The sequence below is a fragment of the Lacerta agilis genome, chromosome 3, assembly GCF_009819535.1.
Source record: "Lacerta agilis isolate rLacAgi1 chromosome 3, rLacAgi1.pri, whole genome shotgun sequence".
In the NCBI taxonomy this organism is placed as follows: domain Eukaryota; kingdom Metazoa; phylum Chordata; class Lepidosauria; order Squamata; family Lacertidae; genus Lacerta; species Lacerta agilis.
The window spans coordinates 90423725-90487166 of record NC_046314.1 but is presented as its reverse complement, the minus strand read 5'-3'; the positions used below and the strand labels follow the sequence as shown (position 1 = coordinate 90487166).

The 63442-nt window shown below is 43.8% G+C and overlaps 4 protein-coding genes across 5 annotated transcripts; 3 read left to right on the top strand and 1 right to left on the bottom strand.

The window, feature by feature from the left end:
* The first annotated feature begins 3885 nt into the window (after positions 1-3885).
* On the top strand, positions 3886-15458 carry C3H1orf115 (chromosome 3 C1orf115 homolog). Of its 2 annotated transcripts, none has more exons than XM_033144740.1 (2): positions 3886-4464; positions 7391-7654. In XM_033144740.1, the coding sequence occupies exons 1-2, from the start codon at positions 4180-4182 to the stop codon at positions 7433-7435; spliced, it is 330 nt and encodes a 109-aa protein (XP_033000631.1). In that variant the 5' UTR covers positions 3886-4179; the 3' UTR covers positions 7436-7654. The 2 variants fall into 2 exon arrangements, with proteins under 2 accessions (XP_033000631.1, XP_033000630.1); XM_033144739.1 differs by lacking the exon at positions 7391-7654 and adding an exon at positions 15210-15458 and having other exon boundaries at positions 3916-4464.
* Positions 15459-26177: 10719 nt separating this feature from the next.
* PFN3 (profilin 3) lies at positions 26178-28711 on the bottom strand. The gene is made up of 2 exons (XM_033144738.1): positions 28467-28711; positions 26178-26760 (listed from the first exon to the last, which is right to left on the bottom strand). The coding sequence occupies exon 2, from the start codon at positions 26682-26684 to the stop codon at positions 26271-26273; it is 414 nt and encodes a 137-aa protein (XP_033000629.1). The 5' UTR covers positions 26685-26760; positions 28467-28711; the 3' UTR covers positions 26178-26270.
* A 2358-nt stretch (positions 28712-31069) lies between these two features.
* Positions 31070-41306, top strand: LOC117044204 (mitochondrial amidoxime reducing component 2-like). Its single transcript, XM_033144736.1, has 7 exons — positions 31070-31382; positions 33173-33346; positions 34482-34644; positions 37415-37555; positions 37991-38052; positions 38133-38204; positions 41042-41306. Exons 1-7 carry the CDS (start codon positions 31120-31122, stop codon positions 41163-41165), a joined length of 999 nt encoding a protein of 332 aa, XP_033000627.1. The 5' UTR covers positions 31070-31119; the 3' UTR covers positions 41166-41306.
* Positions 41307-43681: 2375 nt separating this feature from the next.
* Positions 43682-56029, top strand: LOC117044203 (mitochondrial amidoxime reducing component 2-like). The gene is made up of 7 exons (XM_033144735.1): positions 43682-43956; positions 46276-46449; positions 47520-47682; positions 48512-48652; positions 52213-52274; positions 52350-52421; positions 55817-56029. The coding sequence occupies exons 1-7, from the start codon at positions 43697-43699 to the stop codon at positions 55944-55946; spliced, it is 1002 nt and encodes a 333-aa protein (XP_033000626.1). The 5' UTR covers positions 43682-43696; the 3' UTR covers positions 55947-56029.
* Positions 56030-63442: the final 7413 nt, after the last annotated feature.

Sequence of the window (63442 nt, the reverse complement as noted above, 5' to 3'; positions counted from 1 at the left end):
AAGAATTTTCATTATGTGCATCTTCTGCCTTCCTCCAAAGGGTTTAGGGTAGCCTACATGATTCTGTTTTATCAGCACAATGACTGTGAAATAGGCCGGGCTAAGATAAGGGTCTAAAGCAGGGAATGTGAAGCATTTTAAGCTTGAGGACCACATTCCCTCCTGGGCAACCATTTGGGGGCCACATGGCAGTGGTGGGTGAGACTAGAGGCAACAGTGGGCAGAGTAACAAATGTTACTGTAGGCTAGGTTCTACACACACTCATGCACCCATCTCTATCAATCTAGGCAAACAAGAAGCATCGTCCTAGAGTTCAAGGGCACATTCCAGACTGGCAAAAAACACTTGAGGTGCCAAGTAGGGCAGTTGAGGAGTGTGGCTGTGGAGTGTCACATAGGCCTGAAGTTCCCTGTCCCTGAACTAAGAGCACCCTGTGGCTTAGAAGGACTTCACCATAAATGGTTGAGAATTTCCCCCTAAAAGTTTTTTATTCAGTGCAATTTACATTGTCAGTTTTCCTCTGAAATAACAAGAATTGTAAGCATACTCTGCTTTTACATAAAAGCTTACACACTAAACTTGGTTCATAAGCAAGCTGCGGTCTTTCCTAGATGGTGATCGCTTGACCACAATTGCCCATGCATAGGTGAGCTCAAGGTTGGATTACTGCAGCGTGAGGGCTACCTTTGGGCTTGGTCCAGAGGCTGCACCCGGTGTGGATAACAATCTGCTACTCGGCCAAGTCCAAGGTGTTTGTACTAAAGTATATTAGCTACTTGAGAAACCGCCTTAGCCCTTATATACCCTGTAGATCATTGCAATTTGTGGGAGATTTTCTTCTGCAAATTCCGATGATCTCAGAAGCCTGCTCCACAGTAACTCGGAAAAAGACTTTCATTGTCGCTGCCCCATTCTGTGGAATAGCATTTCTGTCAAGATATGACAGGTACCCACTATCTGTGCTTTCCAGGGACTAAATGAAGATATTTTTCTTCTGATGGGCTTTCCTATCTGGATAACTGGGTCTTTGCTACAATATTCTGTAGTGGTTTGTTTTAAATGTATCAGCATTTTTTGTGTGTTTGAACTTTTCTTTGCTGTTTTTATTGCTGTGAGATGATTTTGTAGAAGGTGATTAGTAAATTGTGATTAATAAGAATATAAAGATGGTAGGCAAGTAAATATTTATTTGCAACCATCAGGACACATGGTGGTTTGCAGAGTAGAATTCCAGCCTGGAATTTGACCCAGGAAAAACGGAGAGGAGGGGTAAATGTGATGGTTTCATTTTAACATGTGCTTAGGCTGAGTTGGGGGATGACCATAGCTCTATGGTAGCGCATCTGCTCTGCATGCAGAATGCCTCAATTTCAATCCCTGGCATCTCTAAGTAGGGCTGAGAAAAACCACTGCCTGAAACCTGTATAGGCACTGCCAGTCAAAGAATCATAGAATTGTAGAGTTGGATGGGCCCCCTAAGCGTTACCTAGTCCAACCCCCTGGAATGCAGGAATCTCAGCTAAAGCATCCATGACAGTTGACCATCCAACCTCTGCTTCAAAACCTCCAGGGAAGGAGAGACCTCAAGCTCCAGTCAATGTAGACAATACTGAGCATGATGGACCAATATTCTGATTCAGTACAAGGCAGGTTCCAATGTTCTGATGAGCTGCAGATAGGAATGTGGGGTTTCAACCAAAGGTGTCATGAGAAAGTGGGTTTTGACTATGGATGTGAAGTAAGAGGTGGCATTGTGCAGGTTGGGTGGGTAGTTGAGAGTGGATTTTTGGGGACATTAAGACAACTGAGGATGATGGAGCTTGGAGGAAAGAAGGTAATACGCAGGGATATATCTGGATGTGGGTGGAAAGTGAAGTGACTAAAGCAAAGGCAGTCTTTGAAAGTAATAGCAAATTACTCTGCTAGAGCTGAGAGTGAGCAGGAACCTATTGTAGGGAATTAAGAAAGGGAGCAGGTAAGCCACGTCCCACATAGTTGATCAGAAGTCACGTACACCATTTAAATGGCAATGTCCATCAACTTGCAGAGAGGCATCAAATATTTTACTGAGGGGGTCAAAAGGACCTTGGCTCCTAGGAGTTGGCTCCTATAAGGAAGAGCGTCATGTGGCCAGACTGAGGCTATTATTTTGGCAAAGTGCAGGATATACATGAGCTGACCAAGCTGAGGCAAACAGAGGAGAAGATTGGTCATCACCCAGCTAGACCTGCAATCAAAATAACTTAAGAGGCATGCTGCATCAGGCCAAAGATCCATCTAGCCAAGCATCTTCACATTGGCCAACCCAATGCCTTACGGGAGCCTATAGTCTAAAGCAGGCATGGCCAAACTTGGCCCTTCAGCTGTTTTGGGACTACAACTCCCGTCATTGCTAGCTAACGGGACCAGTGGTCAGGGATAATGGGAATTGTAGTCCCAAAACAGCTGGAGGGCCACGTTTGGCCATGCCTGGTCTAAAGGTTCTATTTGATTCTGCCTCTACTCCATTCTTCCAAGAGGTGGTACAGCTGTGAAGAGATTATTGTGTGCTAGATGATCAATCTATTAATTTGATGCACAGGTTTGGTGATTCTCCTTTTGGGACTCTGCTGGCCAGCTGTGCCCTTTAATTATATTTACAATGATAGATTCCCTCCCCACCCCCACCCCAAAAAACCATGTTGCTAAGCCAAAGTTTGACCCTTAATTTTTATTCAGCCTCAGAATTAATGTGCTTTTTTCTCGCATAGAGTCTTAGAAACCAGTAATGCAGAATAAAATGAGATTTGGGGGGTGGGGGAGAAAGATTAGCTTCTTTATGACAGCTCCTGCTGGAGGAAAATGTATATAATTCCCAATATCTTAGTAATTAAAAGAACACTTCTAGTACAGCACTTGGACAGTGAGGCATGGTAAAATTCTTAATTACTTGGGGAATTACTTTAGTAGCGACATCAAATGAAAACAAGTTAAGCTTATTAATGAATTCCTACCAAAGAGCTACTGAACTAAAGATGAAATAGCATAAAATAGGGGGAGGAAGTGATCATTTCATGTAACTGGTTTATGGATGTGTAGTGAAGTGTTTAGTGAAGATTAAGTACTGGAAGGTTTATATCATTAAACTAAAAAAAAATGATCTTGGTTTCTCTTGCAGAGGCAATATGCCTGCAGACCTGGACTCACTTTGGATTCAAAGTTTCTGGACCTAAATATGCTCAAAACCTACTTCTGGCTGTCCTGGTGAATGAGATAAGGTCAGGGGTAACAATGGAGACATGGGGGCCAGGCCACCACATGCATTATGTGAACTTGATTTCAAAGAATGCTTGCATAGGGCTTATGAATCAAGAGCATAAAAAGAGTCTGCTGGATCAGGCCAATAGCCCATCTAGTCCAGCATCTCATAGTGGCCAAGAACATGATTATGGGAAGCCTGAAAGCAGTTGTCCCGGATTTAAGGCAGGGGACGAGGACACTCCAGCCCTACCTAGAGGTCACTGATTGAACCTAGGACCAGATCCTGTCCCACTGAGCTGTGGCGAAATGCCTCACACTGCAAGTAGGCCTCACACTTTATTGGGTCTGGAAGCGGAAGAGGAGAATCAGAAGATGACAGGGAAAACTTTTCCAAATCAACTGTGAAGTCCCATCTGCTTTATTGCTTGAAACTTCAGAAGAAGCCAATAGATCAAATATCCCGGGGAGGAAATCGCCCTTCTCCTCCTATTGAGGCAGCACTTTTTTTTAGAGAGAGAGTTCAGTCGCACACAATGCCATTGTTTTTCCTGCCTGAGCCTACCAATCACGGCTATTGTGCATTGGTATGTGAAGTGCTTGGTGCAACAGGAAGCCCTGGAAATGGGTGTGTGTGTGTGTGTTGTCAACAGCGCCGTTTGGCACAGGATGTTGGACTTCTTGGATCAGCTGCCAAGCCTCAGGAAGCAGACTCTCCCCGCCCGCTGCCCTTTTGTGGGACACAGGGAGGGCAGGCTGCGGCCTTGGCGCTGGCGCCGCCTATGTGAAAGTGTCCCTTGAGCGCCACCTGTTACTTCCCTCCTGCCGGCTCGGCGCGCGGATCTCCTCCTGCGCGCTCGGCTGAGGGAAGGGAGCAAAGGTGCCTTAGGCTTTTCCCCAGCGCCGCCTGCGGATTCCCCGCGGAGCGACCTCCGGGCGCGATGACCGTCGGGGGGACCCGGAGAGCAAACTACCCCCGGCGGGGGCCTGCGGAGGACGAAATCTCTATCCTGGAAAAGGACGAGGAAGAAGAAGAGGAGGAGGAGAGGAGGCAAACAGCCCCAAGCGGCCAAGCTGAGGAGGAGTCCGGCTGCGCCTCCAAGAAAGTCGCCTTCGCCGTCCTCCCGGACAAGTACGAGCCTCTCGGCGGGGCGGGAGACGAGCAGCAGCCCAAAGCCGAGCGCAAGAGCAAGAAGCGCAGGAGGAAGCTCAAGAAATACGGCAAGGTAGGCGGCGAGGGCGGCGGGACAAGGGGCGCCTCAGCCGCTTCGTGCGCCCCGAGGCCCTGCGCGCTCTGCGGATCATCGCGCGCAGTTCCGTTATTCGGGGGTCAGCGCCCAGCCTCAGCGCCCCGGCTATCGGATAGGATAAGGGCAGACTTCGGTCATATAGAATAAAACAAATATTTAAAAAGAGCTGGGGGACTTCTGGACGTATCGGATTGTTGAACTGGAAATGGCTTCGCCACACTTCACTAGCACTCGCGACCTTGTTGACAGAGTGGTAAAAAAAACTGGATCTCACCCAACCGCGACATAAGCACCTTTTCAATACGAAATCGAATTAGGTTGCGGGAATGTGGGATATTTGGTCTAAGGGGTGTGCAAGCAGAGCCGGCCCATCCAGGAAGCTGGCTAAGTGAGGCAACCGCCTCAGGCACAGGAGCCAACTCCTAGGGGTGGAGGTCCCTTACCCCCCCCCCCAAAAAAAATTGAGGGGGCCAGGGGCCCCCTGAGTTGATGCTTATTGCCATCCACATGGCGTGCATGTGCCATGTCATGCAATCTATTATATGGGGCAGGACTTACCTGGGCTCCCCCAATATTTTATTCAAGTTCGTACCCCTGGCCTCAGGTGGCAGGACCCATGGGCGGAGCAGATCCCGATGTAGATCTCTATTCCTCCTTTGTTACTGATGCAGATCTTCGCTCACTCCTTCTTCCCGGGTGGGCTTGGGTGTGAAAGCACTTGTTTTCCTCAGGTGCCAAAATGTCTTGGGCTAGCCTTGTGCACAAGGATATATGCTTAGCCTTTCTATTCAAATGACTCCTACAGAACATGTGGAGGGTCTAGGATGGTGCTCAGTTCAGTTCTCTCAGCATTTCGTAAGGTCTTCTGTACAGTGATCCAACACCGCCCTTTCTCGCTTTCAGAGGTCATAGCAACAGTCCCAGTTGTTGACATCCTTGTGTACATGTTCATTGTAAGTCTGAAGCCACCTGCTTTTGAAGGACTGTAGGATGTTGAAGTTGGACGGGATCTTGGAGGTCATCTAGTTTGCTCAGTGCAGGGATTTGGGGAAGAATCCTTTGAGAAACCACATAGTCCGAGTGGGGCTTTCGCAAGACAAAAATGGATCTGGGTTGGTTTTGCTGTCTATTGCTCTAATTAGGAAAGATAATTTTGTAGCAACTGTGGAACACTGGTTTTATGTGGTTTTATAAAAGGACCCAGGTGGCGCTGTGGGTTAAACCACAGAGTCTAGGGCTTGCTGATCAGAAGGTTGGCGGTTCGAATCCCTGCCCACCTAGCAGTTCGAAAGCACGTCAAAGTGCAAGTAGATAAATAGGTACTGCTCCGGCAGGAAGGTAAACGGCGTTTCCATGTGCTGTTCTGGTTTGCCAGAAGCGGCTTTGTCATGCTGGCCACATGACGTGAGATGAGCGCCGCAACCCCAGAGTCGGATACGACTGGACCTTATGGTCAGGGGTCCCTTTACCTTTACCTTTAAAAAAGGACCATGGAGATAAATAGACTTTTTGTGTTAAAATGCACACACAGAGAGGCCTGATGTTTGTTTGTGGCTAAAAGATATCCCAAACCCAGATTAAGTCATGCAAACTAACAACCACTCTCTACATTCACTATCAATACAGTGAAGTGAAATTTCTTCCCTTGTCATATTAAGGTTTCAGCACAACAGCCTGTGCAAATAAAAAAAATATTTTGACCTGAAATCAAAAAGACAATAATGAGGGTGGTCAGGGGAAGGAGTTTCATAAACTATGTACTTCAGTGGAAAAGACCGTCTTTTCTGTTATACTTCCTTGGAAGGAGGAGGATCTCTGATGCTCATCTAAGAGCAAGGTCATGAGTGAGAGGGGGTTCTTAAGGTACTTCGTTGCTCTCCAGTTGTTATTGGATTCCAATTCTCATCAGCCCCAGTGTGGCCAGAGGCCAGGGATGAAAGCAGTTGTAACCCAACCGTATCTGCAGAGCCACAGGTTCCCTGCCCATCTCTTAGGGCTTTGTAAGTTAAAACCAGCACTCCACATTGGAGTTGGATGAGGACTAAGTTAAGAATCCCATAATGGTTAAAACAAAATTTAAAAATTCCTTCCAGTAGCATGCACACTTCTTCAGATACACTGAAACAGAAGTCACCAGACCCTTATATATAGTGAGAGGGTGGGGACAGTCGTCAACAGGTTTACCACACCTATCAGCCAGTCACCCATTCCCACCACCCTTCTGAGTAATACTCCTCCCCACCCTCTCACCATATATGGTATAAGGGTATGGTGACTTCTATTTCAGTGTACAGTGGTACCTCGGGTTAAGAACTTAATTCGTTCCAGAGGTCCGTTCTTAACCTGAAACTGTTCTTAACCTGAGGTACCACTTTAGCTAATGGGGCCTCCCGCTGCCACCGAACGATTTCTGTTCTCATCCTGAAGCAAAGTTCTTAACCCAAGGTACTATTTCTGGGTTAGCAGAGTCTGTAACCTGAAACGTCTGTAACCTGAAGTGTCTATAACCCGAGGTACCACTGTATCTGAAGAAGTGTGCATGCAAATGAAAGCTCATACCAATAACAAACTTAGTTGGTCTCTAAGGTGCTACTGGAAGGAATTTTTTAAATTTTGTTTCGACTACAGCAGACCAACACGGCTACCTACCTGTAACTAGAATAATGGTTGAAAGTATTGAAAGAGGCAAATCTTCATCCATATATAGATTTCATTGAGTTGTATGCAAAATACAAATATCCATTCAATATTAAACCAAACAATAAAAACTGAGGCAAAAAATAAAAACAAAAACATATGAAGAAATAAACCAGAAACTTAGTCAACTGGCTAAAACATTATGGTAGATTTTCAATGGCTTGGCTGATAAAATAACTGCTCTGTTTTGCACACTTCCTATCAGGATGAAAAAGAAAACCTGCAAAGTACATGCTGTGGAAATTACTGAATCAAGTGCAACTATATAAAATTGCCTTTGGCAAATCACTGTGATGAGACTTGGTTACAAATCTGAATTGGGTGGTCGTAGGTACAAAAGAGATAATCAAAAACGCAATGGTGTAGCAATTGTGTATCAATGAAAGATAGCCATAATTTTCTCTTGGTTGATGCTCCAGTGAAAATCTGGCAGGATGTATGACACAGTGGCATCTTGCATATGAGCTGTTTTCAATATTCTCTAAAAATGTAGATTAATAATAAAAAAATCATTTAGCTTATTTCATTTCAAGTTTTGATTATTAAAAGCTTAGCTTCTTACTTTTCAGATGCCTGATTAGGAAAGCTGAATTCTTGTCTTTCTTCATAATTAATAACAGTTAATTTTGTTATAATTTATGCAGCAGCTGGTCTTAGATAGTTGACAGCAACACTCTTTAAAAGAGAGCCAGTATGGTGTAGTGGTTAAGAGCGGTAGACTCGACTTGTAATCTGGGGAACCTGGTTCATGTCTCCGCTCCTCCACATGCAGCTGCTGGGTGACCTTGGGCTAGTCACACTTCTCTGAAGTCTCTCAGCCCCACTCACCTCACAGAGTGTTTGTTGTGGGGGAGGAAGGGAAAGGAGAATGTTAGCCGCTTTGAGACTCCTTCGGGTAGTGAAAAGCAGGATATCAAATCCAAACTCCTCCTCTTCTTCTTCTCATTAAAGAAGAAAAGGGTCTAATAAATGCTGAAACCAAAATTCTTATTATAATCAAATTATTAGTAGCAATTTGATTCCTTACCTGCCTTTCACCAGTTTGTGTCACAACAATATAAAAACACAATTTTAAAATCTGTTAAAACAAATTACAATAAAAAGAATAGGGTGGATCCTATATATGCATGTGTGTATCAGGAGACAAAGTGGCAGGAGACAATAATGTTGATTTTCCTTGTAACTGTGCTATCCTGAATGCAATCAGTTGTTTAAATTTGTACACTAAAAGTTTATTGTTTTTAATTCCATTTTGTTTTAGTTACTTAGAAAATTTTGTATCACTTCCTTCACTAAAAAGCAAACTCAAGGAGGGTCACATTCAGATAAAAACAATACAAAACTAGTCAATAAAACTATCTCAAGCCTGAATAGTATTATTTATTTATTTATTTTTATATAAATTTATAAAATATGTATTCCTCTTGTCAAAACCTCTCATTGGTTTACTTCCCTTTGGAGGAAGGGCATGGTTAGATAATTACATTATAATTACATTATAATTATCAATAAAAGCAGAAGTTAAAGACAAGCTGGCTTCAAAAATTGAAGTATACATAAAATCAGTGGTTTGAAATATACCTTTTAAAAAAAGTCTATTAAAATGCATGACAACCTTACATATGTGGGTGGGCTTGCCTAAGCAACAAATAGTTCAGCAGGCACTAAAAACAATACAATGAAGGCACCTGCCTAATATCAATGGGCAAGGAGTTCAAAAAGTGCTGCTGAAAATTCAGTTCCCTACCAGTGCAGGACCAATATTTTGTGGTGCTTGTAAAAGCGCTAGTTCATCAAATCCAAGTGGCTGAATGGGCATATATGGGATAAGAGGATCCCTCAAGCACTGGCGGAGGAAGAGGAGTGCAAGGGGACAGCACCACCCCTGGCAACATGATCCCGGTGGGGTGCCATCGCGGTTGTTCCCCCACCTGTGCTGGGCGCCACGCTCTCGCATGTGGCATGCTCCGCCCCTAGGACGCACGCCAGTCCCGGCCCCGCCTGCTCTCCGCCCCCCGGTTCCGGAGCATGAAGCTCCGCCACTGCCGTCAAATAAGCTTACCTGTATCTGTACCAGGTAGCTCAATATCTCAACATCCTTCTGATGCGTTTGTTCAGCTGGTGCCAATAGTTGAACCATGTTGGTGCCAATCATGCCTCGAGGGAAGAACATGTCATATTCAAGGTGCCATCACTGAAAAGGCCCTGTCTCAAGCTAAAGCACCTAAGGTTTTGCTTCATGATGGAATGACAAGAAGGACCTTCCTGACAAACCTTAAATGCCCAGGCAGGACAACGCCAAGGGAAGTGCTTCTTTAGATAACTGGGTCCTAACTCATTCAGGGAAGCATTAAAACCTTGATTTGGGCTTTGTAGCATGTAGGTTGCTACTGCAAACTCTTCAGAAGCGGTATTGCATGATTCCAAACAACTGAAGCATTTTGCACCAGCTGCTGCCTCCAAACCATCTTCAAAGCCACATTGAGTGCATTGCTGTAATCTAGCCTGGAGGTTACCAGAGCATGGATTACTTTGTTTAGGATAGTGCTGATGATCCTAACTGCCCTAGACCACACCAGTCCTGGTTTCTTTGTTATGACCACACCTTCAGCTTTGCCACCTTCAAGTGAGTCTCCTGCTGCATATTCTCTTATGCTGCCCAGTATGGGTGAAACTTTCTCCTTGCTCCCTGACTATGTACGTGGTGCCATCTCTCTCTCTCTCTCTCTCTCTCTCTCTCTCTCTCTCTCTCTCTCAATCTCGCCTGTCTGTCTTCCCCACCCCTTCAACACCCTCCTCAAAATCCAAGTCTTTCTACAAGGCTAAAAAAACCTCTTAATCCATCTTCCTGTAGCAAAGTATTAAGTGTGTAAACCTGCTTTTGCTCACACATTTGCTTCTCTCTCCAACCCCCATTTTATCTTCCCTGCTGCCTGTTTAGATTGCAAACTACTTGGGAAAGGGGATCTGATTTTTTCTCCCTTATGAAACTTCATGTAGACAGATGGGTGAGCCATAATACATTCCTCTGTTTACAGTGTCCAGGCTGTGAATGTAGGCAAAACAGCACACAGAAAACAAGAGGGGGTACCAGTGACTGGCTACTAACTCTGATGGCTGTGCTGTTACCTCCACTGGTGGAGGCAGCATACTTCTGAATGCTGGCAGCAGGGAAACAGCAGAAGATGGATAGTGTTGTTGTGCCCAGGTGCTGCTTTCGGGCTTCCCATGGGCATCTGGTTGTTGGGTGTGGGCCACTGGCCTCTTACCCTCTTAGCAGGTTTGAGGGAGTTAATAACCAGGTTTGAGAATTAAATGTCTACCGGTATATATCCTTAGGTAAAAGGTGAAGGACACTCCTCCCTGCAAAGAACCTAGTGAGGACTGAGAGTGCTGCTCAGTGGCTACAAAATGCTGGTTGGGTGACTGTTGACTGTTGGGAGGGGACAAGGGGAAATTGAGTGGTTGGAATCCTGAAAAAAAGAGTGCAGCATTTTGTTGCAGGCTCTACTTATAAGTACGTAATAACAACTTTACGTTCATGCAATCTTCTTTGGATAATTCTTGTAGCAGAAGGCTGCTCTTGCAGCACAAACAGAATTGTCTTTGAAAAAAACAAACAACAAGTTAAATCCAGTGAAGGAGCCTGCTGGATTTCACCTCCCCCCCCCTTTTTCCTTTCCCTTTTAAGAAGAAACCAGTCCTATCTTGGCTGAAGCCAGCATTCTTGTAGATCAAAAGAGAGACCTGCCATTTCAGTCTGTAAAATACTCTAAGCTAATCCACGTGACAGATGCTTTGCATCTCTTTGTGCTGCATTTCTTCTCTTGGCATCCTTACTTTGACAATGTTCCAATTAGCAAGAAGTGTGAGGTTTGTTTCCCACCCTCTGCAACAGAGGCAAAGAGATAAAATAATAGACCTCCCTTCCGTTCTGCGTCCGACTGCATCAGCATTAACACTTTGCTGCTGGTTTACTGCAAGAGTTTTACCACTGAAAATACTACTTCTGCTATTTATTAATTTATTATACGTATACCTGTCCTTTTAAGAACACAGGAAGCTGCCTTATACTGAATCAAATCATTGGTCCATCTTGCTCAGTGCACATTGACTCTCCAGGGTTTCAGCACTACTTGGAGATGCTGGGGATTGAACCTGGGAACTTCTACATACAAAGCAGATGCTCCGCCATTGGAATTACCAGCCTTTCCTCATACCAACCCTTTTCTGCAAGGAGGTCAAGGTGGCCAGTGTGGTGTAGTGGTTAGAATGTTGGACTAGGACCTGGGAAACCAGGGTTCAAATCCCCACTGAGCCAGGAAGCTCACTGGGTAACCTTTGGCCAGTCACTGTCTCCCAGCCTAATTTACCTCACAGGGTGGTTGCAAGGATAAAATGGAGAGGTGGGGAGAGCCATGTATGCCACCTTGAACTCACTGGAATATAAATGACTCTCTCCCCTTTTATCCTTACAACAACCCTGTGAAGTAGGTTACTCTGGCCCAAGTGACTGGTCCAAGGTCATTCAGTCAGGGACAATGGCCATAGGTTCCCTATCCCTGGACAAAATAGTAAGCATCAGGTTGTCTGTGGAAATTTCATATCTTGTATGGATCAACTGAAAGGATGATTAGCTCACGTGTTGGTGCTGATAGTCTTGTATATAAGATCCAACATGCAGCAGTCATGTCACCTTTAAAGCACATTTGAAACACAATCTTTTCCTCAAATAATTATGGGCATTGTGTAGTTTACCCCCTCAAAGAGTTACAATTCCAGTAACCCTTAACAAAGTGCAGTGCCCATAATTCTTTGAGGGGGCAAATGTGCTTCAAATGTGATCTAAAGGTATAGTGTGTGTACACAGGGAGTTTGATGGCCATGATTGTTGTCTGTGTCATTTGCTACAGGTTTCGGTGGGACTTTCACAACCTGCCTCTTAAATATTGCTTCATCATGTATAGGAAATTAACACAAAGGTCATGCTGTTTGTTTGTGTTGGAAAGTACCTTGAACCCTGCTCAAATCAGGGCTCCATTGTTTTGGCTAAGGTCCAAGCATTTTATGACACAATCTCTGCCAGGCCCAATGAAACAAAAGAGGTCCTTCTCTTTCTCGAACAGGAATTTATTGCACCAATGACTTCACACAGTTCTAAGCATTTGATAGGGAGTTGGCTGCACCAGTGCATTTTAAAGAGGTGTGATTGTGCAATCATTTGTAAGCCTTATTACAGAGATGAGGAACCCTGAACCTTCCAGATAATATTGGATTACAACTCCCATCAGCCCAACCAACATGGCCTGTGGTCAGGGATGATGGGATTTGTAGTCCAACTACTAGAGGGCCACAAGTTCAGTCACTGCCCTGCCTTAAGCTTGCTGCTGCAGCAAGTTTTAGAATTAGTTTGGACCAAAGGGCCAAAATTTAGCCACTTCATAGAATTGAAGAGTTGGAAAGGACCCTGAGGGTCAACTAGTTCAACCGCCTGCAATACAGGAATCTCAGCTAAAACATCCATGACAGATGGCCATCCAACCTCTTCTTAAAAACCTCCAATGAAGGAAAACACACCACCTTCTAAGGGAGTCCATTCCACTGCCAAACAGCTCTTACCATCAGAAAGTTCTTCCCAATGTTTAGTTGGAATCTCATTGTTTATAACTTAAGCCATTGGTTTGGGTCCCACCCTCCAGAGAAAAGAAAGCAAGCTTGCTCCATCTTCCATGTGACAGCCTTTTAGATGTTTGAAGATAGCTATTATATCTCCTCTCAGTCTCCTCCTATCCAGGCTAAATATATCCAACTCCCTCAACAATTCCTCATAAGGTGACCTTGATAATCTTGGTAGCCCTCCTGCACACGTTCCAGCTTGTCAATATCCTTCTTAAATTGTGGTGCCCAGAACTGGACACAGTTCCCCAGGAGTAGTATGCTCAAGGCGAAATGGAGCGGAACTATTACGTCCCTTGATGAGGACCCTATAGTTCTGTTTATGCAGCCTAGAATAGCATTAGCTTTTGATAATTAATGTGGTATCCTAGTGTTTTGAATGTATAGTGTGGATATGACCAATTCTGTATTCAGACTCACCCAACAATCCACAAGTAAGCTTTTCCTGAGTATGAACTGATGAATGAGCCCATGGTGATAGATAGCTGGTGTTTTGTAATTTAGTACTTGAGGCAATCTCAGTCTAAAGGAAATAGCTTGAATTCCAGGGAGTTTCATACACTCCTCCAGTACCAAGTATTTGCAACAACAGCATAGCAGCCTTCAGCTTCCAGTGGGGTTTTGTTTCATTTGTCCCAGCATGAATCTGGGGGAGCTGCCTTTTGTTCTTTTTAATGTCTTTTCAACCCTCTGTTCCTTATTATTATGTTATAAAATAAAGGCAACAACCTTACCTATCTAAATATAGGCTTTTTCAAAAAAGTGATAGATTTACATAAAAAGAGTCTAAAGAGTGCAGTGCAACAATGATACCTAATAAAAAGTAGAACACCATTACAATAAATTACTAAAAAAAAAATCAACAAAATTTAAGTGAACACAAAGGTCACCAGTATTCAAAAATAATAAATATTGTAAAGCTGATGACGTTGTTGTTGTTGTTTAGTCGTTTAGTCGTGTCCGACTCTTCGTGACCCCATGGACCAGAGCACACCAGGCACTTCTGATCTTCCACTGCCTCCTGCAGTTTGGTCAAACTCATGTTAGTAGCTTCGATAACACTGTCCAACCATCTCGTCCTCTGTTGTCCCCTTCCTGTGCCCTCCATCTTTCCCAACATCAGGGTCTTTTCCAGGGAGTCTTCTCTTCTCATGAGGTGGCCAAAGTACTGGAGCCTCAGCTTCAGGATCTGTCCTTCCAGTGAGCACTCAGGGCTGATTTCCTTAAGAATGGATAGGTTTGATCTTCTTGCAGTCCATGGGACTCTCAAGAGTCTCCTCCAGCTCCATAATCCAAAAGCATACATTCTTCTCCTCCAGCTCTCACTTTCATACATCACTACTGGGAAAACCATAGCTTTAACCATACGGACCTTTGTCGGCAAGGTGATTCTCTGCTTTTTAAGGTGCTGTCTAAGTTTGTCATCACTTTTCTCCCAAGAAGCAGCTGTCTTTTAATTTCGTGACTGCTGTCACCATCTGCAGTGATCATGGAGTCCGGGAAAGTAAAATCTTTCACTGCCTCCATTTCTTCCCCTTCTATTTGCCAGGTGATTGGACCAGTGGCCATGATCTTAGTTTTTTTGATGTTGAGCTTCAGACTATATTTTGCGCTCTCCTCTTTCACCCTCATTAAGAGGTTCTTTAATTCCTCCTCACTTTCTGCCATCAAAGTTGTGTCATCTGTATATTTGAGGTTGTTGATATTTCTTCTAGCAATCTTAATTCTGGCCTTTCACATGATGAATTCTGCATATGTTAAATAAGCAGGGAGACAATATACAGCCTTGTCATACTCCTTTCCCAATTCTGAACCACTCAGTTGTTCCATATCCAGTTCTAACTGTAGCTTCTTGTCCCATGTAGAGATTTCTCAGGAGACAGATGAGGTGATCAGGCACTCCCATTTCTTTAAGAACTTGCCATAGTTTGCTGTGGTCAACATAGTCAAAGGCTTTTGTGTAGTCAAGAGAGTACACCACTCTTTCTAGTACACTGGACTGGCTTTCCTATACCTTGCGACCAAAAAGCATTGTGAGAACAGAGCCTCACTCAAGTAATATTTTTGCAGCTGAAAAGAAATGTAATACTCTGTGTGGTGTAATGGTTAGTGTTGGACCAGGACCTGGAAGACAGGGGTTCAAAATTCAACTCAGATATGAAGTTCACTGGGTGACCTTGGGCCAGTCACATTCTCTCTGACTAACCTACCTTACAGGGTTGTTGTGAGATTAAAATTGAGAGGTTGGGAGACTCATGTATGCCACCTTGAGGAAACATGGGGTATATGTTGTCACTTTCTTGAGTATGTCCTGCCCTTCAATAGTGTTCTCTGTTCTTTTGTTCTAGAATGTGGGCAAAGCACTGCAAAAAGGATGCCGTTATCTGGTACTCGGTCTGCAGGGATTAGCTAATGCCTACTCGTCTCCTCTTGGAGTGGCTGTTTCAATAGCTACAGCGTTTCGTTAAGACTTGCAGCCTGCCACATTTGGGTTGAAGACGGAAGGAACGGTCGTTGAAGCACCTGGCCAAATTTCCCTTTCGCTGAAACTTCGTCTTCAGAAATGTCTCCCAACTCAGCACAAAGAAAGAAAAAAACAAACCAGATTGAACATTCGGGATGGCTCATTCGCTGCTCTGGACTTGAGTAGTTCTCTGACAAGTGCTTTGATCAAAAGAATGAGTAAGGCCAAAAGAACAAAACGTTGATTAGCTGGGCTAGATTTAGAAATATAGTAATTGTGTGTCTACCAGCAGGATTTGCCCAAGACATTTGGCCGCATGAGGCAAGGATGGCATCCCGCCTCCCATTCCATGTGCAAATTCCAACTGGATTGTCAGTTGAATGAACATTGGTGGCAGGACAGTGTCCCCTGCCACACATGAGGCCTGAGAGGTATAGGGCAGACTATGCGGCATGCACAACTCTGTCCTTCAACACCTCACCTCCATTCCTCACCCCTTGAGGCAGCCGCCTTTGCCTAACAGTGGTGACTGGTCTCCACTGGGACTGCTGGAGTGTAAGGCAGGAGGCCAACAGTAGGTGGAGCCAGAGCCAATGACAGGCACAACCACGGTCAATGATAGACAAAGTCAGTTAATTCTAATTTTGTCCCTATCCTCCTCCTTGCTGAGTTCTGCACAGGAAACACTCAAGCTAAGGAGGAGGAAGCTGAAAGCCAGTTACATCCTTTGGACCAATTATAATTGAAAAAAGGCAGGGAGATGGAGGTTGACTGAGGGTAAACTGAAGTTGGTGCGGTAGTGCCTCATTCAGCCCAATGGACCAGACTGTACTGCCGTCTATTAGTCGGGCTGTTCTTGACAAAAGCAAAATCTGCAGACAAAGAAAAGGACAGCATGTAGGAGGAAATGGAGGAAGAGTTACAGGTAAAGGAGACACATAAAAGGAAAACAGACAGAGGGAGTTTTCATAATTCTGGCCAGGCCTTAGTAATGCTGCATGGTGGGCTGGTGTTCTACAGAGGCAGGAAAAGCTGCATCTGTGGAATGTCTCTATCAGGGATTGGGAACTTCTGGATATTGTTGGACTACAATTCCCATCATCCCTGACCACTGGCCATGCTGGCTGGGGAGGATGGGAATTGGAGTCCAACAGCATCTGCAGAGCCACAGGTTACCCACCCCTGGTCTACATGTTAGAGCACACAGGAGCAACAGCAGAAGCAGGCAAAGACCAGAAAGGATGGAAGAAAAGGGGGAATTGGGAAGAGAAATTATTTAACAAAATAAGAACTTGAGGACATTATTGCATTGGACCCATCACGTAGCCAAGCATCCTGCAATCAGTTACAGATACCTTGGGAGTCCTGGTTCTCAGCCGGATAATTGTGAGAGCCCTGTGGGCAGGGTTGCCGGGCCCTGGTAGTGCTTTTATTTCTCTTAAGGGAAGGGAACATTTATACAAGCCATGCCCGCTTTCACCAGCCTTGCCTCATGCCCACCTTCAGTGGCTGAAATGTGTTTTTGAGGACAGATAATTAGTTTCATTTGCCTGGATAGAGGATAGAGGCAGGGGCGTGTGTATAAACTAGCCTATGGTACAAAGGTAACATTTACATTCATTGCTCTGCCTGCTTTTGCCTCTGGCCCTGCCTACCGCTGTCATGCAGCCCCCAGAAGGCTGCCCAGAAGAGACTGCGGCCCTCAGGTGTACTTTTATAAACCTCTATTAAAGGTGTGGGAAACCTTTGGCCCTTCAGATGTGGCAGAATTATGACTCCCATCAGCCTCAGCAAGCATGTCTCAATAGCTAAGAGTTTATGGGAGTTGTAGTTCAGCAGCATCAGGTTAGAATGTGAGACCATAAGGTGATCCTGCTGGATCAGGCCATCCAGTTGTCACAGTGGCCAGCCAAGCTGCTTATGGGAAGCTCTCAAGCAAGACCTGAGCCCAAGAGTACTCTCATCTCCTGTGGTCTCCAGCAACTGGTATTTGGAAGTGTTACTGCCTCCAACTATGGAGGCGGAGCACAGCTGTCATGGCTAGTATCCATCTATAGCCCTTTCAGAGAATTAAGAATCTAATCCTCTTTCAAACCCATCTAAATTGGTGGCCATCACTGCGAGGGAGTGCCATAGTTTATGTGTTTATTTTTAAAAAAACATGTCCTGAATTTTCCAACTTTCAGCTTCATTGTATGTCCATGAGTTCTAGCATTACAAAAGAGGTTCCCCACACCTGCTCTATTATGCCATTTCCCCACCACTACTCCTCAGTAGACTTTCATTCTTCTTCTGTACCTCCTGCTTGACCTGTGACTGTAGGTCAGGGGTGAGGAATCTCCAGCCCACAGGCCTACTTAGGCCTAGTTAGGTGCACCTCCTCTCATGGCCCCCAAGGCCATTTGGGCCAAGCCACACCCACCCGCCATACCCTTGACTTCATATATTTCATCAGTTGTGGGGCAGATGAAGACCTGGCTCAGCTGAAAGGGGGTTTAGAGGTACCACGGATGGGTGGTGCTTGCAAAGTCCTACTTGGGTCTTGTGAAGCCCCTCGCAAAATGCTCCTGAAGACCCCTGCAGGCAAAAATAGGCCACCTGGTGCCATGATGTCAGGTGATTGATAAGTGAGCATCCCCCACCTGTCTGTCAAACGTGGCCTGTGAGGGGTGGGAGAGATAACATTCTGTCCCATCAACCAGATCCAGCTGCCGACCCCTGCTGTAGGGGAAGGGAGGTAACTCAGTGGTAGGGCATCTGCATTGCATGCAGAAGCTCCTAGGTTCACTCTTCAGCATCTCCAGAAGAGGCTGGGAAAGTCTCCATGTCTGAAACTTTGGAGAGCCACCACTAGTCAGTGTAAATAAATAATACCAAGCTGGATGAGCAGTTGGTCCATCTCACTATAAGGTGGCTCCTTATGAGCTGATTGTCCTGGGACTATGTGGCTTCTGACAGCATTGCAAATGACAATTCTTGTTCTACTGGTAGTGCAAAGGGCCACCTTACAGCCTCACTAGTCTAGGGCAGTTCATGTGGCACTCAAGGGCATTTTTGGCAGAGAAATCAGGGCAGGAATAGAAAGTAGCTCCGGCAGTCTTGCTTTGCGGCTAGAATGCTACACCTAGGATTACAAAGCAGGTGGGGGTTGTGTAAGACATCTGTATGGCATGCAGAAATTTGCCCCATTTGTCGGGTTCTAGATGTTGCCTTGGCTCAGCTCTCTGGTTTATCTTGCTGCAGTCAAAGCAGCTGTAGACAATCAAGCAGCCTGTGTGTATAGGACAGAAGTATCTGTCATGGTGTTTAATAAAACTCATCTTCCTGGAATGCCCTAGGCACCAAGAGTAAGAGATCAGATGAATATCTCACTGGAAAAAGCATTAAGCTGGCTTGCTAGGTTTAACCTTATGGATGGAAATCTCTGAAAGCTGCCATTTAAAGAATTATCTTGTCCAGTGTTGACAGAAGAATCAAGCCTTTGCATTCCCGAAATGATATATTTCTACCTAGATAATAGTTAATTTTGATACGTTTTATATATACCTTCTGAGCTTTACAGAATTCATTCAAGAATACTTGCTTTTTTAAAGAAATATGCTTTAAAGCTGGTTGTTATTTTGTTTTACTTAATATTAATGAAACTGCTAAAAAGTAAGCTGATGTACTAAGATAAATTAAATAGATGTAACCAGAGTGCAATTTGTGTGTAAACTGCTTTTGATTTTCAAAACATTCTCTACTATTAATCTTGTCTTGTGGACAAGGCTGGACTTAACCTTCCAGGGGTCCTTTACCTTTATTTGTTGATTAATTTAGAGCATTTTCACTCAGTTCTCCAGCTGAAAAAGGGGACGGGGAGGAAGAGGAAAGCAAGCAAACTCAGATATTGATTCTAGAAGTTACAAGATTCATACAATGATCAGCTTGAATGGAAACAGTTCTGAGGAAGCAAGGAGTTTCTTAGTAGAGCTGATGGAGGTAGTTTGCTTCCCTTTCTGCTGTAGCCTGATGGTGCTGCTGCTGCTGGATGACAGTCAAGAACGTAAATAGAGTCTGCTGGATCAGGCCAATGGCCCATCTAGTTCAGCATCCTGTTCCCAGTGGCCAGCCAGATGCCTATAGGAAACCCTCAAGCAGGGCCTAGGGACAAGAGCATCCCCACCCACCCTCACCCCCTGGATTCTAGGAACTGGTATCAAGAAGTATTACTGTGCTGGCCCCAGGGGTTTGTCTGTGAAGCGAGGTCCAAGTCCAGTCCTGGGTCTAGGGGTCCAAAGGAGGTCAGTCCAGCGGGGAGCGAGGCAGGAAGCAGGTCAAGGTCCAAGGCAGGTGCAGGCACGAGGTTGCAGGTTGAGCATACGCTTGCAACTAAGTTGCTCACACAACTTGGGCTGGGTCTGGCTGGCTTTTATCTGGCCAAATGCTTAGGGCGGCCCCAATCCTCCGGAGACTCGCCTCTCCTCCTGGCCTGGAGGCGAGCACTCCTCCTGAAAGCACTTCGCTCTCTTCGCCTCTCTGTCCTGAGCCTCTGGACCTAGGGGCTGTCTCAGCTTCCTCTGAAGAGGCTAGGAGTGGAGCACCTGCAGGCAATGTGTCCTCCTTCCCATCAGGAGCCAGAGCAGACTCTGCTGATGCCTGCACCTGGGGATCCAGCACAGGTGGGGATCCTTCAGGCTCAAGCCCTGGCCCCGGCTCAGCTGGTTCTGGAGGCGGGGAATCCTGTGCAGGCTGGGATCCCTCAGGTTCAGCATCAGAGTCTGACTCCCAGGCCATCACAATTACTGCCTCCAGCTGTGACTTCATTAGTACAGTTCTAGACTAATTAGTATAGTTCATGATTTATATAAAGCACCTAAAATCCTGGTTACTGGACAAAAGTGAGGAAGAAGGAGATCCTTTACACAGATAAGGTTGTATAGTTGTCTGATTTTTGCTCCAGAAAAATCTAGTCTTCCATCATTTTTAAATAAAGCAGGGATAGGGAACCTGTGGCCCTCCAGGTGTTACTGGACTACAACTCAAGCACCTTCTGTGAACTCCATGGCAATTGGAGTCCAGCAACTTATGGAGGGTCAGAATTAAAGAATGTATCCCCCTCCCCCTGCCATGATGCTAAGGATATATTAGAAAACATGCTGTGAGTGTCTGTGTATCAATAGATGGTATACCCATGATCTAAAACATCTGTGCCATTTAATATCATGGCTTACTCCCAAAGAGAACAAGCAGCTTCTGTTTGGTAAGGGTATCAAGAATCTTGTGTTGTAGATCCCTAGACCCCTTCACAGAACTGCATTTTCCAAAGTTAGCTATTAAGCCTACGGGTGTAGATATGCCAAGGATGTGGCACTGCTTATTTTATAGTTCATGTGTTCCCTATCCCCTGCTGATCTCTGCAAGGTGGGCAGTATCCCAGGGCATTTTTATCAAAATTCTTGGCACCTCCATCTAAGTTCCCCCATCACTGTTTGTATGTGGGGCTCCAGCATTACATTATAGCAAGTGGGCAGCTGTCACACTGAAATATGTTGATAGGAATAAATAGCAGGCTGTCAAAAATCTTAAAAGGAATCGGTACAAGTAACACGTTAAGGGGAAAAAAACTGTTGACACTATAACTCATTTTTTATTATTTAAAGTTTGTAGATATAATGGGAATAGTTTGGTTTCCTGGAGTTCTTCCCTGGTGAGAAAAAAACTATAATTGCAGTGAATATTTTCCTTGATGTGCCTGCTTTAAAATGTGCCTGCAAAAAAGGCATGATATAATGTGTGGTCATATCAGCCAGTACTAATCCTTTGCTTGTCAAAGTCCAAAGTCTGCTTTAAGAATGAGAAAGGCTTTAAGGATCACCACCCAGCTGCGCTAAATTAAGAGCTTCAACACCAGTGTTTACACCAAAGAGAACACAGCAATTTTTTTGTTATTATTTATAACTTATACTTTAATATACAAATTCCTCCATAATCTTTACCTGTTAGATCACATTTTGCAGAACACCAGTGTCTTGACTGTAAGTTTCTCTGCATCATCGTCATCATCAAATTTCATGCTATATAAAATCTATAGGCTCGGTTCCAACGGCGCAAGATGCAGCAACTTTGCTAAAGTTAAGAAGGTCTTGATTTGGTCAGTGTCTGGATGGGAGAGAGAGACTGCCTGGGAATCCCATGCAAGTCATCCTTAATTCGGTGAAAGGAAGGTGGGACAGATGGTGGGTTAAGGCATTCAAGTACACTATTGTAAAGGGTAAAGAAATTGCCTTACACAAAATGAAGACTCTTGCCCCATAAGAAACTGCTAGAGGTTTATTATGCCATGCAGCAAGCCCACTATTTGGAAAGGCTTCCCTTAGTCATGCTGTGTTAGTCTAGTTTTTGCATGGCAGAATTGAGGAACCTAAAATGCACATTTAAAAATGGGAACTTAGAAAGCAATCTCTGAGCTATTTGGACTCATAATTCCACCTAACTGGAAACATATGTTACACATAACAACCGTGTCCAGCTTGCATGCTTGGTCACAGAGGCACAGGCATTCCTATGAAAACTAGGATTCCTCCATCGTAAGACTGTTCTTTAGTGCCCTCTACTGTGAAGAATTCAAATTCTCCTGAGAATAAGGAAAAGTTGTTTTTCAACAAGGCATTAAAAAGGAAGCGCATTAGACACACACTTTGGAGCTACCATTAGACAGAGTGAGGCAGCTGCATCAGGAGCTGGTTGTGATATTGTGAAAGGGTAGCAAACTGTTAGTGACTTTATTATTATTGTACCTTTTACCGCCAGGGAATGGAGGGGGGAGTGCTCATAGGCTGTTCTCCCTTTTGTGGCAAGTGGTACTATGCAACTTTACTTGGTATGTTTGCCATTTGCTATTCTGTCTCAGGCAGCAGAATGTCTTGGGCCAGCCCATATTTAATGGTCCTCTCCATTAAGTTTAATTTTGCCTTGGTGCATCTAACCCATTTTAGATCTCATGGCAACCAGGCGATGAACCTTTTTCGCAGTGGCATCCAACCTCTGAAATCTCTCTCTCTCTCTCTCTCTCTCTCTCTCTCTCTCTCTCTCTCTGTGTGTGTGTGTGTGTGTGTGTCTGTGCATTTTAATGTATTTGTTTTGTACCTTAGTGTGTCTTGTTGGTTTGATATGTTTTGTACACCACCCTGAGGTAGTTTTGATAATGAAGGAAAGCATATAAGTGCTGCTGCTGCTGCTGATTTTATACCTGATAGAAGATAGCACACAAACCTTTATGTAAGCTCAAGCATTGATATCACTGCTCCACTGATCAGTGGGAAAGTACATTTGTGCCCACAGGAACTGGGCTAGAATGCTAGCAAAACCAAGAAATTTAAGTGACTAGTTTCTGCATGGGCACCATTTAAAGCAGGTGGCTTCCCCCCAAAGAATCATGGGAACTGTAGTTTGTTAAGGCTGGTGGGAAATGTACCTCTGTGAGGGGTAAACTACACTTTCCAGGATTCTCTGGGACAAATCTTATGCTTTATGATGTGTGCGCAGCCTCAGAGCATGTCCAACAGTGCACTTTTATGCAAGTTTACCCTAGTAAGTAATATTTAGGATTGCAACCCTTATTACTTACTGAACCACTTAGGCTATAACCTTAAACACATCTACTGTACTGGGATTAGACTCTGTTAGACACAATGTAACATACTTCTGCATAAACAGGAATTGGATTACACTACTTGTAATGTAAAACCAAGGTACTTTAAAGCTTAGAGGGTGTAGCAGTGCCTTTTTAGGATTCCCAGGCTAAACATCAGGAGCACTACAAATTACAAGAGTTATTTAAAGAAATTACATCTTATTTTAAGGTTCGAGACAGAAATACAGAGACAGAGAGTAAGCACAGATCACAACAGAAAGAAAGCTGAACTAAACATTGGCTTCAAAACAGTAACTTCTATCACCATGTTCCTGGAACGTACATAGTCATTTATAATGTGACTCAGCAGATTGCTCTGTCATAGTTCCAAGACGGCAGAGTGGGTGCAGTTTGGCTGGTAACCAGGTATGCTGAAAGAGCAGGTGAGAGATGAAAGTTTTGGATGGGTGATGGCCTAGGAACTACATTTGTACCTTGGAAGTCCAACAGAATCCATTCTGGAAGGCGATTCGAGTTCCAAAACCAAAGTGCAACTTCTGATTGGCTGCAGGAAGCTCCTGCAGCCGATCGGAAACCGCAGAAGCCGCATCGGACGTTTGACTTCCAAAAATAGTTCACAAACCAGAACAGTCACTTCCGGGTTTGCGGCATTCGGGAGCCAAAACATTCGAGGGTTAAGTTGTTCGAAAACCAAGGTACAACTGTACCTTTGCACCAACTTGGAGTTCCATGACAGAAGAAAGGCAGGATATAAACATAAGAAAATAAAAAATAAAATATGAACCAGGCTTCTCTTTTTTAAAAAGAAAACGGAAGCCAGGATGAGGCACATAATTGTAAACAAGTTCTAGACTTCATTTCTCAGGGATGTTCTGGGTCAGTTGTTTAGACTTCTAAAGAATGAACAATGTAAACTCATATTCTGCAGCTGGAATGTGGAATCTGTGGCTTTTCAAACACTGCTGGATTACAACTCCTATCATCCCTGACCACTGGCCATGCTGGCTGGGGCTGAAGGGGAAATGGAGTCTGACAACATTTGGAGGCAACAGGTTCCCCATCCCTGATGATTCAGGTGCAAAAGACATACATTTAACAGGAAAGAACTCAGAGCCCCATAATTTGCTTGCAGTATCAGAACTGAACTGAGCGCACAATCTTTCCACATAACTTTTTATTTATTTATTTCCGCAATGTATTTTTTATGGTGTTGGGGGAGTTATTTTGTCATTGCCATTTCTGAACTAGTGGGAGTCAGGAATCTTTGCTGCCCTACTGCAACTCATACCGAAATTTACCAGGAGATCCTGATCTACCATCTTTGCAGGGTAGTACACAATGAAGTGACACCACCCCACACCTTGAGTTAGAACTTGACCCATGGCACAGTCACAAAGAGGTTGATCTTGCTGTGAATAGGTTATCCTTCGGTGCAGCCAGTAAACGGTCCTCTGCTGCTTATTGCTCTCTCTGCAATTTTTGTAACACTAATTATGCATTCTTGAAAATAGGTGTACCTGGAAAGCGATTTCTTACCGAGAGAGACAACTGCAGATGAGACCCATTATCTTGCTGCTTTGCAAAATAGCTCTTTTCTTTCAGGCATTTATTATGAATGCCTCTATTTTTAAGCCTATCATTGGCTAATTATTTGCCAGAATAATTCCATCCTCTCCTTTAGCTACACTGCGCTCACTTAAAGTGCATGACTCACTAAGCTTTCCTCCTGGAGAATATAAATGGTAGAGTAGATGTTTTCATCAACCTCTCTCCTGTTGGGGGGAAAATATGTTTATGTTCATTGTTATTTTCTTTAATTTCCTGCCACAGGTCCCCAAACAAAACAGAACAAAAACCTTCTAAAAATATAGCTCCCTGTCAAAAGGACAGCTATTATTAACAAGGAATTGTCACCAACCTCACCTTATCTTGTGCTGTGTTAACTGTTAAGGTTTTCACCATGAGCATTATTAAGTTGGACTCTTAAGAATTACATTTCTATATCTGAGATTTAACTAGAGACTATTTGCTTTAATAGATTTGTATCTCAGGCAAATAAAAGGAATGTACTCTAGCTGTGTACTACTCCTTTTTAAGATCAATTTTTTTTTGTGATTTCAAGAGGCACTTAGCCAAGGCAAACTGAAGGTCAACCGCAGATGAACCAAAAGGCTGGTATACTGCAAGCAGAAGGGAGGTATTTGCTATGCCCACACCAGTAATTATTGCAATTAGGAATCTTTCTGTTCTTCTCTCCTGTGGTTTTGAGCTTGGTAGAATCACCTTTATGCTAACTGGACTCTGGCTGAGACCCAGAACCAAATATTTACAGTGGCCAACCAGATGCCTATGAGAAGCCCACAAGCAGGACATGAGCAGAACAGGACTCACCTGTTTATAATCCCCAGCAACTGGTATTTAGAGACACATCATTGATATAGTAGTCATTGATAGCCTTATCTTCCATGAATCTTAGACAAGGATGCTGGACTAGTTAGGCTTTTGGCCTGGTCCTGGAAGGTTCTTAAATTCTTAGAAACATAAAAGAAACACTAAAGTGCTGGTGACCTTGGTGAGAGATGATAGTACTTCACATTTCTGAAAGGCTGTCACACAAAGAGCCAACAACCGTTAGCTGTCAAGTTGTAATGCGATTCAGTATGTTGCCTAAAGTTTGACACCTCCTGTGTTCAGGATCCCCACCCCACATCCCACCCGGTTCCAGTGAATGCTAAGGCTAAAAATGCCCACACACCTTTAGCTACTCCATTAAGTGCTATGTTTTTAAAAACTACTTGCAGTGATTGGTTGAACAATGGATTTCTGTTTATATGCCTGGCAACATGCATGCTTGCAATGGCATCAATACTGCAAGAAATGTGCATTACAAGGGTCTCCCATTTGCTGGATTCATACTTGTCTGCAGTGCAGAAGCAAGTCACAATACCAGCAGTCACCATCTCCACAGTGAGAGAAGCAGAGTATACAGGTAGACGCATTGAAGGCATCTTGCTGAAGGGCCCATCAAAACCTGAAGCCAATACCAATCTTTCTCCCCATGATAGAACCTGCAGCCCCCTTAGCACCAGTCAGATATGTGAGCCAGAGGAAGAGCAGGAGATGCTAGGGATTGAACCTGGAATCTTCTACATGCAAGGCAGAGGCTCTACTACTAAGCTATGGCCCTTCCCATCCTCACAACTCAAGGAAACAGGATGGAGTTTGCTAAATGCCTTTTATTTCAAAGCAGCAATAGTTTCCCCACGTTTCATCAGTCAGGAGGAAGGTGACCCAGACAAATCCTTGGCTCTAGCTGCCTTTTGCTTTCATGTTCGCTATCAAGTCATGCACCTTCTTATTCAGAGCCCCTCCATGGACTCCCTTCTTGCCCATGAGAAAGATGAGCGCTTTGGCACCCTTCCCAATACAGATGGATCTGCTGTCGCCACCTTTGGTTCTCGTGTCCATCACAGCATCTTTCTCTACTAGCAAGTTGTCTCGGATTACGCTGCACTTCTTCCCTGCTATGGTGATCCCAGTCTGCAGGAATGCCTTTCTGTCCTGCCCAGTAATTATTCCTACTTCCTGGGGAGAGATGGCAGCCAGCAGGCCTCCTGGCTTCGAAGCCCAGACAGATTTGTTGTCAGAATGTCCCACGATCGCTACATCTTCAATGTTTTTGTCCTTCAGGACTGTATTGATGTAGGCTTTCCAGTCTCCCATCCTGCTTTGGCTCTCACAATTCTTCTTTGACAAATGTTTTGCCTTTTCTTTGTCTCAGGACTGGATTGTTTTCCAGCTAATGGTAAAATATTTTTTAAAGTACATATATAAATATATACATTCATCAATTTAAAAAAATGTATCCACTACTTTAAAAAACAACAACACCTGACTCCAACATTAGTTTACAGCAATATCAGGCAGAAAGTTAAAATGCATCCCCAGTGTTGAAGGCTTGAAGCAATGATTCTTCAACATCAACTTCCTTGGACTGGTCATGTTGTGCGGATGCCTGATTATCATCTTCCAAAGCAACTACTCTATTCCAAACTTAAAAATGGAAAGTGTAATCGTGGTCAGCAAAAGAGATTTAAAGACTGTCTCAAGGCAAATTTTAAAAAATGTAGTATAAACACCGACAACTGGGAAACACTGGCCTGCGAGCGCTCCAATTGGAGAACAGCCTTTACCAAAGGTGTCATGGACTTTGAAGACACTCGAACTCGGAACGCAAGGGAGAAATGTGCTAAGAGGAAGGCACACTGGGCAAATCCACACCGTGATCAACTCCCGCCCAGGAACCAATGTCCCCACTGTGGAAGGGCGTGTGGGTCCAGAATTGGCCTCCAAAGTCACTTACAGACTCATTGTTAAAACAGTGTTTATAGAAGACAATCTTACTGGGCTACAAGTGATCGCCAAAGAAAGAAGAAGAAGAAAGCAAACCATACTCCTTTGCCACTGGGTATGGTGTTGAATGGGGTGCATTGTCACTCTACCCAGCTCTGCTAGGCTCCAGGCTAGTGCAGAAATTTGCCTGCTCTCCACCTTCCATGCCCTGGCTGGCATGTGCAGCAGAGCTGCAGATGCACTGCTCCATTAAGTCCTGCTGGGCAGCGGCTGGAGTTAGGGGTTGCACTCCTAAACAGCTTTCCGCAATGTGGTGTGCTCCAGATGTTGTTGCACTCCAACTGCCATCAGCCTCAGCAAAGGATGGTCAATGGCTAGGAGCGATGGAAGGTGTTGTCCAACAAAAATTTGGAATGCACCTGGTTGGGGGGTTAGTGCACTAAAACAAATGAATAATAAAAACAGCATACCAAAAACAATTTTAAAAATCCCAAAGAGTACTTAAAATCTTAAGTGGTTAAATGGTTTTTGCCTGGCACCTAAAAACTGGAAGCAGGGAAGCTTCTTTAGAAAGGGCACTTTATAATGGGATGCACAGTCAAAAAAAGTTTGCTCTCTGGTTAAGATCTGCCTCTCCTCTAATGGATGAGGCTTTAGGGAACAGCATCAGCAGATGACCTTAGAATAAAGGCAGGTCAATATGAGAGTAGGTACACCTTCAAGTATTTGAGTCCCAGGTTGTGTAGAGCTTGGAAAAAGACTAGTGAAGCTTAAAAATGAATGTAAAAAATTGAGAAATGGGATCTGGACAAACTGTACCAGTAAAATTATAGCATCTGTATTCTGAACAAAAGCTCCAAAGGTCTGTGAAGGCAGCCCACATATGGCACAATGAAATAATTCAGCTGAGAGTTTACCAAAGCATGGGCAACCTTTGCAAAACTGTCCAGCGGTGGTTACAGCTGGTGAGTCAGTCTTGGCTGGTAAAATTCACTCCATGCCACACAGGGTGACATGGGTCTCTAAAGACAGAGCGAAGACCCCACCCCCACCCCAAACTGTGAACTTGCTCTTTCTGAAGCAGTGTGCAAGCCTTTCCAGATCTAGCTGAATACAATATCCCCAAACATGAGAACCATCCACCCTCAGTACCTCTGTAACATCAGCCTGTGGGGTACTGATGAAATGGTGCAAATTGAGATGAAAGCCTGGAAGGAATTGAGATAAGGACTTGAAACCAAGCCCAAGCCTGAGGTTCCAGCTCAAGATCCTGGGCTCGTTGGGAGTTCAGGATCAAGGCTCTGGACACCTCAAAGCTCAGATGTCAGGAAAGTTAATCAAATACCACCCTTGCTTAGCCAGCCAAAGGCAGTTTGAGCTCACAAACCAATTGTTTATGTGTTTATGCTCCAACTGTTGCCAAGGAATCCACTGTGATGTCAGAAGTATCTGTAACTGCAGTTGGTCACCCATTATGACCTCATACCACTCCTAAAGTAGAATTTTCTCTACCCTCCATTATGTGATTGGAAATAAATAAAAATATATTTTCTTTCCGCCCTTAAGTCTCCTTAATGAAGCTGATTTGCTGTAGGTTCAGGACAGAGGAAGGGGGAGGATTTCACACCATATACAATTACACTTTTGTGTGCTTCTGGATGGGGACTTTATATTGCAAATGGATCATTCAAATCAGATTTTCCTGTGTGTGCATTTGGCACATTAGAAACTACCCACCCACTAAAAGAAGGAACTAACAAACTTCAACACCAGCAGTGACTGCAGAGATTTAACAGGCTCTGTTGCCATATTGGTTTGTCTGCTGTAGGGGCAAAAGCTAGGTAAAAGAAAAAGATAGGGCTGGCATTTTGATGATGATGACATCATGTGGATGCTTGGGGTGGGACTTGCAGATATGAGCAGTGCTGATACCACACCTTATCTGGAAGGGCCATTCAGAGAACTGGGAGTGCTGCATCAATATTTTGATCATGAGCTGAGCATTCAGATGCACTGGGGAAGATGTGTTGCTCAGCCAAGCACTTTCTTTGCATGCAGAAGAATACTGGTTCAATCCACAGCAACTGCAAGTAGGACTGGGAAAGACTCCTGCCTGAAACCCTAGAGAGCAACTGCCAGTCAGAGTAGGCAACACTGAGTAAGATGAACCAATAGTATGACTTGATATAAGGCAAAACAAAATAAAAAATAAAATCCTTCCCAGTAGCACTTTAGAGACCAACTAAGTTTGTTCTTGGTATGAGCTTTCATGTGCATGCACACTTCTTCAGATAATCCAATGTTCTTACCCAGCTGGCACAGTCGGAATCAGAATGCTACACTTATTGAATCTAGATGGTACTTGGCCTGACCCACTGAAGCTGTTCTAATATTATTTGAAAAATGAACGAGAAGGTGGCATTTAATATACATGAATTGAACCAAACCTGGCTAAATCTCAGTGCTGAGACAAATTATGTTTTTAGGCCATTTCATCAATGTAAACTGCATTATGCATATTGAAAACTTGGCTAGCTGAGGAAAATAATTCAAATAGTTGATATTTTATTTAAACCTTGCCCCAGTTGCTCAATGCTGCTTGCAGCATTATGAAATCAATTTTCCTGATTTAGAAGTTAGGATCTAATCTAACTTTGTCTTGCAGAGTAGTCCAAATAAAGGCTCTGACAAGCTGGATTTTCAACATTCTTGAGTGAGGGAGCCAAACTGCCTTTAAGGATTATGCACTATAAGGATAGCATTCAACATACTGCTCAAAGTTTTGCAATAGAACTTAGTTTGTGAGCAGACATTTTAATGAAATCATACATTCTAACCTTATTGGCCTTATGCATATGTGGGGCTCTTTAGGTAGTTATGTGCATACTTCATCCACTTCAAATGCTGAAGTGAATCAGGTGTGGGGAACCTTTGGCCCTCCAGATGTTGCTGGACTACAACTCCTATCTGCTCCAGTAAGCATGATCAATGGGAAGAGTGGGAGACCAGGGTCCTTGTTCTACTTGGCCATGAAGCTCACTGGGTCACCTTGGGCCAATCTCTCTCTCTCTGCCTAACCTGCTTCACAGGGTTGTTGTAAGGATACAATGGAGAGGGGAGGGGAGAAACTAGGTCTGCCACCTTGAGCACTTTGGAGGAAAGGTGGGGTACAAATAAATGAGCTATAGTACCTGAGGTGAGCCACAATATGGTGCTCCCCCTTGCCAGGGAAGAAGGGGGAAGTGAAAATATCCATCAGAAATAGGGAGGGCAATAAAATGGCGGGATGTGGGAAGGGGCCTACTCTGAATCACTGTGTCCGAGTGCTGAGCCCAGGAGACCCCGCCACTTCCTCCCTGAGGTGGAAGGAAGCCAGCAGTGCCTCCTATTCGCTGAGAGGCTGTTGTGGAGACTTTGAGGGGGGTGTGCCGAGGAGGTGGCAGATTCAGCCTCCAAGTAGCGCAACGCCAAGGCGGCAGCGGCAGCGGCAGCGGCTGGAGATATCTTATTTAGAGACCAGATATGACGCCTGTGTTGATACTGCCGCCTGAGGCAGTTGCCTCACCTTGCTTCATGGGTGGGCCGGCTCTAGACTGTAGTTCAGCCATAGCTGGAGGGTCAGAGATTTCCGCCCAAACGCCGCTCTTCCCGCGCCGCGGCCTCCAGTGGGGCTCGAGGGGCGGCGTCTCCTTTCCCTCCGCAGCAGCTGCGAAAGCGTCGAGGGAGCGGCCTGCTTCTCATATAAACTCGCGCCGGCCCCTCCACTGCGCATCTTCTCTCTCGCGCTGCTGCAGCCGCCACCGCCATGGCCGGCTCCGCTCTTCAGTCGCTGCCCAAGCCTCGTCCCGGCTGGCTTTTGGCGTCCGGCGCTCTGGCCGTCCTCGTCATGCTTGGGGCTGCCGCAGCCTGGCGCCGGCGGAGGCGCCTCCGTCCAGGGCGGCGGGAGCTCAAGCCGGTGGGAAGGGTCTCTGGCCTTTTCATCTACCCGGTCAAGTCCTGCCGCGGGGTGGCCGTGGAGCGGGCGGAGGTGACCGAGCTGGGCCTCCGCAGCGGGGACATGGGCGACAGGTGGGTGTGCAAGTCAGGAGGCGTCGGTTTTTCTTGCTTCTGTGGGTTCCCCACCCCAGCCACCCTTCTAACTTGCTTTCCTCCCAAACTTTTGGAGAAGCGTGTGGACAGGTGTTTTAAGAACACGTGCGTCAAATTTTTAGTTATCGAATTTAGATACCGCCCTTGATCCCAGGAACGTGCGCGTGTTTACTCAAACTAAGTGCATTTTGGCGCTTGCTCCCAGGTAAGTGTGCAAAGGATCGAAGTGTGCATTTCGATAGAGCTAACACCCTAGGCGAGCTTGCATAAGATTGTAGCTGTTTGGGCAAATCCTTTGCACATTTCCATGGGCATAGCCAGGATTTATGTTGCGGGGACAGGTTTCATGTTAGTGGGGGCTGAACCTCAGTTAAGTATTTTTATTGATTTAGGGGAGGCAGCTGCCCCCACTTGGCTATGCCCAGGCACACTTCCAGCTGAGAGTTAAACTCCACAGAAATATTCTAGTAGGCGGGCTTGCGGGATCTATTCCATTTATATACTGGAACCCTGAGTGCCACATTGGAGCCAGTTGTGAAGACACAGGTTACCATTAACAATTCCTGAGTAGCAGAACTGCAATGAGTTTATAGTCCTTCCACACAGAAGTCCAGCCCTATTGTAAAGTTGGAAGGGATCCCGACAGTCATCTAGTCCACCCCCCCACACACACAATGCAGGAATCTCAACTAAAGCATTCATTTGGCCATCTAACCTCTGCTTAAAAACCTCCAAGGAAGGAGAGACCACAATCTCCAGAGAGAGTCTGTTCCACTGTCAAACAACCCTTACTGTTCAGAAAGTTCTTCCTGATGTTTAGTTGGAATCTCCTTTCTTGTAACATTGAAACCCTTGGTTCAAGTCCTGCCCCCTCCAGAGCAGGAGAAAACAAGCTTGTTCCCTCTTCCACATAACAGCCATTCATATAAATTGCTTGATTCATAGTAAAAAGAAACCGCTCCAAGTGCGATAAAGGTTACAGCTGCCCGTGCCTGTTCTGGAAATAGGCTCTTTTAAAGAGAAGCACATGCCACAGTCAAAATACCTTGAAGGTGCCAAGTTAAGCTGAATCTCCTTTCACTCTACCCCACCCCACCCCAAAAACACACACTCCTGCCCCCATGGGCCTTTTGCAAGGAAACAAGGGCAGTGGCAGAAGGTGGAATATCATGGTATTTTTACCTGGTTGTGATTTGCAACTCATACTGTGAGTAGGGACTTAGCCCTTTGTTCTTTTCTTCAGAATGTAAGACCTTTTGAATCTTGACACTTTCCATCCTGACTTTCCACTTCTCCAGTTGTACAACTCAATACTTTATGCTGGCATCCCCTATTGTTGGTGTTTTGCTTTCTGTCAGGCTGCATCCTGTCCCTCCCGAAAGAGAAGTGAGGAGCTTTCTCTACTGTACTTACCATGCTCCTTGACCCTTAGGGTTTTTGCTTGGCTTGCTTCTTTTCCTTTTAACGGAGCTTTGGCAAACAGAAAACGTCAGAGGAAGCGATTCAAGACATGGCAATAAACATCATCACCTGCTATTTGCAACAGATGAAAGTGCTGTTGTTAGAGGGGCAGCTACAAGGGCCATTTCAAAAACTGTCAAGTGTATTCTTCCTCTTCTTTCAACTGCTTCACCTTTCAGTAGAGCAAAAAAGTATTGTGGCACCATGAAGACTAAAATGTATGTCTTAAGATTTTGTGGGCTACTGTCCATTTCCATCAGATGTATAAAGCCTTATCAGTTTTCAATTTTGGTCTGTTTCTAACTCAGGTGTTGGCTTGTAAAAACAGAAGATGGGCATACAGTGACCGCTCGTCAGGAGCCTCGGCTAGTACTGATTTCTGTCACCAGTGAAAATGGCTGTTTAACTCTGAGAGCTCCAGAAATGAAGGATCTTCGTATTCCTGTCCAACTATCGGTCAAAAACCCAGTGCAGAATTGCAGGTGCTTTAGACTTCCCTGTATGTCACTTCTTAGTTGTTGTACATCAGGGGTGGCCAACTCCCAAGAGACTGCGATCTACTCACAGTTTTAAAAACTGGCAGTGATCTACCCCCTTTGGGGGGGGGTTCAGCTTTATTTTCAGGGGGGTTCAGCTTTTTTTAGGAAGGAGGCAGCCCCATTTTGCGGGGGTTCAGGTCTAAGTTGTTGAGGTTTTTCAGGGGGGAGGTAAAATGTTGAGCTTTTTTAAGGGGAGCCACAGTTGTTCAGCTTCTTTGGGGGGAGCCAATGATCTACCAGTGATCTACCACAGACGTCCAAGGATCTACCAGTAGATCTACCTGTTGGATATGCCTGTTGTACATAATTCTTAATATTCCCTTCCCCTCCAAGCTACAGCAATAAAAAAGGTAAAGGGACCCCTGACCATTAGGTCCAGTCGTGTCCGACTCTGGGGTTGCGGTGCTCATCTCGCGTTACTGGCATAGAGTTGGCTAAAAAGGCAATCCTCCATTCTAAAAAATCTTGACAATATCCGAAAGGGGACACCAGTGAATGACATTGATTTTTGTCAACAAAAAAATCCCTTCCAGTAGCAACTTAGAGACCAACTAAGTTTGTTCTTGGTATGAGCTTTCGTGTGTATGCACACTTCTTCAGATACCTGAAGAATGTGTCTGAAGAAGTGTGCATGCACACGAAAGCTCATACCAAGAACAAACTTAGTTGGTCTCCAAGGTGCTACTGGAAGGGATTTTTTGTTTGTTTGTTTTGGCTATGGCAGACCAACACGGCTACCTACCTGTAATTTATTTTTGTGTGTGCGATGCAACTGATTTTCAAGTTTTGAGCCTTATTGTCCATTCTGAAGAGTTACCACAAACTATGCTTCTGTATGTAGAGGTTCTCTATATTTGACCCTAAACTGCTTTAGGAAGAGTAGTTTTTGAACATGTGAACTCCTTGGCTTTGTGTATGTTTTCTCTAATAGGGCAAATGACAGGTATGGGTGGGGATTTCCATTTGAGAAAATTATTAGCTCCCCCCCCCTTCTCCAGCATTGTAGTATTAATTATTTTAATTACAGTTGTTAGGAAAGATAGTACTGTAGTACTGATGCCTCCCACAAATCTTGCAGGCTGTTTGGCTTTGATGTCCAAGGTAGAGACTGTGGAGAAGAAGCAGCTCAGTGGATCACAACCTTCCTGAAATCAGAACCATACCGTTTGGTTCAGTTTGAGCCGAACATGGTTCCTCGGAATTCAAAAGATATTATGAAACCTTTCCGACCCACTGATAAGGTTAGAAAACAACTTTGTAGTGATCTTTGGAGTGTGCCACCACTCATAGTTTTGTAGTGTGAATTTGCTTTTCAAAGGGTATATTCTTTGGTTTCATGAACAAACTTAGTTGGTCTCTAAGGTGCTACTGGAAGGAATTTTTTTTATTTTTTATTTTGTTTTGACTATGGCAGACCAACACAGCTACCTACCTGTATTTGGTTTCATGACTTTAACCAACCAATCTACTGTTCATTTAAGCTGAGTAGTAATGACCAATATAAATGGATTGCAGGCAAATAAGTTATATGTGCAGGTTGATTCTGGAAGCCCCCTAGTACAAGCTTAAAATACCTGTAACTGGATTTTAACTTCAATAGAGCATTGTTTGAACAATGGCATTTGATATAAGAAGTTTTTGTTGCTTTAGTTGGATGTTACGTTAACATTAACAGATCCTTTACATCCTTTGCTTATCCTTTAGCTGCTTTGAGACTCCTTCAGGTAGTGAAAAGCGGGATATCAAATCCAAACTCTTCTTCTTCCTCCTCCTCCTCCTCCTCCTCCTCCTCCTCCTCCTCTTCTTCTTCTTCTTCTTCTTCTTCTTCTTCTTCTTCTTCTTCTTCTTTCCCATTGTATTATCAAGTCTAAACTTGTTTTCCAAAGACCTGCTTGACCAAACTAGTGACCTCTGCCTTTGAAAAGCAAGTGGGAAATTCCTACATATTTGGTGGCTGTTGCGTTGAGGGATACTAAATAGATAAGTGTTGCTAGTTGTCAAACTTTCTTCAGAGATGAGCATAATTTTGATCACTTACAATGAAACTGCAAGCCATGAGCCTGATAGTCTCATTAGCTAAATGCTGCTCTCCTAGTTGTCATTCTCATTTTTAATTTGTATGCTGCCTTTCTACATAAGGCATAGAAAAGTGTAACAAAGATCGTATGTCCTGCAACAATCTGATTCAATACAAATAATTCATAATGAAAAATGTAAATATAAAAATAAGGAACTAAAGTAGGCCTGTTCCTGGGAAAGTAGTTGTTTATTAATTAAATAAATTTATAGACTCCTTCACAACGTAAAGCTATTGAAGCAGTGTACATGCTTAGAACAAAATAGAATATGGAAACATGTTCTGAAAACAATAAAATAAATTCAACTAACTTAAAAACCATAAAACAATTCACACCAGCTCTAGAAGCAGCACGACAATTTAATCAGAGATGAAATTGATTAAATGACATGAGTTACACCCCAGGGAAAGCCTTCCTAAACAAAAATGGTACACACCTTAAGTCCCTATTATACCTTTAAGTTTAGAGTCTTCTCAGTGCTGGCAGCTGCTTGTGGTGTCAGGCAAAGACCTTTTTATTCTCCCAAGCTTTTTATGTATTGTAACTTATTGTGTATTTTATTGTTTCTGTAAATCTCCCAAGAAGCCTTGTTAAAGGGTGGTAGGTACACAATTTTAAAATAAATAAAATGTTGGAACTTGTATACAGTGCTGTGGATTTTCTTGAAAAAAACCGAACTGCAAAGTTTTCCTATGCAAATTGGAAAAATTGGCATAAGGTAATTTGCATCAAAAAGTTTCAGTTTCTATTGGGAAATTATCCAGTGCCCTAGAGCAGTGAATGAGAACCTATCCCATGGGTCTAATGAAGCATGGTAGATCCCTCCCCATTTGGCCTATAGCAGGCAAAGGCAAACTCGGCCCTCCAGATGTTTTGGGACTACAATTCCCATCATCCATTGACCACTGGTCCTGTTACCTAGGGATCATGGGAGTTGTAGTCCCAAAACATCTGGAGGGCCGACTTCGCCTATGCCTGGCCTACAGTATGGTTTGGTCCCAAACCACACACACCTGATGTCATGACAGGTAAACCCACAGAGCCAAATTAAAAAGGAGTGCACTTAGAGCGTACTCCTGATTATTTCTTTGAAGCTGAATTACCTGATGGGCAGCTCTGTCAAAAGCTTCCTGTGGGATGTTTGGGAATTCTGGATCCAGCCCCTTGGCTCCAGTTCCCTACCCTTGCCCTACAGAGTGACCTAGTTTAGCATGTTTGTTTACTGGGCTAAAGACTTTGGAACTGCTACTGTTGCCTAATACTTCTGCAGTTGCCATCAATTAATTGCTGCTATTGAACTTGTGAAACAGAAAACATTCTGTGCCATACCACTACTTGTACAGATATGTCTGCTTTGCGGCAGGCAACTCCAGTATTCTTGAGAGCCATTACATTTACTATCCACTATAAATAGTCTAAAAAAAAACCCACCATCACACAACATGTTTCCTTCACAAGGAGGAAAGGCTTTTTAATCATTTTCCAAGTAGCTACTGGCCAGGGCATTACATACAAATCCAACAGGCCCAATACTAAAACCGAAAAACCTTTGAGAACCATTTCCACTACACCTGTGGTCCAATATTTTATCCACACCTTCTGCTGTAAGCGGCCTTTAATGGTCATTACCAATTAAGGCTGGCCTTTTAAGCAAACATTTAAATCATTGGACTTTCTGATCCTTTTGTTTGTTTTCTTTTAAATTTGAGCTGATAATAGCTTTATTCTGCCTCTGCTAGGAGGAAAGTTGTTGGTTTTTAAATCACTGCATATGGGATGTTGTTTTTCCCTTTTTGTTCTGTAAGCAGCCCAGAGAATATCTGTTGATGGACAACCATGTACGTTTTAATTAATAAATAAAATGGCAATTGACCACTGCCAGATTAAATGCTGTCTTTCCTATGACAATCTCTCTCTCTCTATCTTTCTCTAGATTGCCTATCCTGACTGCAGCCCGGTTATGGTGCTTTCTGAAGCATCTTTAGAAGAATTAAATACCCGATTGGATAAGAAAGTTAGAATACACAACTTCAGACCAAACATTCTGGTCACAGGTTGCAGTTCTCATGAGGAGGTAATACATGGAATATCCCCCTCCCCAAACAACACCTTTCCACTTGTATATGTCAAAGAGATAATTATGTGACCTTCCATGAACATCTGAAGCCCACTATTGGGAAGCTTTTATTGTGTGGTGTTCTCTTGCGTTTTTGTATATTCTGTTGGAAGCCGCCCAGAGTGGCTGGGGCAACCTAGTCGGATGTGGGGAGGAGGTGTTACAAAACACCCCAAATTATTATTTTTACTCTGTCACTGCAGCAAAGTACTTTTGCATTTATAAGGGCACATGTTTATATATGCAAGCAGAACTCTTTAGTGCAGCCTTGGGCTCCTTTGGGAAGAAGGGCAAGATATAAATTTAATAAATGAATATAAAATACGTAATAAAACTCATTCTAAATGCAAAGCTTACAAACGACCTAATATTGTGAACACTATATTTCCATAGGATACCTGGGATGAGATAATCATTGGTGATGCAGAAATGAAAGGTGCAATGGGGTGCCCAAGGTGAGCAATTTTGGATTGCATCTGAAGAAGCAAGGAAGTACTTGAGGCTGCTGTTACCTCATTCTGTTTCTTCATTACAGGTGTATACTTACTACTGTTGATCCAGACACTGGCATCATGGACAGAAAAGAGCCTCTTGAAACCTTGAAAAGGTAACAAAAAATTTCTGAGTTCCTCCTCTGTCATCTGAGTAGGTAGACTAATGACTGTATGCAGCTCTCAAAATTTGATCATGTCTTGAAATCCTGGTTCTGTGGGAATTCTCTCTCTGTTTCAGTGAGGCAGTAACTTTTCCCAACTAGACTAAAAATAATACATTATTTGTTGAACCAACCATTCTGAATGCTTACTAATATGAAATCTGTCCACTGAACAGCTTTTAAGAGTGTAGTGTGCTCTGCTTTTTCTCTTTAATGTTCCTAATGATCTAATGGTAATAGCTGAACCAACGAGCGTTATAATAAACAACAAATTAATACTTGGAATGAAGCATACCAGCTGCTTTTCTGGTCAACATAGCATTCAGTAATGACAATAATAATAATAAGTTGTTATTGTAGGTGAGTATGATGGCATGCTTGTTTGGGATCAAGATGACTAGTGCAAGCCTCTACTCAGAAGTAACCCTCATTTAGTCCAGTGGTACCCATTCCCGGATAAATGTGCACAGAAATGCTGTGTGGTGGTGCAGCAGCAATAAAACTACTAGCACATTTGGAAAGCTAAGCAGGGTCTGGCATGGTTTCAAAGGGAACATGGTCTGGGTTTCCTGCCTTGCAGGGGGTTGGACTAGATGACCCTCCTGGTACCTCCCAGTTCTACATTTCTATTATTTGAGCTGAAATGCCCTAACACTTTGGCTCCAGCCTTATTTTTTAAAACTGGAAAGCGTCTTGTGGCACCTTAAAGACTAACATTTATTAGGGGTTGGACTAGATGATCCTCAGGGTCCCTTCCAACTCTGGTTCTGTGATTCAAAATATTAAAGAGCCTCTTAATTAAGTGTGCTTCATTTGCTATAATGTTTTTCACAATAGATCTGATTAATCAACAAATTTAGCCCTCTGATGTGTAAGTAAAACACTCGAAACAAAGTCCTGTTGACCTGAATGCAACCAGTTTCCATGCAACTAGCGTGCAATGGAATTCTGAGCAGGTTCTCTGTAACTTGGCTTCTCGCAGTGAGGGAACTGCCAGAAGGCCCTCAGCACTGGACCTCAGTGTCTGGGCAGAACAATGGGGGTGGAGACACTCCTTCAGGTATACTGGACTGAGGCCGTTTAGGGCTTTAAAGGTCAGCACCAACACTTTGAATTGTGCTCGGAAACGTACTGGGAGCCAATGTAGGTCTTTCAAGACCGGTGTTATGTGGTCTCGGTGGCCGCTCCCAGTCACCAGTCTAGCTGCCGCATTCTGGATCAGTTGTAGTTTCTGGGTCACCTTCAAAGGTAGTCCCACATAGAGCGCATTGCAGTAATCCAAGCCAGTGATAACTGGAGCATGCACCACTCTGGCGAGACAGTCTGCGGGCAGGTAGGGTCTCAGCCTGCGTACCAGATGGAGCTCATAAACAGTTGCCCTTGTCACAGAATTAACCTGCACCTCCATGGACAGTTGTGAGTCCAAAATGACTCCCAGGCTGCACACCTGGTCCTTCAGGGGCAGCTACCCCATTCAGGACCAGGGAGTCCTCCACACCAGCCTGCCCCCTGCCCCCCAAGAATAGTACCTCTGTATTGTCAGGATTCAACCTTAATCTGTTAGCCACCATCCATCCTCCAGCAGCCTCCAGACACTCACACAGGACCTTCACTGCCTTCCCTGGTTCTGATTTGAAAGAGGTAGAGCTGGGTATCATCCGCATACTGATGAACACCCAGCCCAAACCCCCAATGATCTCTCCCAGCAGCTGCATGTAGATGTTGAAAAGCATGGGGGAGAGGACAGAACCCTGAGGCACCCCACAAGTGAGAGCCCAGGGGTCAGAACACTCATCCACCACGACCACTTTCTGGACACGGCTCAGGAGGAAAGTGCAGAACCACTGTATAACAGTGCCCCCGGCCCCCAGCTCCTCTAGACATTCCAGAAGGATGTTATGATCGATTGTATCAAAAGCCACTGAGAGATCCAGCAGAACTAGGAAACAGCTCTCACCTTTGTCCCTAGCCCGCCAGAGATCATCAACCAGTGCAACCAAGGCAGTTTCAGTCCCATGATGAGGCCTGAATCCTGACTGGAAGGGATCCAAATGGTTCGCTTCTTCCAGGCGTGCCTGGAGTTGTTCAGCAACCACTCACTCAATCACCTTGCCCAAGAATGGAAGATTAGAGATTGGGCAATAGTTGACAATATTGGCTGGATCTAAAGATGGTTTTTTTAAGAAGTGGTTTAATAACAGTTTCTTTCAGTGGGTCTGGGAAGGCTCCCTCACAGAGAGAAGCATTCACCACCCCACGAACCCCATTGCCCAGCCCTTCCCGGCTAGCTTTTATAAGCCAGGATGGGCAAGGATCAAGGAGACAGGTGGTTGGTTTCACTCGTCCAAGCAGCCTGTCCATATCCTCAGAGGTAACAGTTTGGAATTGATCCCATGCAACTTGACTAGACAGGACTCTAGCACTCTCCCGCCCCTGCCCTGCTCCCACAGTGGAGTCTACCTCTTCCCGAATATGAGCGACTTTATCTGCAAAAAACTTTGCAAAATCATTAAGACCTATTGATTTCATCAGTGCTTGCTCTCTAGTAAGTATGCTAATTTGGCAGTGGTTTTGTCTCTCTGAGATGTCCTTTGCATCTACAGTGCTCCCAAAATGAGTTGTTACTAATTTGCCAATCATGAAAGTAACAAAGTGAAACTTTTTATATGTTTGGAAATCTTGTATTTCTATCAGCTTCTTACAAAAATGTTTTCTTAATCACTTAACTTGAAAACTAGCATATTTAACTATTTTGTGGGTGGCTTATTGTTCTCTAATCTTCTCTACAGTTACCGCCTGTGTGATCCTTCTGAACGGCATATATACAGAACACACCCTCTCTTTGGATGGTATTTCGGAATTGATAAAACAGGAACAATTCAAGTTGGAGATACTGTGTACAAGGCAATCTGATGGTGTAAATACATCCATCACAAAGGGAACTATTTTGTATGTTTTTCATGAAAACTCTGCCAAACATAATTGTTTGGGGGCCTTTTTTAATGAATCTTTTCTACCTTATATGCAACAATAATAAATGTGTGTTAAGACAAACCATGGGTTTATTTTTATTTGTTTTTATTAATTTTCCAAATTATTACAAATCATACCAAATTAAATTAAACTTAATAAAATTTCTTAAAACCAGGTTCCCCACTCATGTTCCAAACATATGATCATCATCATTTTCTCACATTGCCGCATCATTTCTATGTAGAGTCTAGCTGACATCCTTCACTTGCCTTTAAACTTTCTTTAGCTGCCCCCTTTTTTCACTTTACTAACAGCACCTCTGTTACATCTTATAAATAAGTAGGCCTAATCTGTTTCACCTGTGTAGTCCTTCAGCTATTCTTCTGGTCAACACAGCTTTCCATAATGACAATAATATGTTGTTTTTTTCACCTTAATAATATGCATTCAGTAATGATAATAATATGTTGTTATTGTAGGTGAGTCTGATGGCATGCTTGTTTAGGATCAAGATGACTAGTACTTGATTTATGAGAAAATATACCTTTTTTGAAAAGACATCTATCCATATTTTCCAAATTAAAAATATACTTTTATACTATTAAATACTGAAATGTTTACGTTTCTTTGATTGTCCTTGAAACTTCCTGCCACATTTGCCATCCTCTCCTGCCACACCCTTTGAGAACCACTGTGCTAAGCCAATGGTTTGGCTTCGCATTACATGCAAACTGACTTCAGGCTTAGAGGATCAAAACTGGGAAAACAGAAAGGGACAAGAGTTTGTGTTCAGTATCTTTTTAATTGCAACACAGCTTGCATTCTCTTCTGTTGTGTGTACTGCTAGGCCTGTTTGGAACGATATTCACTTATTCCAAAGTCCACAAAAAACTGGTGGAGTTTCAAGTTCTCTAGAACTATTTGTTAGTCAAGATGATGCAAAAGGTGAGTTAGAGGGTGATTGGACAAGGAATAATAAACAAAAAATAGTCCAGGTGTTAAAGCCATAAGATCTGCTTACAGACAGTGGAAGTGGAGATAACAGGCTCAGTCTTCTTCTGGGATGAAGAATGAAAAGATAACTGTTGTTCCATTGGTTTGGAAAGAAAAATTGCTAAACTTATTTTTTGTTTTGTTTTTCCTCTTGTTCAACTACCCCATAATTTGTATAAACACATTGCCTGATACAGAGTTGAAAAATTTGCCATGTTTTGTTACGTTGGAGGTTGTTTCCTATGGACCACAACTCTCCTTGTTCTTTCATGTGCCTTGAAGAATTGCACCAGTTGCAATTGTTGCAAGTGATCTGACATGGGAAACATTTAAATGTATTTTTTTATATAAAAAGTATCCTCCTTGCATAAAATCATTGGATTGAAGTAGCAGAGATAAATTATTTGAAAACATTGTCCGAAGTTTTTATAGTTGCTAGTAAACTGAACTAAATGTATACATGTGTATCTAATGTGGAGTCTTTATAGCATTTTCACATGATAAAAGTATCTCTTGAGTTGGTGTGTCTCCTTTTCCAACCACCCTTCTGCCTCATATCCTGGTGCTATTTTCCAGCAAAATGTACAGTGAAACATGAAGAAACTGGAATTTAGGTTGCAATGCTATATACTTCTGAGATTAAGCCCCATTGAGAGAGATGGACTGTCTTTAGCCTCCCTCTCCTGGCACTTGTAGTGAAAGAATGTGTGGATTTGGGAAGGTGACAGAATTAGGGCATCTACAAAGTCCCATCCATCACTGTGGGTACCATGATATATAATTTGGTATTCTGGCTGACCTGAAAGGAAAGTGGCAAGGTGTTCCAACACAAAGAGTGAAAACTCTGTGATTATTTTTTTTCAAAATGGTCTCTGCCTAATAACTTTTTCATGTTGAGCCCTGCAAGTGGATTTTTTCTATTCTTTAATCAGTGGTCTCTCTCTCTCTCTCTCTCTCTCTGTGTGTGTGTGTGTTGGGGGGGGGGGTGTTACCTCCCTCCCAAAAAACCCAGCTCTCTGGGTTGCCAAGAAACCCGATGGTGGAAGTAAGCACACATGCACACGCTCGGGTTGCAATCCCGTATGCATTTACCCAGTGCTTTTTTCTATTTTTTAAAAAATGTTTAAGGGCACTCTCATTTTACTACTCATATTGAAATACTGTACTGCCCCTCAATGAGACCAAACTTAGATTCACAAAATGTTTAGGGGGGATGCATTCCCCCAGGGGGTAAAAAGCACTGCACTTACCCAGGAGTAAGTCTCATTGAACTCAGTGGGGCTTGCCTTTGAGTAGGTGTGCACAAGAACGCAATGCCAGCTGCCATAGACGTCTAGCGTCTGGATAAAGGCGGGGGCGCCTGCAACGACGGCGCCTGCCAAGCGAGAAGGAACTGGGCCAAGGGAGGCAATGGCCCGGCCTAGGCCCGCCTCCGGTTAAAGTTCTCCCGCCTGCGACACGGTCCCCCCTCGACAACTATGGCCGCGGGGCCTGGCCGGTTCTCGATGCCGGCGCTACCGTCCTCCCGCCTCGCCTTGTTCTGCGCCTCGGTCGCCGTGGTGGGCCTGGGAGCCGCCGCGGCCTGGCGTTGGGGCCGGCGCCGCGCGCGACGAGAGCTGGTGCGGGTGGGCGCCGTGTCGAGCCTCACCATCTACCCGGTCAAGTCCTGCATGGGGCTGCCCATCGAGAGCGCCGAGTTGACCAAGCTGGGCGTCCGCAGCGGAGACTTGCGCGACAGGCAAGGAGAGGGACGCGGCCGGGCGAGCGGGGACGAGGGCGCAAAGAAGGCGGGCGGGAAACGGCGGGAGGGAGGGAGGCGACGAAGCTCTGTTTCCTTTGGAGAGCTGAGGAGGAGGAATGGAGGAAGGGCTGCGTGTGTGTTTAGTCCGTCCTGTGGCGACTTGAAGACTAACGGGCTTCTAATGGTACCACAAAGCTCTCGCGGACCCCTGCGTGGCGTCCGCTTCCTTTCGGAGACCTTTGATCTTCCGCGCGCCTGTGCAGGCCGCTGGAATTCTTCACGCGTCGGGCAAACTTGGCGCCCAGACAAATGAGGCCAGTTTAGCGCCTCCTTCCCTTCTTGGTGTGAGAACCATGTTGGTGTGCGCGCGTTTTTTTTTGGGGGGGGGGGGAGCGGGCGGCCCTATTGCAGCTGCTATCCGCAAGCAACGCTTCCTGACCTGGACCCTTGCGCCAAGTAGGCGAAGCCCGTTCTGCCCTTAATGCCGCTTCTGTTGCTACAGGTGTCCCCGAGCTTCAGTCAGGTGGTGTCCGTGGGGAATTGCTTACACAATCTGGAATTCTATGGCGTTTGTAGTCTTCTTTATTAAATTTCTATACCACCCTTCATCCGAGGATCACCAGCTGTTTGCAATATAAAAACACAAAAATGCATAATATAGTAAGGTAAGGTAAAGGACCCCTGGACGGTTGAGACCAGTCAAAGGCGACTATGGGGTGCAGCGCTCATTTTGCTTCAGGTCAGGGGACCGCCATTTGTCCGCAGACAGCTTTCCGGGCCATGTGGCCAGCATGACTAAACTGCTACTGGTGCACAGAGGACAATGACAAGTTTCAGAGTGCATGGAAACACCGTTTACCTTCTTACCGCAATGGTACCTATTTATCTACTTGCCCTGGTATGCTTTGGAACTGCTAGGTTGGCAGAAGCTGGTACAGCAATGGGAACTCACCAATCGGCAAGCCCCAGAGGCTCAGTTGTTTAGACCACAGCGCTACCCGCATCGCTACCCACATCCCTTGCATAACATAGTAACAGCGACAGCAACACCACCCCCAGATTAAAAGGCCTTGTTGTTGTTTCCATCCGTCTGCCTCAGGAGACAATGGAGTGTGCCTTTGGGGTTGAAGGAGAGTTACAGCACTAGTGGGTGTAGAGACCGATAGGAGAGAGACATGTTTTGTTGCAGCTGGGTCAGATGAAGGCATCCAGTTGTGTTCTGCAACAAACCACTTCATTTATCAATAAGGATGCTAGCTTTGATAGTGTGTTAAAATATTGCTATAGGTTTATAGGTGCTAGCATATGGGGTGTCTTTAAGCCAGACCCAGTGTGTAATTAAGCTGTGAGCTAGACTTAGCTAATCCCTCAATTAAGCTAAGTGTCAAAGGCAATTAAGTCAGGACATGCCTCCTGTGTGAGGTGTTACTTTGGAGTAATGAATCGTTAGCATTTCAAAGGATGAAAGAGTAAATCTCATTTGCAAATGGGTGGGTTTCCTCCCTCCCTCAGCTGAGAGTTTAGTTCATAAATACAAGGCCAGTGTTTTAGGTAGGTGATGGTTTAGAATGGCAGTAAGGAGTTAAGCTTGGGACGTGGGTGGCGCTGTGGGTTAAACCACAGAGCCTAGGGCTTGCTGATCAGAAGGTCAGCGGTTCGAATCCCTGCAATGGTGTGAGCTCCCGTTGCTTGGTCCCAGCTCCTGCCCACCTAGCAGTTCGAAAGCACATCAAAGTGCAAGTAGATAAATAGGTACTGCTCCAGCAGGAAGATAAACGGCGTTTCCATGCGCTGCTCTGGTTCACCAGAAGCGGCTTAGTCATGCTAGCCACATTACCCGGAAGCTGTATGCCGGCTCCCTTGGCCAGTAACGCGAGATGAGCACCGCAACCCCAAAGTCGGACACGATTGGACCTAATGGTCAGGAGTTCCTTTACCTTTAAGGAGCTAAGCAGTAGAGTGGCAGTGGGCTGGAGAGGGAGACAAAAAGTAGGATGCTGATGTATGTTTTGGATTCAATGCTGTGGCTATGGGGGAAGCCAGAACCTCTTGGAATGTAATGCTGGAGATCCCTCCATGGTAAACTCCGCTTGTAGACCTGTATAATTAAACCATATATCATAAAGACACCACAGTCTCTGTTGTGCCTCGTGATCTAAAGGGAATCAAAGAATGCAGGTAAGCACTCCTTGTAGTCCTGGAATCTTATACAGCCTGGAGATTGGGGTGGCATGTAACAATATTTTTCTCATGCCCTGTCAGCAATTTAGGTATAACATTTAAAGGATTAACAATCCTCTCTATGTTTAATCATAGATTTTGGCTCGTGATTAAGGAAGATGGTCATATGGTCACAGCTCGGCAGGAGCCTCGCCTGGTTCTGGTCTCTGTAAATTGTGAAAATGGTCTCTTAATCCTGAATGCTCCAGAAATGAAGGAACTGACCATCCCTATCACTGCTCCTAAGAAAAATCCAGTGAAGACTTGCAGGTGCTGAATGAATAGGTTTTAGTCTCTCTCTTTTTAATTCTGCTGAAAATGTTAGTTCCACGTATTGTTTTCTCTTTGCCTTCTTGGCCTTTGTTGTTAGGTGTCAAATGTCTCTAAATGTTCATGATGGTACTACACAAGAGTCCAGTATCTAATACAAAATAAATAATGATACTCAGATGGTTATTTGAAATATAATGTTTCAATTATGCAGACCTGATCGCCTTGAGTTCCACTGTTTTGAGATTTTATTGGAATATAGTTTAACAATACTCTAGTTTGCAGGAGTTTGGAATAGATGACCCTTGGGGGTCCCTTCCAACTCTATTAGTCTGTGATTCAAATAAATGAAGAAGTAATAAGGCCCACAGGCTAATGTGCCCCTGCTTGATCCATTTGTGTTCCCTACCTGAATTCCATTTCCCCCCTCTGTGCTTTCCCACTTCTTTGTGGGAATAAAGGCTCACCCAAGTTCATCAAAAGGTAGAAGTTGGAATAGGACAATGCATGTTTACTAGCTCTGCATTTCTGTTCCTCTTTGAAAGCACATGATGCAGTTGGCACCAACTTTCCCATTCAGCTAGCTAGTAATGTGTGCTTCATCCGGGAGAATAAAAATCTTTAGTGCTACTACCACTCATCTTAGCAGGAAAGAGTAGAGATGTGAGTGCAGATAAAAAGAGGGAGCTAATAGTGATGAGGATGAAGGCATCATGATGCTGAGAGAAAAGAAGTGTATGTTAAAGAGTAGAGCACATGAGGGAGGAACAATAGAGAGGGGGGTTTGTTTTTCCTATAACAAATTTAATTATTCAGACACACCCAAAGTAAAGAGAAAATGCACAAAGGTGTGCAACGAGAAAAATAAAGTGAACAGTAAAGGGGTTAAAAATAAAATTGGAATAAGAACACAACAACATGGTTCTCTCGAATTAGTAAAGTGGACCTCAGAGTGATCTGAGTTGTGTTCCCTTACAATAATGTCTTCTTTTCAATTGAGGATAAAACCAACGTCCTTACAATGTTATTATCTTGTGTAGCACCTGTCTCCATTTTGTGATTCCCAACAGGGTGTTTGGGCTTGATATTCAAGGCCGGGACTGTGGTGATGAAGTGGCTCATTGGTTCACCACTTTCTTGAAGTCAGAACCATATCGGCTGGTACATTATGAGACCAACATGGCACCAAGAAAATGTGAAGAGATTCACAAACCTTTTCAACCTACTGATGAGGTTAGATAAATATTGTTTTATTGTGAGCATTAATCATTTGCCATCCTGCTTTAAAAATAAATAAATCCTTGCCAAATTTTTACATCTGAATTGATAGCTGATTAAAAAAAAAATGTAAGAAGTGCCCTGCTGGGACAGACCAGAGTCCTATCTAGTCCAGTATCCTGTTTCCCCTAACATCCAGCTGCATCATAGGAACAAGCTAATTTGCCTTATTCAAAGGATGACCATTTGTTCATTTAGCTCAGCATTTTCTACATTGAGAAGCAGTGACTGTGCAGGGTTTCATATGGAGAGTCTTTCCTAGCACTTCCTGGAGAAGCTGAGAATGCCTTTGGAGACTCCACAATCAGGACAAGAGGACAACAGCCCTCTCCTGGAGCTCACTGGGTGTCCTTGGGCCAGTCATTCACTCTCAGCCAAACCTACCTCACAGGCCTGTTGTGAGGATAAAAAGAGGATGAGGGGAACTGTGTACTCCACCTTGAGCTCCTTGGAGGAAAGGTGGGATGCAAAAATGAACAAGTTAAAGTGTGAGAGACTCATTTAACGATAGATAAAACTTCATGGGCTAATCATTGCATGGGATGTCACAAATTTTGTAACACCTTGCTTGCATTCTAAGTACCGAAAGAGGGAAGAGATTAAGAGGTGTAAACTGGTGGGATTTTCCAAAACTAATAATAAATGGCAAGGAAGTTTTTTTTGCTATGGCTGCTGAGGAACCTGTGGAATGTGCTCATGATGAATGCTTGAGAGGGGTGCCAGCAAGATACTTATTAACCTGCTATTGTGACATTAGTAATATTTATGTATCTTTGCAACCTAGATTCCCTATAGTGACTGTGCTCCGCTCTTAATCATCTCTGATGCTTCAATGGAAGATTTAAATGCCAGAATGGAGAAGAAAATCAATATGCGACATTTTAGACCAAACATTACTGTTTCAGGCTGCGGAGCTTATGAGGAGGTAGAGAAAACGTTGTTCTTTCCCCTGTGGTTTGTAAAACAATGGATCCAAAATGTGTGTGTTTTTAGAAAGAAACATTTTATGCGAGCATTTGGAAAAGCACCTGAGTTATAGTGTAGCAACTGCAGTATATGTATCTTGGAATATAGACAGTTACAAGGATTTTATGTTGGTAACATTTACAAAATGTGTAACAGGAGAAAGCAATCGTTTTCATTTCCAGACTTTTTATAAGATGCACTGATTTAAATGAAAACAGTAAGATAGGCTTCTCATTGAACCAATTTGTATTAATGAGCACCTGACATAAACGTGACATTATATCTGGTTTCATTTTCATTTAAAAATAAGCAATCCAGATAGAGGACACAGGGCACAGGGATAGAATTTTAACCCATTCCTTCTCTACTATGATCCTGAAAAAAAATATATACAGCGGTAGAACTGGTGTCATTTTTTAATTTAAAGTAATAGCTGTCAACCCTCCCTGCTGTTTCCCAATGCTATAATAAGGGAATTTCCCCGCAAAAAAGGGGAAGGTTGACAGCTGTGGAATAGGCATTGTGCAGGTATATTACCAAGCTGTAAAAGTGATGAGCTTCAATACTTCTTCTGCATGACATTTCCTTTTGGAAAAGGATCTGTTTCTTAGGGGCTTGCATGCACATTCCATTTTATTCACTGGTTACTGTACTGGTTAATCTTTGCATAGCTAGCAGAAATATTAGCAGACAATTCAGAAGTTAGCACCCTACTCAGATGCACTTCTAGTGTTGTTGTGCATGGCAGCTACCCTAAGGGAAAACTAGTATTCCCTCCATATAAACTTTCTAAGCATTCCTAGCAGAGCTAAGAGCTGGAATGCATATCTGTTTGTTATGGGGGTGCCTCTAAAAATAACACCTCCCGTTTCCGCACACACACACAACCTGCTGTTGAGATTGTATGCTCTCATTTTCTTTATGAGAAAATGGCTTGCAATCAGTTCCATATTGCAACCTTCTCAACCTAAGGTTATCTCAATTGGCCTTGTTTTTCTCCTTGCTGCTGCCGCCTTGTTTCTGAAATGTTGCAGGTCAGGATGAATCAGGATTTTCCAGTGTAATATGGTAGAACATGCCAAATCTAGGCAAAAGGCGCAGTGTCAAATCTCCCCCACATTGTGAATGTTTGCCTAATACTGCTATTATAATAATGATAGTCTCTGGAAGGCATTGTAACAATGAGGGTGTGTGTACAAAACAGAAACTTTGCTTATTTGATCCACGCGGCAATTCCTGGACCGTCCGCAGGCCGGATCCAGAAGGCAATTGGGCCAGATCTGGCCCCCGGGCCTTAGTTTGCCGACCCATGGGCTAGAGTCACAATGGGCGCAAAGCGGAATCTAATTAGCAGTTTCACATTAAGGTAGTATAAGAGATCAGCAGGGATGCAAAGGTGAGATGGAAGCGAGGGTTTAAAATGAGGAACCCACTCAAATGAGGACAGCAGGAAAAAGTGTTGGGAAGCACCAGATAGGAGGGCAGAGGTGTGGATTCTGCACCCTCAGGTGAACCAGTGCAGAGATAAGGAGGCTTCTGCTTTGAGACTGATCCTGCAAGAGGGGCCTAGATAACCCCCGGGATTCCTTCTATGATTCTATTGAGTTATGATACAGCTCCTTTGGAGGCTGCAACATGGTTAGTTAGTTTAGAGTGGTAATATTGCCATCTTGTGGTGAAGTGAGGGAGAAGCAGCTTTGGCAGCATGCCAATGTGACCTAAACTTCAAGCTCTTAACTGGGAGTAAAATAATTGTGCCTCTCTCCTTCAGGTCCTTAAACAGCTCATTCTAACCAATGTGACTCCTACTCCTTTACCTCGCTTCGTCAGGTCCTCCTACTTCTAGTCCCTCCTCTTAGTCAATCCACACCAACTCTGCAACTGGCAGAGAGTCCACCCTGTGCCCTAAACATTCAGTGAAGTCCTCATTCAACCCAAAATGACATTCAGCCTTCCCTCAGAAGCAGCTGCACTGATTGTCAAAATCCCACGACTGACTTCCCTCCCACAAGAATGGGAACTTTTAAGTAACTAGGCCATAGTGAGGATGAGATTGTGCATGCGCACACACATTTGTGAAGGTGACTAGCTATTTGGGGAGCCATTGTAGACTGAGGGGAAGAATGGCTCCAGATTCCCCTTCATTCTTTCCCCTCCCCACAATTCAGTTCTTCTCCAGGGGCTTCTCTTTCATCTGTCCTCCACATCCCCTTTCTTTCTTTCTTTCTTTCTTTCTTTCTTTCTTTCTTTCTTTCTTTCTTTCTTTCTTTCTTGTGTGTTTCAACATCATCTCTCATGCTCTCTGCATCTACATGCCAGCTCCCTCCCCACATTTTCCCTCCTGAAGCATCTACTCAGCTGCCCACATGTACACCAATGTGTCCCTCTTTCTTTCCCCCTTTACTTACTAGATAAAATGTAGGGACAATGAAGAAGTCATGATGCAGGGTAGTAGTCAACTAAGTCTTAGTTGGAGTAAAATCCATGGCAACTAATGGACCTAACATAGCCATATTCGGCAATTTCGGCAGGTCTACTTTGAGTTAAACTTAGCTGAATACCACCCACAGTGACATTCTCCCTCGATTGTCTTCACATAGGGGTCATGTAAAAAGCATGCAAGCCTCCAGATGTTGCTGAACTACAGCATCCATCATCCGTGACCATTGGCCACAGTGGCATAGCGAGGTGGGGGCGATGGGGGTGGGGCACCCCATGTTCCAGGGGAGGGGGGTGACACGTGGCGTGCACCCCGCCCAAGCCGAGCCCTTCTGGCGGGCCACGAGCATGCCGCGGAGTGAGGCTGCTCCGCCCCACGCTGTGCGTCATGCGCAGCGATGCATGTCGTACGCATGGTGCATGCGTTGCTGCGTACGATGCATGCATCGCATGCTACGCCATGCGTCTTATGCAGCTACACTGCGCGTGTGTGCTGCAGAGCCAGGCCCCTGGGTTTGTCGCCCGGGGTGACCAAGCGGCTTCCTCCGCCTCTGATTGGCCACGCTGGCTGGAACTGATGGGAGTTGGAGCCCAAGCCTGGAGAGCCACACAGGTTCCCTATCCCTGTGCTATTGCAAGCTTTTGTCAGCACGTGGTGAAAAGTTTTACCATATTGGGTTGCTTCCACAAAACCACTTTATCGCATGAAAACTGGGTTGGAAAGGCCCCCTTTGATGCCTCTTCCACTTAAAAACCAGTCATGGGAATTTGGCTTTGAAGAATGTAATAACTAGCCTTTCTGGCTCAGAAGAACAGTCCATGTAAGTAACTAGCCCATCTGCTAGGCTAAGTAATTCCAGATGATGCAAAACAAAAGTACTAATATATTATATCTGCTTCTTTCAGACCTGTGGTTTAGTAACATCTGACCCTTTCATTGGAAAAAAAATCATCTCCATTTTAGTTTTAAGCAGCTGCACATCAGTAAATGGGTGTGTGTGTGTGTGTGAAACCTGTTGAATTTGAGTATGAGAAGTTTAGTATGAAAGTAAACACAAATTGTTGCTTGATTTCCCTTAGGACACCTGGGGCAAGGTTATAATTGGTGATGTGGAACTGAAAGAGGTGATGGCATGTGGAAGGTAAGCGTGGGGTTGGCAAAGGGAATAATCAGCTGTTTGATCCTGTTTCCTACAAAATGTCGTTTGCCATTGCAGGTGTCTTTTTACAACTGTTGACCCAGATATAGGCATCATAGACAGAAAGGAGCCACTGGAAACACTAAGAAGGTAAAGTATGACAGCAATCACGAACAGTTACAAGTCTGGCATAGTGTTAGGGTGCTCCTCATTTATTGCTGGCAGCAAAATGCTGGTCTGTATCCTCGCCAATTTAACCCAGGTTTACCTTTGGGGGACGGGGTGGGAATTGATTTGGGAAGGGAAAACACTGTTGCCAATGACCTGCTTGTGATACCTCAATCAATCAATCAATCAATCAATCAATCAAAACCCATTTGGAAGTTAGGCCCCTATCTGGAAACAGCCTTGCTCAGTACATGAGTGGCACTGCTTCTGAAGCTAATCCTATGTACTGTGTTCCATGAGACTTACATCACTTTTTAAAATTTAAAAATATGGCCTGTATTTGGGTAGTATACACTTATGTCCATCGACTTTACCTTCCTGCATCACTGCATATATTTCTAGGTCTTCATACATGATGTTCAGCACTGTAGGTAAGCAAGTTCCTTTGACTAGAGAGAACTCAGAGTAACTTCTAAGTTAAACATGCAAAGGATTGTCCTCTGAGTCAAATATCTTTTTTAACTTTTCAGTTTTGGATCAGGGTATTAAGAGGCAGCCTGTGATCTAGATTACCATTTGAAAGTAATTTCATGACTGAACCTCCTTCAGCTAAAAACTGATGCTCAGAAAACAGGTGTAGCTGCATCTAATGCAATGGCAAGCAATTTGCATACAACTCCCCTGTTGCATGGTATGCTGAAGGTCACATTTGGGGGATAAAAAAGCAATGCAAGAATCCTTGCCTATTGAGATCAATAAGGCGCCTTCACTGTACTCTTTTCAGCACCAGCTAAAAACATTCCTCTTTAGACAAGCCTACTCAGAAGCTTAGGGGACACGGGTGGTGCTGTGGTCTAAACCACAGAGCGTAGGGCTTGCCAATCAGAAGGTCGGCGGTTTGAATCCCTGCGACGGGGTGAGCTCCTGTTGTTCAATCCCTGCTCCTGCCCACCTAGCAGTTCGAAAGCACGTCAAAGTGCAAGTAGATAAATAGGCAGGAAGGTAACTGCATTTCCGTGCGCTGCTCTGGTTCGCCAGAAGCAGCTTGGTCATGCTGGCCACATGACCCGGAAGCTGTCTGCGGACAAACACTGGCTTCCTCTGCCTATAAAGCGAGATGAGCACACAACCCAAGAGTCATCTGCAACTGGACCTAACGGTCAGGGGTACCTTTACCTTTACCTTTACCCAGGAGCTTAGAAAGCTGGGGCAATTTTAATCTGTTTTAGTATTTTTACTTTTGCATAATTTAAAGTAGGGTTGTAATTTTTCTTGATTTTACAGTTTTTTCTTTTGCAAACTGCTTTGGGTCCCCCCTCATTTGAACGGTGTATAATTTTAATGAAATATGCAAACAGGGTTCAAATTTGGATCTGCTATGGGTCAGGGCTAAGCCATGTGGAGGTGGAGACTGTTTTTGCTTGAGACCTCTCCATGTTCATCTCAAATGTCTGCTAGTGTAATTTGCCAAGTCTCTGTATGGAACAGGGGTGGTAAACTTGTGGTCCTCCAGATGTTACTGGACTCCCAACTCCCCTCATCCCTGACCATAGGCCATGTGTGCTGATGCTGATGGGAGTTGGGATCCAGCAACATCTGGAAAGGTTCTCCACCCCGATACAGAATGTCTAAAACAGCACTGGTAATCTCTACATTCAATTGAAGCTGATGGGAAACTTGATGCAAACATGAGGCTCCATGTGGCAAGCCATGCTAGATGCAACAAACAGGGAGAGGTAGCCTTTCACTTACATAACCTAACATGTAAACCTGCCTGAATGTTGCCCACTGAAACACCATGGAGTACTGTTGCTATTACTTCTCCTAATATTGCCGTTGTAAACATTTATTTAGCATCAGTAATACTGCTTAGTTCTGTGAAGTATAGTACCCTTAGAAGAGCAGAATATGAAGGGCATTTTCTTAGTTAATTGTAGTACAGTTGTGCAACACGAATTAAATTGTGCTACAACAATGATTAATTCATTCACTAACTCATTGCATTACATTTCTATACTGCTCTCTAGTAATTTTGTGTGAGCTTGTTGATTAATTAATTAACAGTGCAACTTTAACAAGAAGTAAGTTTAATTGAATTCAGCAAGACTTATTCCCACATAAGTGGAGCTAGGATTGCAGTCCTAAGCATTATTTGATTAACCATTTCAGGCCAGGTATGAAAATTAAGGGGAAACTTGGATTTTTTAAAAGTCAGTTTTGGTTCCGGCAGATTACCATAACAGGAAATGTAAAAGCGTACATTAAAAAACAACAGTTACCTTCTTGCAATGAATGTTAATTGAAAGTTATCTCATGCTTCCTTCAGTATCTCAAAAAGGCACCACTATTGATATTTTGGTAATATACAAATGTATTTAATTGTATTGTTTAATTAATCATCTTCCTCTAAAACTATTAATCAACCAATAAGTCTTGCTCGGCTGACTGCTCTAATGATAACACAGAGGATCTCACAGGTTTCTGTCCCATAATCTGGTCTATCATATAACATTATCCGTCTAAATTTGCTGTAATAAAGCTTGAAGGTCTTATGCAGCACAGTCAACGTCCAGGATTTCGCTAAGCCTTTAAGCCGTTATAAATACAACTAAGTGTAAACTTTCAAGGGGGGCACCATAAATTTGGGCGAGAGAAGGTCTTCCGTAATCATCCCAAGAACTCATCTGGCAAATGCAAAGTGCCTTCCTTGTCTGCGTGGGGAGAGTTTAGCATGACAGGACACTAAATCTCAGCCAAGTAAATGGTGAAAAGAAAATAATTCTCCTACCACTCTATCTCCACAATGTCCAAACAGCAAAAGTGATTCCTACCCCTTCATGCCCCCCATCAGTTACTTGACAAGCCCACAGCAGCCAGGGAAATAAATTTCAAAGTACCCAAGAGGTTTTAAAAGCCATTTTAACTCTTTCAGCTCCCTTCACAATTCACTTTTGTAAGACACCTTAGGAAAGCGAATGAGACGCTATTCTCAAAAGATGGAAGACTCTGCACGTCATTTAAACCAACCACTGTTACAGCTACAGACTTGGAACGTCGCCACGTGAAATACTTTTTCTTGAGAGTAGTTGCCAGGATTAAACCTGCTGTCTAAAAAAGCAGGTGCCCTGAGAACTGAGCTATGGTCCCTCCTTAGAAGAAGTGCAGGATAAAAATAAATAAATGTAGAACTGGACCCTATGAGCCCCCTCGAAAGTTTTAAAATGTGGGGCAGCTGTGTGAAGAAACAGTCACATTGTGTGGGTAAATTTAAAGGTAACAGTGTTTTTCTCGCCCTCACAATGTAACCCGTTTCTTCACACGCTAACAGTCCTTTGCCATAATTTCACTAATAAAGATCCTGTTTTTTTTCTTTGCAGCTACCGCATGTGTGATCCAGCAGAGAAGCATCTCTACAAATCTGCCCCCTTGTTTGGGAGCTTTTTCACAGTAGCTAAACTTGGAACCATTAAAGTTGGAGACCCTGTGTATAAGATAATTGAATGTTAGGGAGGGGTCAGAGGACTCTTTGCCTTAAAGTGCTTATCTGTTCAGCAGTTGCAATGTTATCACAGGGCACAAACCAGCCAAATCTCAACATTTAAAAATTCCCACTTATATCAGTGAAAGAAATTTAAGCACCTATGTGTCTTGTTCATTCATTTGCCAAGTGCTTAGTTTTAGCTAATTTGTGCCCATACATCCTGCCGGTTATAATTTTACTTGGCTTCTTAGAGAAAAAGACCTGCATTGTAATTTGTAACTTAGATTAGTATGATGTTACCAGATAATTGTTTATTACCAGCATTTTGAACTGAAATCTCGAAAGATGCTGAAACTTTATGGGGGAGGAAACAGGAGTCCTGTTGTATACTGTGTAAAGACTAACAGATTTTTTTTTTGTAGGGAAGATCACTTTGTTATACCCATGGTGTTATTCTTAGTCTCTCTCTCTCTCTCTCTCTCTCTCTCTCTCTCTCTCTCTCTCTCTCTCTCTCTCTGATCACTGTTTTGGAAAGGCAGCATTTAAAATAGATAAATAAATACATATCTGTTAATTGATTATATCTGCACATGGCATCATAATGAACTGCGTTAAATGTGTCCAGGCCTGATGTTTTAGACATGCCACAGCTAGTAATTCTTACTGCAGGGAAGGCCATGGTCATTGGAGGGCAATCTGAGTTAATCTGTGATAAATGGTAGACTGATAGATCAATGATGTGCTTGATAAGACTGTGTTTGTTCATGGGAACAGAGGGCACCCACCTGCAAGTTCATTTGATTTGAATTAATAGTCACAATTAGAGAGACAGCAGTTTAAAAAAAAATGTGATCCTTGTGTTGTATATACATTTGAAGGCACGTTTTAAAAGGCATTATTGCAGTACAATCCTAAACATGTTTATTCAGAAGTAATTCTCATTGAATTCATTGGGGCTTGCTCCCTAGTAAGTGTGCTTGTGATTGCATTTACTCGGGAGTAAGTTTTGTTGAACTGGGAGGTACTTCTGGGTAGTCGTGTGTAGGATTACACTGTTAGTGTCACCTGTGAAAAGACCTAACTTGGAGAGTCCTTCCTGAAAACCTAAACAGTAGATTCAGCTGATGCTTAAAAAAGATGTACTGCTAGCTTTATCAGCAGCCCAGTGCTGCTCCTCCCAGCAAAGAGAGACTTAAAAATTTTTTTTAAGGGCAGATGTACATAAAATGCGGCACAGTGCTTAAACTATTAGATGGACACTCAGATCAATCTGTAAGGAGTTTGGGGGTGGGGAAGGTGCAAACAGAAATGGCAAAATGCTCATGTGCCAATTCCAATATTAATTCTAGTGATCTAAGTTAAAGTGGAAGGCAAGTGGAGTGAAATACCAGATAGAGTGAACCCCTAGAACAGGCATATCCAAAGTCTGTTTTGGGGGCCTAATCCGGCCCAAAAAGCTCAACACAAGTTCAATCCTTAAAAAAAAAAAAGCTCAACAACTTTGGAGTAAAATCGTAAAAAAAGCTCAACCACTCCAATCCTAAAAAACAACTTTGGTCAGCCCTCACGCATGTTCACTTCATCAAATCTGGCCCTCTTTGAAAAAAGTTGGGCACCCCTGCCCTAGACCAATAAAAGAATTAAGTAAATGTGCTCATTCTGACTTCCACCCTGGGGTTTGGACTTTGCAGGTGGGACGTCTATGCATGGCATTACATTAGCTTCAGGTGTTAGTCCTTGCATAAGTAGACTGAGGCGACAATTCCAACCTGGGAGCAAACCCCATCAAATTCAACGCAGGTTACTTATGAGCATATACAGTTAGAGTTACACTGTGAGGCTGCAATCTTACACACCTAACTGGGAGTAAGTCCCATGAAGGTCAAATGGTGCTTGCTTCTGAGTAGATATACATAGGACTGCACTGTTTGGCTGCAATTCCAAAGCACTTATGTAGGAATAAGTCCCACTGAATGTGGCGGTTAAGAAGGAATCGCTGCAGCACAGTGATGGTAGCATCCCTCCCAAGTTTTGTATGGACACCATATATTAATTTATATGCCCAAGGTATTTAGATCAGGCATAGGCAAATTCGGGCCTCCAGATGTTTTGGGACTACAACTCCCATCATCCCTGGCTACTGGTCCTGTTAGCTAGGGATGATGGGAGTTGTAGTCCCAAAACATCTGGAGGCCCGAGTTTGCCTATGCCTGATTTAGATCTTTGTAAGACAAAAATACTCCATATTCTGAAGTGCTCCGTTGCAAAATGGAAACCCTGTTAAGTCTCATCGATTGTGTTTGTACCTGGTGGCCCCCTCCTTTTGTTCCCTAACTATAGTGCGACACCCAAGAAATGCTGGCGCATGAGGCAGGAGAAACAGATCAAAATGGGGCCTGGTGCAACCCCCACCATTTTAGCTTCTTGCTTGTTGGTCTGTGTTCAGAAGAGTAGGCTGGCTATAACAGCCTCGCTAGCCTCTGAGCGCATGCTCTGTGGGCTCCCTGTGACAGCTGCTGGGATCTTCTTTCTTTCCTGGAGCTCTGGTTAGCGTCAGTTAGGAAAGCTTTTGGTAAACAACTGACTAATTGATCGCTCAGCTTTCACATAGCTACCGCCGTGCTGCGCCCACATCTGTGTACCGTTCCTGTCACCCTCATGCCATAACATTGGAGAAATGATGGCTGTTTCTTGGAGATTCTTCTGTAGGCCTCGTTGCCAAGACCAAAGCTGTAATGGTTTGTTATTATGACCTTTTGTTATTCCATTAGGACTCAATTGCTCGGAGAAGAAGGGGGAAAAGACATGTGCATACTTTAGGAAAGTTTTCACCCTTTCCATTGACCTGACATCACAGTTTATACTAGAAAATGTATTAATGACAAAGTAGTGTTTTCATGTCAGGAGGACCAACTTTAACAGCTATAATCTGCCCTTAGTCATCATAAATATAAATGTATTGGTAAAACAGATCTTGTTAATGCAGCCAAGATAAATGCTAGGCTATATTTCAAACCAATTGAAGTGCACAGAAAGAGAGACTCTCTCTCTCTCTCTCTCTCTCTCTCTCTCTCTCTGTGTGTGTGTGTGTGTGTGTGTGAGAGAGAGAGAGAGAGAGAGAGAGAGAGAGAATGAAAATGAGTCAGCTGAAAAACACACTATTGTCAAATGGCTGTTAACATGATTCCGCCTTTGCTTGTTTTTCTTTTTGTAGAGCAGTAATTATCTACTTGCGGCCTTTGGATTTCTGGAAGGAGAACACAAATCTCTAAGCTAAGGAAAAGACCACTTATAGGCAGTGATGTGGTGCTAGATTTAGAAGTGTAGCTCCCATAGCCATGTCCCCACTAAGGTTATGCCTCAGACAATATCTGACCAAAGCTTCAGACTTGATGGAATAGTGGCTGTTGATAGTCCTGCAAGATGCTTCCATGGAGGTGAAATACTATTAAGTGCTTCAGCAAAAACTCCACATTAGACTATTTCCCTTCAGTTAAGGGTGGGGAAACCTTTTCCAGTTTGGTGGCCACATTCTAGCTCAGTTGGTTAAGGTGTAGTGCTGATAACACCAAGGTTGCAGGTTCGATCCCCATATGAGACAGCTGAATATTCCTGCATTGCAGGGGGTTGCACTAGGGCCCCTTCAAGCTCTACAAGTCTATGATAATTTCCCATGGACAACCTTCCAGTGGTCACATAGCCCTAGTTGGTGTTGCAAAAGTGGGTGTGGCAACTCTCCTTCAAGGCAAGCAAGAGGTATTAGCATAGCTCAAGGACGCATTCCATCCAGGTAGAGGCAGGTGCAGTGCAGAGCCAATGAGGGTGAGTCATCTGAGGTGGATGGTCTGGGCAGAGTCCTCTGGGTCAGATAGGGCTGGCAAATTGAGGCAACACTACAGGTAGAGACCCTCTAAGCTGAGCAGAGGAAGAAAGAGACACTGCTTAGGGGCCATGTGGAGAACATCAGGCACAGGTTCCGAATGTAGCCCCTAAGCAGTCTCTCTTCCTCTGCTCAGTTTAGAGGGTCTCTACCTGTAGTGTTGCCTCAATTTGCCTGCTGAAAGTGAGTAGAGTGATTCCACCCTTGTCTAGAACATGAGGTCATTCAATGACGCTGAATGGTATACAATTCAGGACAGACAAGATAAAGTATTTCAGAGAGTGCATAGTTAAGCAGTGGAATTCAGTTCTCCAAATTGTGGTCAGGGCCATCAACTTAGGTGGCTTTAAAAGGAGATTAGGCAGATTCAATGAGAATAAGGCTATCAGTGGCTATTAGACATGATTGGTATATATTGCTTTTAGGGTCAGAAGCAGTCTGCATCTGCTGGGATTCACAGGTGGAGAGAGGGCTGTTGTAGTCATGTCCGACTCGTGGACTTCCTATAAACACCTGGTTGGCCACTATGGTGGAAAAGGATGCCAGATTAGATATACTTTTGGTCTCATTCAGCTGGACTCTGCTTGTTTTTTTTAAGTATGTCTGATGTCTGGAACACAATTTTTCTTCCTGAAACTAAATAGTCCTTAATATATATTTACAACCCTATAACAAAAAGCAAGTTGAAAGCCTGAAGAGTCACCTTTCCAGTTTGCATAACAGAAAATCAACTACTTTTTTAAAAAATGTAAATACATAAAAACACTTACAAAAAAGTATACTTCAGATGCATAAAATTAAGTGCTCTTATATACTGAATACAAATTTTAGTGAGCTCTTATGGCATTCAGTTTTGGCTTAGCCCTCATACTGAATATTTCTATGCAGTGTCCACGAGGGCTGGGCGATAACTGGTTTTCAGTACCGTGATATATCACCAGCTAAACATTGTGATATATCGTGATAGCTGAAATATTGAAGGAACTACACAGAGGTGAACAGGACAATGTCCTGGCAACTGCTACTACTTAAGGGTCTAAAACTGATAAATATTATCAATCACTTCAAGGTCACTTTCAGCAGCAGGCAAGACAAAATGCATTCAAAACCAAAAGTCCTGTTGGGATGCATTTTGGTTTGCCTGCTGATGAAACTGTGTGTGTGAGATGATTGACAATACACCTCTAAGTAGTAGCAGTTGCCAGGACATTGTCCTGTTCACCTCTGTATAGTTCCATCCTTATTGGGTAGATTGCAATGTTAAGCTGGTGATATTGTGAGGTGTCGCTGGTGAGTTATTGCGATGTTGAAAACCAGATATTGCCTAGCTTTTACACACATTGTGATTTGCAGTATATTACCAGCTCAAATATTATGAAACAATTATCATGATGTGAATTCCAAACCAGTGCTGGATGATATATTGATATATCGTCCAGCCCTTGTGTCCACCTCCCAGAGAGGTGAATGATTTCAGGGGTGACGGTAGGTGAAGCTTCTCTGATTTTGGCTTCCTTTGGGAGGAAAGGTCATTGAGAACTTATAACACTTTCCCAATATTTGCTTTATTTACAAATACACAAGCTGAGCATAGGAGGAGACAGCTAGCATAGCACTCCTAAAACCATCAAATTCATTGCCACACCTCAGATCTTCAAAGAGAGACATCTGCAGCCCCAGATGCCATTTCTTTAGCAGTTCCCAGATCTACTCTTACTCTGTGTCTTTCGGTCATTTCTCTGTTGCAAGGCACCCCATTTTTCTTATGTTCCTTTTCAACACACATACCATACTGCAACAATTAGTTTCCATAGAGAGATGTTCATTGAACATCCTGGGTCATCACCATGCATTTTGCCTGTCAAAAGTTAAGGCCAGCATGGCTGGCAACACTTATGCCTGGTCAACATTTATAGCACTTTGTTATACAGCAGACCGGCAGTTTCAGTGGACCTCCCATTGTGGGAGATAGATGGGAAAGTGTGGGTGGCATTCAATGCTAGAACTATTCTGGGCAGACCCATGGAAGTTAAGAGGTATGGCTAACTTACGCCCATTAATTTCAGTAGGGTTACTCTGAGCAGGACAGGGCTGAATGCAACACTACATCTTTTATGCACTGATGCTTCATCGCATAACAGGAGAGCAAAGACCATGGCCCTGTTCAACCCTCTCAAATGCTTTATCAATATGAGGAGTACACATGTGGCTTTTGTGGGGCAATTCTTCATCATTACCCTTCCATATCAAATTTAGCCTATCCAGGCCAGCACCAGTAGCCACCAGGAATGCGCTGTTCTGGTGCAAATACCCCCTTCTCTGTGTGCGTAGTAAAATATAAAGTGGGTGACTGGCTCAAGGTATAATTGCCGAGGCCGGCCTTCACATGGTGTCAGTTTCAAGCAGTCTTCATGTGGTTAAAGAAAGCGTGTAGATCAGCCCTAAGCAAGCCTTCAGGTCTCTCTGAGATCAGCTCATTTCTGTTTCTGGGGAAGGGGGAAGCACAGTGTAATGTGATGGAGCACATAAGGGAAAAAATTACACATGTGCCCTTTGTTCAATGGGAATGACAAAGGACATATTTAGAGGCTCAGCTTTTAGACCTTAATCCCTTTGGAAAACAATATGCCTCTCAGGAATCCTGGAAGTAGAATAATGGTACTCTGTGTTGTTTAACTGCTCAATTATTTAACTACAGTTACTTAAGTCTCTGGAGGGAAGGATGTAATAAATCTTTAAGTATTTGTTCTGGTTTATGGCTGAAGGGAAACTGTATAGCTCTAAATCAGATGGTGTAAACATTTGCAATGGCATATTTTTCCTACATGGGGGCATCTTGGCATAACATTTGGGAAGACGGGCTTCCAGGCTCTTAAACTTTGCATCCATTTCTCCCATGACATTTGGAAGGTAATAGGTGTGCTTGGATGTCATCTTCAGATTCCTGAACTTTTCATGGAGCCAGGATAATAGCTATGTCTGCTTCTAAGAGAAGATGCATAGAGTCAGCCAAAACTCTGGGGCTGCATCTGGAAGCCTGAATTAATAATAATAATAATAATAATAATAATAATAATAATTTATTATTTATACCCCGCCCATCTGGCTGGGTTTCCCCAGCCACTCTGAGCGGCTTCCAACAGAACAATAAAATGCAATAATCTATTAAACATTTAAAGCTTCCCTAATGTCTTCTAAAAGTTTGGTAGTTGTTTTTCTCTTTGACATCTGGTGGGAGGGTGTTCCACAGGGTGGGTGCCACTACCAAGAAGGCCCTCTGCTTGGTTCCCTGTAACTTGGCTTCTCGAAGTGTGCATGCACACGAAAGCTCATACCAAGAACAAACTTAGTTGGTCTCTAAGGTGCTACTGGAAGGATTTTTTAAATTTTATTTTGTTTTGACTATGGCAGACCAACACGGCTACCTACCTGTAATTGGCTTCTCGTAATGAGGGAACTGCCAGAAGGCCCTCGGCACTGGACCTCAGTGTCTGGGCAGAACGATGGGGGTGGAGATGCTCCTTCCGGTATACTGGACCGAGGCCATTTCGGGCTTTAAAGGTCCACCAACACTTTCAGTGCAAACTGAAATCCATGAAAAATAAAGGCAATGGCTAGAGAACCTTAGATCCAAGGGCCATA

Bases quoted from the DNA above. Each gene is read 5' to 3' on its own strand.
- C3H1orf115 (XM_033144739.1), top strand. From the start codon at position 4,180: ATGACCGTCGGGGGGACCCGGAGAGCAAACTACCCCCGGCGGGGGCCT. The intron at 4,465-15,209 runs GTAGGCGGCGAG...CTTTTGTTCTAG, and splicing joins AGCTCAAGAAATACGGCAAG to AATGTGGGCAAAGCACTGCA.
- PFN3 (XM_033144738.1), bottom strand. From the start codon at position 26,684: ATGGGAGACTGGAAAGCCTACATCAATACAGTCCTGAAGGACAAAAAC.
- LOC117044204 (XM_033144736.1), top strand. From the start codon at position 31,120: ATGGCCGGCTCCGCTCTTCAGTCGCTGCCCAAGCCTCGTCCCGGCTGG. The intron at 37,556-37,990 runs GTAATACATGGA...ATATTTCCATAG, and splicing joins GTTGCAGTTCTCATGAGGAG to GATACCTGGGATGAGATAAT. The intron at 38,053-38,132 runs GTGAGCAATTTT...TCTTCATTACAG, and splicing joins GGTGCAATGGGGTGCCCAAG to GTGTATACTTACTACTGTTG.
- LOC117044203 (XM_033144735.1), top strand. From the start codon at position 43,697: ATGGCCGCGGGGCCTGGCCGGTTCTCGATGCCGGCGCTACCGTCCTCC. The intron at 52,275-52,349 runs GTAAGCGTGGGG...TTGCCATTGCAG, and splicing joins GAGGTGATGGCATGTGGAAG to GTGTCTTTTTACAACTGTTG. The intron at 52,422-55,816 runs GTAAAGTATGAC...TTTTCTTTGCAG, and splicing joins CCACTGGAAACACTAAGAAG to CTACCGCATGTGTGATCCAG.